Source organism: Leptodactylus fuscus, chromosome 7, assembly GCF_031893055.1.
Source record: "Leptodactylus fuscus isolate aLepFus1 chromosome 7, aLepFus1.hap2, whole genome shotgun sequence".
In the NCBI taxonomy this organism is placed as follows: Eukaryota; Metazoa; Chordata; class Amphibia; order Anura; family Leptodactylidae; genus Leptodactylus; species Leptodactylus fuscus.
Window position 1 is genome coordinate 90,627,203 of NC_134271.1, and position 72,089 is coordinate 90,699,291.

At 41.0% G+C, this 72,089-nt stretch overlaps 1 protein-coding gene across 1 annotated transcript; it reads right to left on the minus strand.

The window, feature by feature from the left end:
* Positions 1–12,321: 12,321 nt before the first annotated feature.
* Positions 12,322–47,256, minus strand: RCOR1 (REST corepressor 1). Its single transcript, XM_075282565.1, has 12 exons — positions 46,830–47,256; positions 46,683–46,742; positions 32,512–32,592; positions 31,255–31,307; positions 29,320–29,481; positions 27,536–27,654; positions 26,071–26,149; positions 20,024–20,218; positions 17,363–17,440; positions 15,115–15,172; positions 14,721–14,950; positions 12,322–13,546 (listed from the first exon to the last, which is right to left on the minus strand). The coding sequence occupies exons 1-12, from the start codon at positions 46,987–46,989 to the stop codon at positions 13,508–13,510; spliced, it is 1,314 nt and encodes a 437-aa protein (XP_075138666.1). The 5' UTR covers positions 46,990–47,256; the 3' UTR covers positions 12,322–13,507.
* Between the last annotated feature and the right edge of the window lie 24,833 nt (positions 47,257–72,089).

Genomic DNA, 72,089 nt, shown 5'->3' on the forward strand with positions numbered 1-72,089 from the left:
ATGTAGAGTGCTATAGAATGTACAGATTATATAACTCTCAGAAAATTCATCTCCATGACCCCAACATAGACTTCAGGAAAGGTAGAGAGCCTTGAAATATTTTTTATATCTGAACAATTTTCATCTGTCATCTGGCCTGACATTCCACATTATATTTCAGTCCAATTGCCAGATTATAGGAACAGAACTGAGTACGTATGTGTGTGTGTAATATATATATATATATATATATATATATATATATATATATAGCTCAAAAAATAAAGGGAACGCTCAAATAACACATCATAGATCTGAATGAATAAAATATTCTCATTGAATACTTTGTTCTGTACAAAGTTGAATGTGATGACAACAAAATCACACAAAAATCATCAATGAAAATCAAATTTGTTAACCAATGGAGGCCTGGATTTGGAGTGACCCCAAAAATTAAAGTGGAAAAGCACACTACAGGCTGATCCAACTGTGATGTAATGTCCTTAACACATGTCAAAATGAGGCTCAGTAGTGTGTGTGGTCTCCACATGACTGTATGACCTCCCTACAACACCTGGGCATGCTCCTAATGAGGTTGCGGATGGTCTCCTGAGGGATCTCCTGCCAGACCTGGACTAAAGCATCTGCCAACTCCTGGACAATCTGTGGTGCAATGTGATGTCAGTGGATGGAGACATGATGTCCCTAATGTGCTCAATCAGATTCAGGTCTGGGGAACAGGCGGGCCAGTCCATAGCTTCAATGCCTTCATCTTGCAAAACTGCTGACACACTCCAGCCACATGAGGTCTGGCATTGTCCTGCGTTAGAAGGAACCTAGGGCCAACTGTACTAGCATATGGTCTCATGAGGTGTCAGTGCGTGTATATCTCAATAATACCCCATATTGGATGAACATGTGTTTAGTTGTTGATCTGCCACTTCACAGCAGATCACTTTATCACTGTAGCTCTACAGCCATATTCTTCTGCATTGCAGGAGACTCCCACATGACCACATTCTCAAGGAGAACAGGATAGAGCCTGTTCTGGACACACAAACAGGGCAGCAGTCCTGGCTCTTACCACCACCAAGCCTGGCTGAGCCACAGAGCCCTGAGAAAAACTGATACCCCCCAACCAAGCCAAAACCCCCAACATGCCCTGAACAAGGCTCAAACAAAAGGAGTCATTGAGAGAAACAGAGAGCGGTACATCGAGGAATGGAGAAGCGCAATAAATAACTCCAAGAAACTCACTGTGTACTAGTCACTGCAAAGGGACTACACCATGGCCACCTACCTGGAGAGAATACGCCACCCCAAACACAGACAGACCGTGAGCCGGTATAGACTGAGCGCCCACAACCTGGAGATGGAGACGGGGCGACACAGGCAAATGTACAAGCCACAGGAGAACAGACTGTGCCAGCACTGTGACCAGGGGTCCCTAGAAGACGAGACCCATTTCCTGCTACACTGCACCAAATACTCAGCTGTGAGAGCCGTCTACTACCAAAGACACTGCCCACATCCCAGACTTCATATCTGCAGATGAGAAGAGGAAACTCTACGTCCTACTGGGAGAAGAAGATACCACTGTGGAGATCGCTGCCCAATACGTGTCCAGCTGTCACCAAACCAGAGGAAGATGAGACTCCACAGACTGTTATACCCCAAATCACCCGCCCCGTCCCGCACCTCCCCATATAGTGGTCACCAACTAAGAGGAAGATGAGACTCCATGGACTGTTATACCCCAAATCACCCGTACATGCATGGACACAAAGTCCTGCATGTACGACTGTCTTTTTACCCACTTAAGTGCTGGGGTGGTCAATGTTTACTGCAGCTCCTTAGAGGTTAAATATCAAGTATATTTTCTGATAGAAAATTTGGGAATAAGGGGGCTATTGCACTCCTCCTCTGGCGTCATCTGAAGTGACAGGAGAATAGAAAACATTCTCTGCTCTCACTGGCTGAACTGAAAGCTGGAAGTATATACCGAATCACTACTGGGGGTACAGGCAAAATTCTAATTTAATATGACATTTACGGTGCCTGAATAGCCTTTTTAAAGGCTATTCACGCATATGTGGGGCTCTATCAGCATGATTTTGCTGATAGAGCCCCTTTAATTCATACTCAATACTTGGTGGAACCCAGCAGACACTTCCTTATGGATGGTATTGGTCGACACAATACTCCCGGTGTACGTGAGCAATCGGTTGGGTGCAGTTTCTCTGGCCAGCACCCGTCGGTCTCTATCTCCCAGCTTCGGGGGCTGCCGACTCAGCGCACATTCCGACAACCACCGTTCACCTTCCACTTCGTAATCACATAAGCCACTGTTGATTTTGTGTAATTCAGTTCGCTTGCTATGTCCCTTAACCCCTTCCCGCCGATAGCATTTTTTGATTATCGTTTTTGACTCCCCTCCTTCTAAACCCCATAACTTTTTTATTTTTCCGCTCCCAGAGCCATATGAGGTCTTAATTTTTGGGGGACAATTTTTTCTTCATGATGCCACCATTATTTATTCTATATAATGTACTGGGAAGCAGGGAAAAATTCAGAATGGGGTGGATTTGAATAAAAAATGCATTTCTGCGACTTTCTTACGGGCTTTGGTTTTACGGCGTTCACAGTGCAGCCAAAATGACATGTCTCCTATATTCTGCGTTTCGGTACAGTTCCAGGGATACCAAATTTATATGGTTTCATTTACATTTTGACCCCTTAAAAAAATCCAAAACTGTGTTAAAATTTTTTTTTTCTAAAAGTCGCCATATTCCGACGGCCGTAACTTTTTTATACGTAAGTGTACGGGGATGTATAGGGCGTCTTTTTTTGCGGAGCTGGGTGTACTTTTTAGTTCTACCATTTTCGGGAAATGTTATTGCTTTGATCACTTTTTATTCAAATTTTTATCAGAATCAAAACAGTGAAAAAACGGCGGTTTGGCACTTTCGACTATTTTTCCCGCTACGGCGTTTACCGAACAGGAAAAATATTTTTATAGATTTGTAGAGCGGGCGATTTCGGATGCGGGGATACCCAACATGTATAGGTTTCCGTTTTTAACTACTTTTATATGTGTTCTAGGGAAAGGGGGGTGATTTGAACTTTTAATACTTTTTATATTTTTTTTTTTACTTTTTATTTATTTATTTTTTTGCATTTATTAGACCCCCTAGGGGTGTTGAACCCCAGGGGGTCTGATCACTAATGCAATGCATTACAATGCTAATGCATTGCAAAAAAAACATCCTTTCTTTTGCAGGCTGCATAGACCAGCCTGCAAAAGAGAGAATTTGCAGACAAGCCTGGGAGCCTTGTAAAGGCTCCCAGCTGTCATGGCAATGTGACGTCGGCCCTGGAGCATGCTCCAGGAGCCGGCAATCCCGGGCAAAATGGCGGCGCCACGTTCAAAGGCGCCGGAGGGGTTAATGCCTCCGATCGGTCTGGGGACCGATCGGAGGCATTAGAGCCTGTTGTCTACTGCTTAAAGCAGTAGACACCCGGCGGCTATGGCGGCCGCCCGGCTCCCGGGCGGTCGCCATAGTTACAGACCAGACATGCGCCGTACTATTACGGCGCATGTCGGGAAGGGGTTAAGGATCGACCATTTCTGTGGTACCCCACAATTACCCCTTTCTCGAAATCGGACAACTCTTAGCACTTCATGGCATCTTGAATGTGACTAATTCCAACGCTGTTTCCTATTTAACAGCCAGTGGTGTAACTAGGAATGGCGGGGCCCCATGGCAAACTTTTGACATGGCCGATCATTATACCCAGGGATCAGACCCCCCCCCCCTGAGTATAATGATAGCAGCGATAGCGGCTGTCACCGGGCCCCTACCGTCCCAGGCCCTGTGGCAGCTTCCTCTGCTGCTATGGGGTAGTTACGCCACTGTTAAAAGCGGAAGGCATTACTTACATCACGACCGCAGATATCTTTTTGCATGGGTGTCCAAATACTTATTGGTAGACAGTGTATATGTACGAGGGGGTGCCCAAAAGTTTGCAGAAAAGTTGTTTTTGAAGCATTTATTTTTTTTGTACAACATTCCTTCAATCTCCTTCAAAGTATTCTCCGTTAGCGGCAATACACTTGTTAAATCTTGTCTGCCATCATTCAAAACATTTTTTAAACCCATCTACTTTGCCATGTGCAAGCGCCTCCATCGTTTTCCTCTTCACCTCCTCCACGTTGGCGAAACGCTTTCCCTTGAGGTTCCTCTTCATTCGTGGGAATAAAAAAAAAAAAAAAAAAGGCACTGGGAGCCATATCGGGTGAATAGGGTGGGTGGGGCAAGACAGCCATGCCGTTTCTTGCCATGAAAGTGGTCACCGAGATGGCGGTGTGGACTGGGGCATTGTTGTGGTGGAAAAACCAATCACCAGCCTGTCACATTTTGGACCTTTTTTGCCGCACACTGTTGCGCAACCTCTTGAGAACCCCCCTGGTTGACTGTTTGACCTATTGGAATGAATTCCGAGCGTACAATCCCTTTAGCATTGAAAAAACAAATGACCATAGTCTTCACTTGATGAGCCTTTTTGGCGCGGGGCGAGGATGGCGTCTTCCAGTGGCTTGGTTGTTGTTTGGTTTCCGGGTCGTAAGCATAGCACCAAGACTCATCTCCCGTAATAATTTTAGAAAAAAATTCTGGGTTGGTTTCGGCATGTTCTTCCATGGCACAGCATGTTCCGATGCAATGCTCTGTCTGTTGATCAGTCAAGAGCCACGGCACAAACTTTGCAGCGACCTGTGACATGCCCAAATCCTCCGATAAAATGCGCGGAATCGAGCTCCAACTCACTCCAGACAACTCTTTGAGTTCCTCAATGGTTCGTCGTCGATCTTCACGCATGAGTAAGTTGATTTTTTTTGGACACTTTCGTCCGTTCGGGAAGTTGACGGATGTCCAGAACTCTGTTGATCATCAATTGACATTTCACCATTTTTAAAGCGGGTGAACCACGAGTAAACTTGAGCTTGACACATAGCGTCGTCCTTGTAACCGGTCTTCAACATTTGAACGGTTTCAGATTCTTTTTTTTCCGAGCAGAAAGCAAAATGTCACAGCTGCGCGCTGCTCATAAAACTTCTCCATGAAGAAAAATGATGGCTGGACAAAACAGCTCTTTCAAGAAAATTCACTGCATCCGCATCAACGCCGCTTGGCACACTGACTGAGAAGGCGTGGTTGAACAAATAACTAGCTGCAGAATCGCTTACTACGAAAACTGCGCGCTCAGCAGCCATTCTGGAAACGTTTAGGTGCCCCCTCGTATATAAGAAAACTGTATCAGTACTGACTCCTACTTGCACAGTAGAATAGCAAGATCCATGCGCATGTCCTGAGTAATCCTATTAATATTATAAATGTAAAAGTTTGTGAGTTTAGATGTTTATGGGTTTGTGTGTTTGGATGTTTGTTCCTCAATCACGCAAAACCCGCTCCACCGATTTGGCTGAAATTTTCCAGTTACTACACAGGATTGCGCAATAGGCTACTTTTCGTCACAATAGCGCACATACGTTTTTCCCAGGACCCCCACAAAACCCAAACTCACATCACTATCTTTGCAATCTCACACACTTTGGACCATAGCAAGCCACAAAATTCATATTACCCTCTACAGCAGAGGTTGGCAACCCCTTGCACACGTGCCAAGAGTGGCACTCCTGCCATATTTCACTGGCATGCCAGCAGCACAGGACCTGCAAGAGTTACATGAAGTCGGAGCGTTCCTTCAGTGCTCTGCTAGAGCTGAGGCATAAGGACACTCCCCTTCTCTCACTGCCCTCCAATGAGAGGGATGCAGGAAACCCAGTGGGTGGAGCTTAATTGCTCAGGTCTCTGGCTGCTATAGTGATAGCTCCTGCCGTCTGCATCCTGCAAAGGTTCCCAGAGGAGGAGAGGAAGCTGCTAGCAAAGTGAAAGTGAAAAGCACACAGGTCCCTTCCTTTAGTTCCTATTCTCATTAATGTCAGGCATTTGGGGTTATTAGTTTAGTGTTAGTAACTCCATGTGCCTCACATTAATAGGAATAAACCCCATCATGTCCCTCATATTAACCCCTGTGTGCCTCATATAAAGGTTACTAATATGTGAGACATATGGAGGTACTAATAAAAGACCTCAATAATGCAGATACTTAATTATTACCTCCAAGTCTCTCACATATCAGTAACTCTTACACAAGGGTTAATGTGAGGGACATGATGGGGTTAATTGCTATTAATAAGAGGCGCATGGAGTTACTAAACTGTCATGCACAGGGCCAGACTTTTATCTACAATTGTGGATAAAACTATGGTCCTGTACATTTCATTGGGCCCATACACATAGATCCTGTCTTTGCGGCTGTGTGTCCAGGACAAATTGAGCTGTAAAATATAGAGCAGGTCCTATATTTGTCCTATACCTTCCCTACACCTGCCCGTATTTGCAGCCCTGTCAATTTATGTCTTAATCTATAGGTCAGTGAAAACCATATCCGTGCCATTTCTGTGCAGGAGGCCTAAGGCTGAAGCACCACGTTGCGGAAACACAGCGTTTTTATTGCAAATTTTGCTGCGGTTTTATGAGCCAAAGTCAGGAATGAATTGAGTAGAAGAGAGAATATACTTCTTGTACCAAATAATTTCCCATTTCAATTCAAACGAGTACAAATTCCCCTTAAGTTGGCTTTTACAATGACCATTAATAAATCCCAAGGACAAACGCTGTAAGTAGCAGGAATACATTTGGCCACACCATGCTTCTCACATGGACAACATTATGTTGCTTGCTCAAGAGTATCCTGTGCCCAAAACTTACATGTACTGGTGGAAAATAACAAATCATACAATGTCGTATATCGAAGTAGATTAACTTGAAATACCTCTGTCCCAAAGACACTATGTACAGTTTATAACAACACCGTATAGCAGCTGAAATACAAGTTACGTTCAACACAAAAGTCTCACGTATTCTCAGAATTACAGCAAAAACAAGATACAAAGTTACATTTCATATCCCATACCTTATACACAGTACGAAAACCTTACCCGCGCCTGTATTTACACACTTCTACAATCACCGCAGACGAAGTCGCGGGTACCAGCTAGTACAATTATAAGTATAACAGAATAGGTCAATAACATCGGTCATGTGCACTTACAGGCGTTTTATTGGCATAGGAAAACTAAATAGAACTAATGACTTTAACAGATCTTTACTCACATATTGGGGTAGTTCTAGTATTTATATGGCTGCCAGTCTCTAGATGAAGCTACACTGTTAAAGTTAAATGTAGAAACAAAAGGAGAACCACAGAATGTTAAGCTCACGCCATGGAGATTTTTTTTTTTTTTTTAAGAGAAAATTGTACACACCATCATTCATGTATAAAGAATATATTTAATTATGTAAGATCACAAATTCAGCTTCCACTATTTTTTTTTTACAGTAAAATATTAAAAAGTCCAAAAAGTAAAATTAAAAAAAAAAAAAAAAAATTAAAATAAAATAAAACTGCCAGTGACTAAGCAGGCTTGGTAAGCAATGGACATTCATCTCACAATGAAAGTAAAAGGACAAATTTACTTACAACACATCTATCACAACACACCATGTTTAACCCTTTCCGGGCCTAGTTTCATATTTTACACATCTATTTTTCTACAAAGTATTGCATGTTGTTCTTGTGTTATTCTGTGGCAATTTGTATGCATCAGATAACAATGGTTTCATGGAATCGCCATACACTCCAGTATAAATGTACAATTTCATATATGTAAACATCCTATTATACAACATGCATAGTCTAAGCCAGGGGGTAGGCAATGCTTGCCATGATGATTTGCTGCAATGGTAACACAACCTTCATCAGTTTGCTAGTGAAGGACTCAAGACCAAAAACATAATACCCCTGGCCCTAAGCTTACAGCTATTGTGCTTTGCTTCCTATAGGAATTGGATCATAAAAATGTATAGGTTTATATCCAGGGAATTCAGGACATGGCTACTAGGGTAGCCTCAAGCGTTTCATCATCATTTTGGAGTACAAGTCACCAAGCTGCTTTGCTTGGCGTTTACATCAGGTGCTATATTCCAGTGACAACCAAAGCTTATTTCTGTTACTTGTATAGCACCAACAGATTTCGCAGCACTTTACAGTCACTGTCAGGCTATGTTCACATTAGCATTGAAGTCTCCATTGGACAGATTTTTTTTATCCTCCAGCTACTTCAGTTTAAAAGCGACAGACTAGGCCTTATGGGCTCCGTATCTAACCACCAAGACACTGCTAGTAGGAACCTACTGTCAGCCACTGTCCCATATAGGGCTCACAATCTAAGCTCCCTAAGGTTACATTTACATTTGCCACAGAGTCTTTGTAGGGAAATGTCAGCAGAGGAAGAAGTAGTCCAGCACAAAAGATTCTTTCCTCCACTGGTTACAGTTTTAAAACAGCGGACACCTGACGGACCCCATTATGGTTAGTGGAGCCCACTACACTAAGTGTGTAACTGCTGTTTAAGTGGGCCGCCTCCTCTGTTGTTCGGGTCCATCAGGGGACCGGAAAAACAGAGAAGTAGGCCTAGTGTGAACATAGCATAGGGAAACCCAAGCTAATACGGGGAAACAAAAAATATAGTCAATGACCTCACATCTACCTGCACGCCCCACTTCATCAGCCCAGTTTCCCACCACAGAAGAACATGATCTGTGCAAACAAATGTAAATTTTTTCATATCAGAGTATAATAGTGAACTATAGAACTTAAGCTGTCAGTGGTATCTGAGAACACATTATGGAAGTGAAAACTTTAAAGGATTTTCAATGCAGCTTTGGTTGTAACTGTAGTATAACACTCACAAGTTAAGTCAAATCCAGGCATTTGCAAGTTAATCAACATTCTTTGTAGTTGTAAACTGAAAAACGATGATCAAAAGCAAAGCTACTCCTTAAATATTCATTATTCTGAAAGCGTCAAAACATAATGGCTCCAGCTCTAGCAGAAGCACCAGATATAAAAGCATGACAACAGATTTGTTCTCCCTCTTCTAGGAAGACAAATCGATCACATTATAATCGATCAAAGAAGCACACTTACAAATAAAGGAATCATGCCGAGCCAGGAAAAGAAGATCAAACTCCCCAATAACACAATAACTAAAGTTATAACAGTGCTGGTAGAGGAGAGGGTCCCTGTGTAGAGACTCAAGATGTTAAAGTTGGGTTAGCCAGTAAACATGGCTTAAGGTGTGGGGGGCAGGGACAGTTTAAGTGACTAACCCCTACTGCTATGTTTTAAGGGCTTATATCTTCTGTTACAGTAACCCACCCAGGATCACCAAAGCACAATTAAATTCTGTCCGCATATTGCAGCCACTAGGGGACGCTCACTGCATACTGGTTTTACAGTAACAACAGGGACGTATGCAGCAGACTCCACCTAGTGGTAGCTGAAAGCATTCACGTTAAGGCTGGTTTTGCAAGGAATTGATTTGTCAGCTACATGATTTAAGTAAGGAACAGGCACATCTAAAACAGAGCAAACCATCTAATAAAATATTTGCACCTTGCTCCTCATGAAGGAATAATAAATAGGCTATGATATTTATATACAATAAGATAATAAATGGGTTGAAACACATGGATCATTATTAAACAACATGATTAGGTTTATCCTCTCATTGTAGTACAGCTCTCACATTTTTTTGCAGCAAGTGAATTCCTCCTCAAATTAAATAAATAAATCTGTTTATAATGGTTTACGGGGGGGGGGGGGGGGGGGGGGGGGAGTTTTGTAAAACTATAGGTTGGCGCATCACATGTTTTGGACAATATTTTCAATATTTCTGAAACATAAGTTTCCGCTTTCACTAAAAATATATAAAAATTTAAACATCCACATTGACATTATAAAAATTGGATGAATATATTAGGCAAGTTTTAATTGACCCTCATTTCAATAATATTAATGATACTAGGAACCGGCAGATTCAGGTGAGTAAATCTTACGGCTCCTCCACACAGTAGTAACTATTCTTCTTAATCCTTTCTTTCCGGGGGGTAAAAGGGAGAAAAGGGGGGGGGGGGAAGCTATAAATTCTGAATTATTTTTGTGCAACTATTCTCTATATTACAACGACCAAACTAAAAACAATGAACGCATTATGTTTAGGGAGAAGTTAAAAAATCCCAGGGTGCAAGTTTTCCTCCCTTACATATTCACCACAGTTTATTACAGGTTTGGAAAGTATAATTTTATTTTTATACACTGAGGCTAAATTACCGTGGCTTGTGCCCCAGAAAACGAGCAAACCACCTAAAAAAAAATAAATAAAAAAAAAAATCCATTTTTGGATCAAGTCAGAAATTTTGCACCTTTCTTCAGAGGGTGCAAAGTGGTGAAATTTATCATCGTTTATACCAATTTACAAAGTGTATGTCAGCAAAGAACTTGGTTTTCATAAGTATATGTTTTCATAAAACATTTTCCTGCCAAGTGGGAGATATAACTCCAACTGTGCAGAAATCAGTGGGAATGAGTCTGTCAGAAGATTTGTCTACCAAAGAGTTTATAGCATTAGACTACCAAGGAAAATGTGCAGCGACTTTCCCTTGTGAGCAAAGGCCTCAGTAGCATACACCACATGTATCTACCATGGAGTGCCCAGCATAGCAGCAGGGTTTGGTACTTCAAACAAACCCTGAAGCAATAGGTCAACACCAATGCAGAGGTCCTCCATTAAAGCACTGCCAGTGGTTTGGCAAGCAGAAATCTTTTGACAGATTACCTTTAACAGAGACAAGAGATATAGAATAGAAAGGACAAGAGATATATATATATATATATATATATATATATATATATATATATATATATATATATATATATAGCGGAGCATCCCCATCTTGGTAAACAGTGGACACTTTGGTTAAGTACAGTCTATAGACTTTTGTGACTGGCTTCATGGAAGCAGTGAGAAGTTACCTGCAAGAAAGTAGTATTACCATGTTGAAAACATCAGTGCCTTTCTTGTGGTTTGTTAGAGAACAAAGTCAACAAGGAAATTGCCTGTCTTCATCATGTGACAAAAAATATTATCCTTGCAAGTAGTAAGAAAATCTGGTAACAGAGAACTGTCTACCAGTTGGTTCAACTGTATTAGGCACTAGGAAATTACATCTGATTATCATTGTTGGAAAAGTCCCATTTTCTCCTCTGATTTTTGGGAGTGGATACGTCAGGTCTGAGGGTCACACAGGATAGATTCGGAGACCATGGTCTTAGAGATATCTTTTCCTTTGAATTAATTCAGTATTTTCATGTAAAAAGTTTTAACTCCTAGATAAAGTGTACTTCTCCACTAATACCATAGGCCTGATACTTTTGGAACCCATATCGCTCCTGTACATTGAAATGCTGGGTATGCGCAGCAACGCTCCCTTCTGAGTGCTACTGAACATGCCTGAGCGCCATTTTCTTGTGGACAGCGGAAGAAAGCACACGGGGATGTGCAGTAGCGCTCAGAAGGGAGTGTTAAGGCTTAGTTCACACGTAAATTACGTGTGGCTTATTTTGGCACTAGAAAAAAACATTTTCTAATTAGGAAGCTTTTTTTGGACCTTGCCGCGCTTTTTGTAAAAAAACAGCTTCAAAAACAGTTTTGGAAAACCCGCTTCAAAAAAACACCAGGCTGTTTTCCCCTCCCGTAAAGTGAATGGGCCGAAAACAACGTGTCACGTTTTTCGCCTTCCATTCACTTCTATTGCTTTCTTCAGGCGGAAAACGCCTGAAGAAAGGTCATGTTACTTTTTTTTCTGCTAGCAGGAAAAAAAAAAAAAGCTAGCAGTTTACATAGACCACTATTGTAAAGGGGCAGATTTTGAAGTGAAATCCGCTGTCAAAATCAGCCTCTTTGCCCTTACTGCACATGCCCGACATTTCAATGTATAGCAGCGATATGAGAGACGCTGGAGTTGGGGTTACATGGAGATCTCTGGTACAACTGTGTGGAGAGTTTACCAAAATTGCCAATGCCAAATAAATATAAAAATTCTGATTGCTTGCACACAAGCAATTCGACCAAAAAAAAAAAAAATATATATATATTAATTTTCTGAACAAGAAGGCAGAAACAATCTAGCCATATGATACAGGAAAAGACAATATTATATCTCCTGATTAGCCAGTAGTAAAATGTAAAAGGCACATAAGCATGCAAATAAAACATATGATTAAATAAACATGATCCATAGTACAAATAAGTTATGTAGCAAGAAAAGAAAAAAAAAAAAAGTATTTACTAGTATTACGGAGATACAAAGGTGATTTAATTGGTTTCTGGAGCTTTGTATAGTTACAAGTGTGTATAAAGGCTAAAATTATAGACATGATTATCAACTTTACATGTGCACAAACATGGATTGCAAGTGGGATCATCTGGACATTGCACATCTTAATGCTAGGAAGTTGTAGGAAAATTCCACGTCTGGAACATTTTATCTTCTTTTACAGTTTAGATTTATGCAAAATGTGCATTTTGCAAATCCTGCTTTTTAGTTGCAGGACATTTTATGCTCTATTCCCAGCCAAATCTGCATTAAGTTTCCTGTAAGTACAGTGCAGCAAGTAGGATGGCAAACTGTTGCAGTTACGTCGCCATTCTAATTGGATCACAGCTCTGGATATTTTAAAAACAAAACAAAATAAAAAATTCATGATGTGGTGTTACTCAAGTACATTAACTGTTATTTAACACGATTTGAAGCTGTAACCTGTGGAGGATAGTAATAATATAACATATGGTGAGTATTTCATATTAGGACAATAAGCAGCTATTTAAATTAAAAAATAAATCTTAAAGGAAATAAAATTCTGTATACTGAGGAAACCATAAAATCAAATAAATTCCCTAATATCTAGGGAAATTCTAAGATTCTTCTTTCTCCCGAACGATGGTCAAAAAAATAACCAGTTTGGAGACAGCACCCAGAATGGCAGAAACATTAGACGAATGAGAATTTCATTTTGTCCACAGAAATCAGCCCAATGGAACGTAAAGTTGATCTGACCATCAGTCGCAGAGTTTTTGTCCATGATACAAAAAATGCAGAGAGGAAGAGGGGGTCTTCATTAATGCTAAACTAATTTACGACATCCAAAAAGCCAAGAATCCAAGTTTGTGCATGCAGCTTCTGTACAGCCAGGACCGTGGTCATCAGGCAGCCAAGAGCATCTCAGAGACAAGGTGTGGGTACGGGTTGCGAGTTATTTACAGGCTGAAAGAGGTCACATTGTTTCTAGTTTCTGTCCTCAAGAATAAGTGTGGAAGCCGAATGTGGATGTGCGGGGTTAACTAGAGATGATTAAGGCAGATATCGCAAAGGGCTGGAACTTATTTGCCTTTTTGGTAAGTAGCTGCTTGTCCACAAAGCATGACGCAGGTGGTTGGCCGAGTTCTTGTAATACCTGAAATTCTGGGCAATTTAAGTAGTCAACACAACAGTTCTTGGTCTCATGAAGCAGAAGCGTATCTGACATCTAGAAGGGCACTCTGAGGAGAAAAATACATTAAAAAAAAGAAAAAAAAAATGGTTAAATTAGTTATAAATGAAGCCTCAAGTAGTACATGTAGCAAAGAACTTCTGAAGGACCCAAAAACATCATGGCTCTTAATTATTTCAAAGATTGCAATATTTTTTATTTTTTAATCTGGATATAGATAGATAGACCTTAAAAACACAAAATATATGATGCATGCCAATTAAGATGAACAGGAAAAGAAAGCGTAACAATATATCCCTGTTCCCTCTTTTAGGTTTCCAGTTAAAGGGGTTTTCCAAGCAGAAATTTTTTTCTTAGAAAGGTGCTAGTGAAGGGTTAGTAAGTACACCATATACCTTTAGCAGTGTTTGAAGTGATTTCTGAGTGTCTGCTGCATCCTCTGTTTGTTTACATAGTGTTAGGCTGGGATCAGACAGGTTTTTTGGACTAGATTTTGACACGGAATCCGGCTCAAAAAAAACCCCGCCTCCCATTGACTTCAATGGGAGCCGTTCACTTCGTTCAGAAGGAGGCTGCCCTTTTTTGCCGCAGATTCTGTGGCGCGACATCCCGAATGCCGCAACAGTCACGTCTAGCCATGGAAGGCGTTTTTTGGAACCAGATTCTGAGGCGGATTCCCGCGTCAAAATCTGGTCCAAAAAACCCTGTGTGAACCCAGCCATACCTTTCACTGACTAACGATCCCACCCATTACTAGCCCCTCTCACCTTCTCCATGGCTAACCTATTCCACCCACTGCTAGAAGACAGCGAGGAGTTGTCCCTGGACACAGGAAGGCTCGGTAAGCATTGATGGGGATAGGGGGAAGAGTGATGGTGACGTTCCGTTTCACAAGTGATGAAAAGGAACGTCACCAGATCAGAAAGTATCCCTGGAGCAGTCACATGACCGCTCCAGGGATATGGGTAATTATAGTGGGGGGTTTTTGTGTTTTTTTCAATTGATGTAAATTAGAAGTTAGGTGGGGGAGGGAGTTTAGGGGTTAATTAGTTTATCCTGGACACCCCCTTTAAGTGTGCAGCATCTATGAGGGTCACTGCTCAGCTGGTCACTATCCTTTACTGGGTATTGTATGCCATAGAGACCATGTATAAATCACTAAAGCTGGACATGCAACTCTACACAGCCCTCTCTATAGAACCAGCATAATAGAGATATCTTACCTCTTCCTCCTCATCTGACATCTTAATAGCAGTATCTGGTAATTTCATTGGCTTGTCGAGGCATTCTCCATTCTCCTCACTTTTACCATGCTCAGCTTCCCATTCTTGTAAAACTTGATCAATGTTGAAACGGCGGCGGTAATTTACAAAGAAATTTTTCACTTGTATCACCGATTTGTTACCAATCACGTCAGAGATGGCTTGAAAGTCACGTCCATATTTTCGTATGGCTGTGGGTCATATGTAAAAATAATCAAATACAAATGGTTTACAGAGATGATATGGTTTCATATGAGTGAAGGTCTGATACATTTAAAGTTAGATATATATGAATCACACATATATTTTAGTGTGTAATTGATCAAAGATTATCATAATGATGGCCATTTATTACCTTGTACAGCAAGAAGTTGTTCCTCTGTTGTCCAGCGGGCATTAAATTTTTGAGCAGCCTAAATAGAAACATAAAAACAAATTAGATTAATCTCCAGCTTACTCATAATAGAAAAAAGGGATTCGAATGATAGGATGCCTTTAATTATAACTAACACGTAGGAATAGCCTTAGGAAAAGCTATTCTTTTCCTACCTTTAGAGGTCTTCTCCGTGCCGCAGTTCGGTAGATATTCCGTTTTTATACAAATGAGTTCTCTCACAGCACTGGGGGCTGGCCCCAACGCTCAAACAGCACTGGGGACGTCCTCAGTGCTGCGAGAGAACTTTCCAGCGCTGCCTCCATCTTCTCCAGGAACCGGTCTCTACACGTCGTCTTCTGGCCTGGCTTTCAATCTTCTATGCATGCGCAATCGACTCTGCCAGCAGGCCTCGCGCTGAGCCGATTGCACTTGCGTGCGGCCATTATTTTGTGGCCGCTTACGCGAGCTCTTGCGTAGAAGATTGAAAGCCAGGCCGGAAGACGACGCATAGAGGCCGGTTCCTGAAGAAGATGGAGGTGGTGCTGGAGAGTTCTCTTGCAGCACTGGGGACACCCCAGGTGCTATTTGAGTGCTGGGGCCCGCCTCCAGAGCTGAAAGAACTCATTTGCATAAAGACGGAAAACAGAATATCTACAGAACGGTGGCGCGGAGAAGACATCTAAAGGTAGGAGAAGAATAGCCTTTCTTAAGGCTATTCTGACGTGTTAGTTAGAAAAAAGGGATTCTAATGATAGGATCCCTTTAAGGATCTATATTATATGACCAACTGCAGAACAATGCATCCAATCATCAACAGCAAGCGAAATGGAAAGAAAGTATATAACAGAACTTGCACAATTTAACTTCAAAACTAATAAATAAAAAAACAAAAAAAAAACCCAAATAGGCCTTGTTCCCATTTGTACTGCAGGTAGAGAGCCTCTTTTGGGAGTTTTGGCTGTTAGCATCCCATGCCATTATTGGCATCAAAACGATAGCAATGAATCGGATTTGTTATATGAAGGATTTCTTGCTTCTGTTATGATCATATGCATATGTGAACAGCGCTTACAAAGCAAAAAAAGAAAAGTACATTTTTGTATAATACGTTTCATTATTAGATTGCATTTAAATAGACTTTGGCTCATATCCTGCTTCTTCATCTCTGCTGTGACACTGCAGGGGACTTTTTAAATCAGACATCATTAGGGAGATATCAACCTGGATTAAGCTGTGGTTACTTCGGTCGCTTTATAGGTTTGTTTTTTAAAAGAATTAATACTTTTTGACGTTGCGTTATTTTGGGCTTTTGTCACTTTGGGTAGCTACTGTGCAGTTTGTACGGTACCATCACCATGCAAGATGGGTTGCTTGACTAAACAAGGAGTTTACTTGAACATGTTACATTCATGTTTACATGAACTACTTAGGGCCGGTTCACATCTGTGTGTGGGTTTCCGTTCAGGGAGTCCCGAACGAAAACCTATCCGCAAAAAAAAACAAAAAACCCACATGGTTACCTTAGGAAACTGGTGGATCCCATAGACTATAATGGGGTACGTGTGGTTTCCACATAAAAAATGTGCAGAGAAAAGTGCTGCTTTCAGGAGTTTTCTTTCCGCATATTTCATGCAGATAGGGAAACAGAATGGCCAGAATGCAGATGTGAACGGGGCCTTAGATGTTCTGCTAGCTTTTTTTCAGCTAGCAGAAAAGAGAAGCGACATGACCTTTCTTCAGGCGTTTTCCGCCTGAAGAAAGCAATAGAAGTGAATGGGAGGCAAAAACCGCGCAGTTTTTTTTTCCGCGCGGTTTTTTTTTTCAAAAATAAGCGACACGTTTTTTTTGCAAAAAAAAAAAAACGCTAGCGGTTTTTTCAGCCCATTCACTTTATGGGAGGGGAAAACAGCCTGGCTTTTTTTGGAAGCGGTTTTTACAAAAAAAAAAAGCTCCAAAAAAAGCTTGGCAAGGTTAAAAAAAAAAAAAGCTTCCTAATTAGGAAGTGTTTTTTTTTCAGGACCAAAATAAGCCAGGAGGTTTTTACGTGTGAACTAGCCCTAAATATGTCCGTTTCAGCTACATTATGTTCCACTTTAATACATATGTAATCAGTTTATTTCTGAGGAACCTGTTAAATGGGGGGGTAAAAAGGAGGGGGGGGGGACGACACCACAAGGATTTTTAAAAGACGACAACATGTCCTAACGCTAAGAGGGCCTGCACTTACTTCAGGAATCCTGAACTCTTCTACTCCACCCTGTAGCTTCTCCTTGAGAGCGCTGTTTGTTTGCTTAATATTTTGGATCTAAAGAAGAGAGAAAAACCATTCTAAACAAACTGACCTTAGCAGGATAAGAGTGTAAAGGATGTTCTTTGGGCCACACCGTAACCCTGTCATTCTGCTGATCAGTAGGAATTCCAGAGGTCAGACCTTTAACCAACCACACGCCAATAGTCTCTTAATGTTACCCTAATAACCAGCTGTTCACTTTTCAGCCATAACTTACTTTCAAGCAACTTTTTTGTGCCAGCGTTAGTGACATTAAAGGGGTTATCCTCTCTTAGTAAGTTATCCCCTATCCTCAAGATAATGGGTAACTTGCAGATCGATGGGTCTCAAACCACTCACACCCCACCAATTAGGGAAAAAAAAAAAAAAAAAAAAAAAGGGGATTTTATTTCCCTTTAGTCATTCTGAATGAAGCGATTGCTGGGTTGGTGCGTGCATCATTCCACTGACTTCAATGGGAGTGTCACCAACAGCTGTGCAGTGTGCATGCAATCCCGACCAACACTTCATTCAGAAAAGGGGATAAAAAACTCATTCTCCTGAGTGCACGGTGTCTGAGCCCCACACAAATTAAAAGTCAAAACTTGCTAAGATAACTAGTTTCTGTGAAAAACTGAGGTGAAATCTGTCATAGTCGGCTACATCTTGGGACTATAGAACCTTCAACAGTGGGTTTAGGCTTATGTATACAGCGCCCATATCTCGAATGTGTTCTCCGCTGGTGATATCTACGTAACATGATCACTAAGTGTGCAAAGTAATTAAAAAATAATAATGATAATAAGATTTGAGGTCATATACATCATTAAGGTGAATGCTGCAGCCAATCATTGGCTTCTACTGAGATGCCTGTAGCTTTGGCTCATGACCGATGAGGCTAGCAATTGGCTGAAGCATTCACAGGTATGAAATATGTAAAGACTCCATTTTTACATAGCGCGGCAATGTCCACTGCAGCTCTGAGGATTTATTTTATAGGTACTTAATATATTTTTTTTGTATTACATATATTGGTTGCAATGTAAATGACAGCATTTTACTACTTTGACCGCACAAATATGGATTCTTGAATGGTTACTGCGCAACAGGGAACAAATTTAAAATAACCTGCATTATAGACTCCCCAAAGCGGTAGAGGATCTGGAATAACATCAGAATAAAACATGGATTGAGGCTCTACAGGCTCGAGCACTGCAAGATGAATGATACCAAGGGGAGCCAGAGGACATCTTAAATGGAGTCACCAGGAAACTCACTATAAAACAAGTCAGTGCTCGTTCACATCGGCACCCGGTCTCCGTTCATGCAGGTTTCCGTCTCCTGCTTCTGTTTTGTGCAGGAAATAGAAACCTGCAGGACTCTTTCAAACCCATTCATTTAAATGGGTTTGAAAGATGTCTGGCCGTGAGCGCCAGTGAGCGTTTTATGCTCTCCGCTGCGAAACCGTTTTTTTTTTTTAAACCGGACACAGAGCCGGACATGCAGTACTCTGTGTCTGGTTTAAAAAAAAACAAAACAAAAAACAACTGTTTTGCGGCAGAGAGCATAAAACGCTCACCGGCACTCACGGCCAGACTCGGTCTGGTAGGTTTCAGTCTTCTGCATGCAGAAGACGGAAACCTGAAAACAGAGTCCGGGCGCTAGTGTGAACCCAGCATCACAGTGAATTGTAGGGAACATAATAATGAGCACCAACATACCTCTACGCAGTACAACACATGCACCATTTCCTTGAAAAGGCAGTTATTAAAAATATGCAAATGAGGCTCAAGTGCAATAGCGGTGTGCCAGAGCCGTCAAAGGTTCCAGAAATGAAAAAAGCAGTTTTTGTTTTTTTTTTGTTTTTTTTCTTTTAAGGGAATGGTGCATCTATTAGACATCTTTTACATTGGATATCTAAAAGATATGAGAATGGTTAGAATAATACCATCTACAACATATTCTAGCATATTTGACATTGTTTTAAAGTAAGTGTCACCTGGAAACGCAAAGTGCTGAGTTTACGCAGAGCTCACCTACATATTTTTATTTTATACAATTTCCTGTTGGTAGGTTGGGTACCCACAGAGGGCTTACTCTACATATCCATGAAAAAAAATGTAGTTTTATTAAAAAAAAAAGTCCTGTAAGAGAGGCTGCAAAAATATATTCATGGTCAACTTTAAGGCTATGGCCCATGATGCAGAAACGCAGCTTTGTTTGTTTTTTTTGAGCCAAAGCCAAGAATGGCTACAAAACAAATGGGGAATATATAGGAAGCTCTTATACTTCTAGCTTTTGCTCAATTCATTCCTGGCTTTGGCTTTTATTTAAAAAAAACAACAAAACAAAAAAAAAAAACACAGCAAAATCTGCAACAAAAAGAGTGCTGCGTTTCCGCAATGTGGGCTGAAGGCTACTTTCACATGGTAGTGTTTGGTCCGTGATTTTGTGCCACAATTAAGGAGTGGAAACTACAGAGATATAGAAATATATAATAGAAATATTTGTACCTGTTCTGAGTTAACACATTCCTAGTTTTTGCACACAATCACTGACCAAATATTGACCGTGTGAAAGCAGCCTAAAGACTACAATTCAAAAGGTAATGGTACTTGCCTGTCGTTTTATGGAGACTAGTTCCATATCTAATTGTCTCAGCAACGTATTAGCAGCATTGGCATTTGCCGAAACGGCTTCAACATCTTCCTGGGAAAGGAACATTCCCTTTGGAGGTTTCCTCTTAGCTCTGTTCTTGGCCTGTGATGGATGTTTCTCTTTCTTGACATGAGGTATGGTATCATTTTTTGGCTCCTATACACATAGGAAATAAATGAATTAATATTAGGGGTGCAATTTACAAATCTGAAAGGTTATTTAAAAATTAAAGGATTTGGAACGTATACTTTTTTTGTAACTTCCTTAGCAATTATAGGCTCTGTGCTTGCCTTTGGCAAATAAATTCTTGTTCAAATTCATGTAGAGGAAGAACTTGTGTTGACAACATACAGTGAAATATCTGAGATGACCATCTTGCATGAAAGAGTGGTGTTCTATAAAGGTGGTCTTCTCAAAGAAGATGGCTAGTATGGAAAACTGAAAATCTGTTACAGAAGTTGTGGTCTGGGTAAGGAGGCGATCTTCTGGAAAGGACTGACTACAGTTGCAGAACTCAATGTCTGTCAGGACGCTTTCTTAGAAACACTCATATCTACGAGGTCATTACTTGAACCAGAGGGTTCTCTATACACAAGAAAGTTTGCATTTTCTAACTACAAGGAGAGATCTCAAAATCAATTTTTGAGACCATCTTAAAATATTTTATACTCCTCTGCTTTATATGGACATCAAAAAAAAAAAAAAAAGGGAACGCGTTCACTAGAGAGTGGAGGCTTGTAATGGTCCCTCATCTGTCACATGGGAGTCTCAGCTGCCGGCAAACAGCTAAGCTCCCAATCCCCAGCCATTCTCCCTGCCAAATAAAAGCTCCAGGAGGTTTGACGTAACTGTACGCCCTGGTGCATTAATGAAGCTCTCTCCAGGACGTACAGTTATGTCATGGTGCACCTAGGAGTTAAACAACAAGAAAAGAAAAACTGGATACAACCATACTTTATAAAGAGTGGACAAACGTGTATTGTAAGAGTGTTATCAATGATTATGCCCATCATTCTACATAAGCACAATTACCAGATACTTCTGCGACTATTCTACTAAAAGTCAAGCACAAAAAACAATTGTTGTATAATGAGCTTCCGCAGCAGCGACTGATCCTCTAATTCAATTTTAGCTGGTGAATGTCGAACACGCAGAGAACAGCGAGAGATGAATATTCACCATTAGCACACAAAAGCCAGCTGACAATTAAACACAACAGAATCATTTTCTTCATTCAGAGCAAGGACAAGAGTTTCCATTTATGGATGAAAAATTACCCCCAGAAAACATCTTAGAGGAAGGTTGCACCTAAAATAGCTGCCGCCAGCTCTTCAGTACATAAGGCCTGCAATGATTCACTTTCTTTGAGGACAACTGCATCGGCTGTCCTGATAATAAATACTTGTATTCCCCAGAAAATGACAAATTTGAAGCATCATTAACCCCTTAGAGACACAGCCCAAAAGTGACTTAAGGACCGGGCCTCTTTTTTCAAATCTGACATGTGTCACTTTAAATGGCGATAACTTTGAGACGCTTTAACTTACACAAGTGATTCTGAGATTGTTTTTTCGTAACACATTGTACTTCATGTCAGTAGTAAATTTTCGTTGATATGTTTTGTCTTTAATTATGAAAAAATAGGAAATTTGGTGAAAATGTTGAAAAAAATGCAGTTTTCAAACTTTGAAATTGCAAGCCTTTCAAATAGAAAGTCATACTACCCGAATTTTTTCATAAATATAATTAACCATGTCTCTGATTTATGTAGCAATCAAATTTTAAGCACCCTTTCATTTTTTTCAGATATTATAAGGCTTACAAGTCAAGCAGTAATTTTCCAAATTTTCAAGAAAATTTCCAAAACACATTTTTCAAGGGACCAGTTCAGTTCTGAAGGGAACTTGAAAGGCCTCTCTAATAAAACCCCCGAAAAGTCACCCCATTCTAAAAACTGCACTCCTGAAAGAATCTAAAACAGCAGTTAGAAAGTTTCTTAACCCTTTCAGCATTTCACAACAATTAAAACAAAATGGAGGTCAAATTTACATTTTTCAGTTTCTGTCACTAATATATTCATTTAGCCCTAGAATTTACACATTTACTAAGGTTTAAAGGAGAAACTGCACCCCACATTTTGTTACACAATTTCTCCCGAACACGACAATACCCCATATGTGCTGGTACCCTAATGTACGGGCACACGGTCGCTCTCAGAGCGGATGGAGCACTAATTGGATTTTGTAGGCCAGATTTTGCTAGAATATTTTTCAGGCGCCATGCCCCGATTGCAAAGCCCCCAATGTGCCAAAACAGTGGAAACCCCCAAAATGTCACCCCATTTTGGAAACTAGACCCCTCAAGGAATTTACCAAGGGGTATAGTGAGCACTTGGACCCTACAGGAGTGTAACAGAATTGGCCCAACAAAAGGAAAAGTGACATTTTTTGCTATAAAATGTAGCTTTAACCCCAAATTATGCATTTCCACAAGGGGTTAAAAAAGAAAATGCACCCCACAAATTGTCAAGCACTTTGCCCCAACTACAGAAATGCCCCACATGTGGATGTAAAGTGATGTATGGGCACACTGTAAAGTCCAGAGCTGAAGGATCGCTATTGGGATTTTGGAGGGCAAATTTAGCTGAAATCTGTTTCAGGCACCATGTTGCATTTGAAGAGCCCCTGAAGTGCTAGAACAGTGGAACCCCCCCCCCCCCCCCCAAACGACCCCATTTTGAAAACTAGACCCCTCAAGGAATTTATCAAGGGGTTTAGTGAGCACTTGGACCCTACAGGTGTTTCACAGATTTTTTTACCATTGAGATGTGAAAATGAAAAATTACTTTTTTTCCAATAAATCGTCCATTTAGCGCCATATTTTTAATTTTTGCAAGTAGTTAGAGAATTAAGAGCCCCCCACAGTTTGTTACACAATTTCCCCTGAACACGGCAATACCCCATATGGGATCATAATCTGCTGTATGGGTACATGTTGGGGCTCAGAATGGAAAGAGCGCTATTTGGATTTTGGAGGGCATATATTGCTGGAATAGTTTTGAGGTGCCATGTCGCATTTGCTGAGCCCCTAAAGTATCAATACAATAGAAACCCCTCAAAAGTGACCCCATTTTAGAAACTACACCCGTCAAGGAATGTATCAAGTGGTATTATGATTTTGAGACTAAAAATGCTTCCCAAAAATTGAAATTTTTAAAGAAATATGCCATTTTGGTATCCAATGCATTGCACCCACTTTGTGTTATCAGAGACCTGCACTCCTAAAACTATTAAGTGGGCCTTCCCGAGGGGCAAAAAAAATTATATATGTGGGTATAAACTGCTGCTTGGGCGCACAGCAGGGCTCAGAAGGGAAGGAGCACTGCGCTTTTTAGCTTTTGGGGTACAGATTTAGAGGGACTTCCTGGGCGCCATGTTGTTTTTGCAGAGCCCTGGAGGTGCCAGTAAACTGGAATTCCCCAAGAAGTGACCCCATTTTGTAGGGGAAATTTTAGAGTCTCTGCAAAAGTGCCATGGCATCCAAAAACCAAACCGTCTCAGTCTGTGCTCCAAAAACCAAATAACCTTCTTCCCTTCTGTGTCTGGCTGGGCCCTAATATCAGTTTATACCCACATATGACATTACGTACGTTATCCGGGGTACACCAGTGTCATATATGTGCCCTAATATCAGTTTATACTCACATATGACATTACGTACGTTATCCGGGGTACACCAGTGTCATATATGTGCCCTAATATCAGTTTATACTCACATATGACATTACGTACGTTATCCGGGGTACACCAGTGTCATATATGTGCCCTAATATCAGTTTATACCCACATATGACATTACGTACGTTATCCGGGGTACACCAGTGTCATATATGTGCCCTAATATCAGTTTATACTCACATATGACATTACCCCGGTTACACCAGTGTCATACATGTGTCATACATGTGGCATAAACTGCAGTTTGGGCACACAGCAGGGGGCAGAAGGGAAGGAGCGCGATGCGGCTTTTGGAGTACAGATTCAGATGTTTGGTATCTAGACGCCATGTCATGTTTGTAGAGTCTGTAAGGTACCAGAAAAGTGGATTCCCCAAAGGAGTGACCGCAGTTTGAAAACTGCACCCCTGAAAGAATTTATCAGGGGGTGTAGTGTAGTATTAGTATCCCGGACGTGACTGCACAGCGGATGGCGAAGAGGGAATATATAAGCGGTGCGGAGGACATTGCAGACACTAAATTCCCTACTGTACCCCCAGTAGCTCCTATGATTGGGGGAGTCACACTGGGGTCACTTTGGGGGTCACTTCTGGTATATTTTCCCTCATAAGCTGTAAATATAGGGTGTCCCCTGATATTCGCTCGCACAGCTTATACATTCCCCTCCTGCCGCACCCAGTTGTGTTCTAATAATTTGGTGATACGGCGTGATTTTGTCTTCACATTGGTAGAGGCTATATTTTCTTTATTTTTCTGCTGACGTGGCCATATAAGGGCTTGTTGTTTGCGGGATGCGATGTATTTTGTAATGACACCATCTTGGGGTGCCTAAAACTTACTGATTACATTTTATTAACTCTTTTTTTGCTGGATTTAAAAGAGAAAAAAAAATCAATTCTGGTATTGAGTTTTACCTTTTACATTTTTCGCCATGCAGCGTACAGTATAAGTAACATGTGACCTTTATTCTGCGGGTTGGTACGGTTACGGCGATACCTCATTTATGTTATTTTTTTATGCGATACTAAGTCTGCAGAACAAAAACACATTTGGGGACATAAATCAGTGATTTTTGCATCGCCATCTTCTGAGAGGCGTAACATTTTTATTTTTCGCTTGACAGTGTTGGTTGAGGGCTTATTTTTTGCGGGACAACCTGTGCATTTTATTGGTACTATTTTGGGGTGCATATGACTTTTTGATCACTTTTTATAGCACATTTTGTAAGGTGAGATGGCGAAAAATCACTACTTCCGGCGGGTTTTTTCCGTTATTTTTTACCGCCGTTCATTTTGTACATTAAATATTGTTTCAGTTTTGTTGTACAGGTTGTTACGGACGCGACAATACCAAATATGTATTGTTTTTATTAATTTTTTGTGTTTTTTTTTACATAATTCATTTTTTATAGAAAAAAAGGGATTTTTGGGACTTTATAACTTTATTAATTGTTTTCAAATACTTTATTTTTTTTTTTTACACTTTTTTTTTTTACTTGTTCTTGTGTCCCTATGGGACACATGGATCAGTGAAGATTGCATCACTGATTCTCTACTCTAGACTGAGACACAGGCTGCAGTGACAGCCTGCACGTGTCTCACTCTAGACACAGGAAGTGAGCTGTGCGGACGGGACAGCTCACTTCCAGAAGACGCCGGGAGCATCACCAGGTAAGTGAGTGCTCAGGGCTGTCTGGGGTCACTAACCAGACCCCAGACTACGTATTACAGATACCGGCACCCCCCGATCTCGGTCCGGGGGGTGCTGGCGGGGGGGGGGGGAGATCGCGGCACCCTTTGTTTGCGGTGGTCATGTTTGACCATCGCAATCAAAGGGTTAAAACCTCCGATCGGTAAAAGTACCGACCGAAGGTTATGGAAAAGGGTGATAGCTGTCAGTAACAGCTATCACTCAGTTCCGATTCCGCCCGCTCAGCTAGTGAGCGGGCGGAATCACCATGACGTAATATTACTTCATGGTGCGCGAAGTACCTCGCGTCCATGACGTAATAGTACGTCAAAGGTCGCTAAGGGGTTAAGAATGCGACACCGCGCCATTCTTCCATTTAACAAAGGAATAAAGTGAGTCTTAACCTTGACAATCAGGGTTGTCCATTCAGTCCAGAGAGGTTATGTTAGGATAGCAGATACATTAGTTATGCCTAGATGCTAATATAATCACACACTCCCAGGAAAAATAACAGAGGACCAGAACAGTCAGAAGAGTAGACTGTCATCTTGAAATAAATTACAGCAGTTTCAGGCTTACTTGCCTCTTTTTTAGGTTCTTTTTGTGGATCAACTTCCATATCAACAGGGTTGTTGCCGTTGTTTTCTTCCATTTCGTCTCCACTATTTCCAAGTTAAAAAGAAATATTTTTTATTAACAAAGGTGTGTAATACTTGTATTGTACATGCAGACAATGGTTAACTGAATCACATGCCAGTTGCTAGAAGGTAACAGCAAAATAAATTTACTAGATGTGAGATTCAGAGAACAGGTCATCTAGGACAAGAATATATTATTGCAGAAACAGCACCACACCAATGGAGGTTGTAGCGGGTACTGAAGTCAGCACAGAACTGCTATATCACACATGATCTGTGGACAAGTGCGGCACAGTTTCTGGAAGAAAGAAGCAATTTTTATGTAAACCAGTACAACCACTTGACAGATTGACTCTCCTGCGCTACTGGCAATTCAGCATTTTGGGCAAACGGATTTGTTAGGACTTAGTGGAGTTGTGATTTTGCACCAATATGTTGAAGATTTCTGTACTCTCTGTGTTCAAAAAGTTTACTCCTATCGATAATGGAGTAAAGGGTCAAAAGGGAGATTAGGGGTGTAGCAGTATCAGTCGCTACCAGGCCCTGGACTCTAAGGGGGCCTTGAAGGTTCATCTATCACAGAAAACATAGAACTATTCTAAATGGCATAAGGTATGTAGGGGCCATATTACAGATTTTGCCTTGGGGCCCAAGAGCTCTAGTTAAGATTAAGGATCAGAACATACGCTGCAGAGATGCTGCATTGTTTGCTGCAGATTTTGCTGTGTTTTTTGAGACAAAGTCATTAACGGCCTCAGCAGTGGGAAGAAGTATAAGAACTTCCTTTATAGTTTACATTTCATTTGAAGTCACTCCAGGCTTTAACTCAGAAAATCGCAGCAAAATCTACATCAGTCTTGGATTGGTTTTACCATATTTACAAGTACATTGGCATAAGCTTTATACAGACATTTGAACTACGTCCAAAGCTAGCAACACACACAATGTTCATGTATATGGGGCAACCTAACCCGTTATTACAGTCATTTTAGTCTGCTCTGTGAGATTAGTGCTGGACATGTTTTTTTTGACCCCTCCATGAATGGAATGGCTTGCTTATGGGATAAAATTGCTGTCGGCTAAACAAGCGCTCAGCCATCTTAAGCCAACAACAAAATACGCTCAGCAAAACTCCTACACATAATTGACAATGCCACCAGCCGGCCACATAATACTGGCACTTAACTAAAAATATTGTTGCTATGGATATTTATCCCCCAATGAATTGAAGACCATTTTATCTTACTCCTGGAGTGATTAACAAAAGGCTACTTTTCACTGTAAAATACAGCCTCGGGAACTAGAAGTACATTGATAAATCTGGAGCAAGTATGTGTGACGATGTGATAAGAGGGAGGGGTTCTTCCTATAGTAAGCTCTACTACAGAAATCAGAATAGAATTCCTTTACCTTCCTTCTCGTTCACGTTTTTGCTTGCGTGCATGGCGATCCATCACACTGGTCTTGGACCTGGTCTTCTTCCATGAGTAATAAAATTTGACTAGGCTGGCGATGGATTTATCGGGAAGCTGCAAGTAATTAAGTGAAAGTTTAGTTGTCAGGAGTAAAAGGAAAGTATAACTGGAAATCTATTGTGCAATCCCCTGGCCTGATGTGATGACTATGCCAATAACGGCAATCTTTGCAAATGCCTATGGAAACACAAGTCAACCAATCATTAGGAGTAGAAAGAGGCAAATGTGTCAGAAAAGGATAGTAAAAACTTTGCGAAAAATAAAACCTTTAAGTTTATTATAGCCTTGGGGAACCAGTTTGTATAATTACTTTAACACTGCTGTACAAGGCATTATGATTTGCACCATTTTTGGTTATATCTTCTTGTATGGGCAAAAGTGACTAATACAATTCTGCTGCAGTATTTATTGTAACACAAAAAGAAAAAAAAAAAAAAAAATTAAATCGAAGAAGCCCTTCCTCATAAATATACCATATTATATACACCTAAACAGCCGACAGTGCGTGGAATTCAGGCTTTCCTGGTATGAGCAATGGTTCTGGAGATATCAATGCTATTTCGGCACAAATATCTTCCAACTGTCACAAAGCCAGGGCTTATTGCTCAGAGTCATCATCACTGGGCTGTTCCTCACAGCGCAGGGATGTCGCTAGGCTGTAAAGCCCACCTTTCTGATCATGGGAAAAATTTGTGCGGAAACTAACGGCATCAATATCTCTTGCACCATGGCTCATACCAGGAAAACCAACAGTGCACTTTCTAGCGGTACATAATACTGCATGTCTAAGAGGACATAAAAAGTCCTCTAACTTTACTTCTATTTTAAAATTCCATAAACGGATTTTTCTTATATTGCACCAACGCACTCTATAAACCTACACATCACTACATTAGCTTGTGCACAGGCTCTGACTGCAAAGCTAAGCATTCAACAGAGAAGATCAGAGGTTGCAATGATGTATGGGGTTAGTTAGAACAAGTCTGCAAGCATTGTGTAGTCAAGATGTGACAACTGTGCCATTAAAGACATCCATAATTTTCATTTTCAAACTAGTGGAAAAAAAAGAAAAAAAAAAAAAAGTTTAGCTACACAGCACCAAATGTAAGTGCAAACAGGAAGCATACAGTCACATGCATGCTCGTAGCTGTGAGAGTGAACATACAAGTTTTGTAGGCCTTTTGCAGTTTTCTATTCACATTGCTGTGCACCCAGTCTCAGCTGGAAAGTTATAACTACATGCAATGAAATTCCTTTGGTCTTGCACCAGATGGTCAATACCTGTGTTCCTTTAACTCCGAGCTTATAGGTTTTAAAAGGGTTGTCCTTCACAAATATTTTTTTTTTTTTGCATAATAGAAAGTTCTACAATTTTCCAATATACTTTCTGTATCAATTGGGTAGTTTTCGGGATCTCCGCTTGCTTTCACTTTTCATTTACTTCCAGTGCATAAAAATCAATACATATCATGCAATATACAGACCAGGATCATGTGATTGAGACACAAGTGTATGTCTCAATACCAGGCATTCATCAGATGACCATGGATTGTTACACATTAGAAGGAAAGAATGGAAGCTAGCAGAGATCTAGAAAAACTGTGATGAAGTGACACAGAAAGTATACTGAAAAATTATAACTTCATTATGCAATAAAATATTTGCTGACACTAGGAAGCTCCTATAATGCAACAAACAATATCTCTAAATCGCTCTTACCATTTGCTGGATCCGGTGAAAGGTTTTTCCATGAAAGCTGAATGCTTGTTCGAACAGAACTTTATCTTCTACAGTCCATTCATCAGGAAATGGAGTAAAGTTAGGTAGATCAGCCAATGACTTCTCAATGTTGTGCTTGTGCCAGAAAAGCATTCCAAGAGCCTGTGAAGGAAGCATGTAATCGTGTAAGCCACAGCAGGAATAGGAGCGACACTTCACAAGTGAGCTGCCAATGTTTACATACAGACTTGTGTACCACAGATCCAACAGATAACCTCAGCTTTTTACAAGTGTGAAAAAATAATATATACTGTACACACACACACACACACGTACAACATGGGAGATCACTTGTACAAAAAACATCTAAATAATGCAACTTTAAAGAACTATTTTCAGCTTTGCTCAGGTCCCAGCCTCACCCTGAATCTTAAAAGTGTACCCGTTACTCCAAGTGACTTTTCAGGATAAGGTTACATAAGGTGTAACACTATCCCTGGTTATTAGAAAATTGTTAAACAACTTTTAGAGTCTGAGTGGGTGGGAGGAAACTAATGGCCATACACTAAAAAGAGAATCTGCTCCATACCTTTCTCTCACTCAGAAACAGCTACAAGACCATGCAGAACATACATAGAGAAGTACTGACTTGTAGCGATGCAAATAAAGCTATTGTGCTGTAATAGAAAGATCTTATTTAGCATCAGTGTCATACTAAAGCTCCATGCACACGACCATGTGCTTTGCAAATCACATTGGTCATCCTTTTAATGGCTAGCACAATGACCCACAGGGGTCTGTGACCAAAACTCAAGTAAGGTCCTATTTTCCTGTCCATTTTGCAGTCCAGACTCATTAATGAAATGACTGCACGGACAGCACACATATCATCCATGTAATGCCCGTGCAGTTTTCTCATCGACTCAGAGGTGCACGTTTATGTACATGTAGTCTGATCGTGTTTCTGCTGCTTCCTCTCTCCTCTGACTACCATCTCTCAATAGACTTCTACAGACGTAATCTGATAGACATGAATTGTATTGCATCTAGAGATAGATACAGCAGAGATTTCATATTGAAGGTCAGTTTTTCAGGGAAACGGTGAGGGAAAAACATTTAGGCCGGGGCCCAAAGTGGCACGGGGGGAGGGACACACTGTTTTATAGTCCCTGCAAATCCCATCAGATGCGCAGTATTGGAAATCTCAGCATGTCAATTATACCTACGAAATGACAGCAGTTTCCCTATAGGTATAAAGGAAGCAGAAAGTTCGCAGAGGAAACCTGTGAAAAACGCAAGAAAAACTGCGATGTATTACCACCACTGTTTTTCCTGCAGCCTGCTACATGGCGTCTTTTCTCCAACATGACAACTGTTGCAAAACTAAATCTCTCAGCCACGTTAGGACATGCTGGAAATTGCAGTTTTGGAAAAGCCATAGAGACAGGTTACGCTGGGTTCACACCAGCGCCCGATCTCTGTTTTCAGGTTTCCATCTTCTGCCGACAGAAGATGGAAACCTGGCAGACCATGTCCGGCCGTGAGTGCCGGTGAGTGTTTTGTGCTCTCCGTGGCAAAACCGTTTTTTTTGTTTTCACTGGACACAAAGTCCTGCATGTCCGTTCAAATGAACGGGTTTGTAAAGTGACTGCAGGTTTCAGTCTCCTGTCCAGTTTTGGGCAGGAAACGGTAACCTGAAAAACGGAGACCGGGGCGCAGATGTGAACAAGCCCTTTGAGAGCACCAGTTCATAAATATTAAAGAATAATTGTAGGAGAGTCAACAGATAAGGTACTGGCATCAAAACAGTATGTTTATTCTACAATGTGCATCTGCAGCTGTGAAAACTGGTATAGATAAAATATTGGAGTAAATAAAGGTGAAGGAAACAGTAACATAGAGGTCACTTTCCCAACACCACAAATAACACATTACCTGCTCCATGTTATATCCATGTTTCTCTTTAGCAACTGAAATATATTCATCCACTGAAAAGCAAAAATGGAGAGGTTATTAGGTTATATTGGAATTGATCTAGGTTCTTCACAAAGACTTTACGGTTGCTGAAAATCATACAAGATGGTTCTGAATGGACCATTGCTTAAAATCTGGTGTGGGGAAAAAAAATAAAAAATCCCCCCCTCCCAGACCACTGCATTTTTGTAACTTCTGGTGATATACAGCTGTCTGACTGTAGTAGTAGCAGATGAGACCAGTGAAATCAGCTCATAGATAGGGAAGTAGCTGGAGAAACAAAGGAGGGACTAGAGCGAAGGAGAAGGCCCAGCTTGTTGAAGCTGGGCCGACACACATGTCCTCTCTGTGGAGCTGGCACGTGTGTACAAGGAATATGCCAGAAATCACAGTACAAACCAAATATATGACCAGACATGTAGTTGAAAGCTCCTAGCTTTAAAAATACTTTGTGAGCTTTAAACAAATTGTGGAAAGAATAAGGGAGCCCCACAGGATCGCACAGGCTTTGAAATCAAGAAAAGGTTATGGGGTAAATTCAGGGATACAACCCCAAAGGTGTGTGTGTGTGTGTGTGGGGGGGGGGGGGGTATTTGTAACAAAAAAAAACCACATGCATATCTTAGGAGGGAATGACTGTTCTAACAAAGACCCAACAAAATCAAAATGGTTAGTGTTGGACTGTTAAAGAGGACCTTTCACCATTTTGCACACAGGCAGTTCTATATACTGCCGGAAGGCCCCCTCCATCTGCTCGCAGTACTCGTCCATAGACGAGCATTATCAGGGAGGGAGGGGGCGTTCCTCCCGGCTCTCACAGTACAGCGCGATTGGCTGTGCTGTGAAGGACGTCTCTGGCTAACTGTCAGAAACGCCCTTCTGACCATAGAAGAGCTACAGTACCGGACCGTAAGCTCTTCACACCGGGCCCAGATCGGGAAAGCCGACAGTGCGCTGAACTCAGCGCACTGTCAGCTTTCCGTCAGTATATAGAACTGCCTGTCGGCAAAATGGTGAAAGGTCCTCTTTAAGAGTATTGTGTGATTCAGGACTGAAATGCCTGCAGCAAACCACAAACAATCAGCGTGTAATGGGAATCATGCCTAAGCCCTGACTGCCATCTAGTGGCAGAAAACAGATTGCAGCTTCAGTACAGGAGACAAACAGCAATGTAGCCCATTCTCCTATTCCTCAAGTTATAGAGGATCAGATACTTACATTTGGCTTCAGAAAGATTTTGATTAGGTGACCACACCAACATGCCAAGGTTCTCTCTCTCCTGACAGGTTTTTGCAACTTCTGTAAAAAACCAAAACAAACAAAATTTACATACATATTATACATGCAAATACGGAGACCAAAACTGCCATCGGCAAATCAGATTTTCTAGCAAGGCAAAAGTATTTATTACCATATTTATTATTAGACTGCTGCCTGGAATCACTAAAGATTGCATACAAATGTGCATCAATATTTTAGCTCAACGTACTGTATCTAGAAGGTACTACAGTAGATCTCACCAGTACAGAATTGTTCTACAAACCACAAAACATCTCTCTTTTCGCAATATTCTTATGTACCATAAAAATAGAGGCAGGAGAAAGCCTAGCTTATGTCCTGGCTTTCACTGTACAGTGAGAATTCCTTACCTCTAAGAATTTTATATATATATATATATATATATATATATATATATATATATATATGTATTTATGGGACAGCGACAAAGTTCTGTAAAGCGCTGTGGAATATGATGGTGCTATATAAGAAAGGTAAGTAAAATAAATATATCTAGTATATCAGAGCACATTTCATTTATAAAGCCAAAACTTCCCAAAGTTTCCTCTAGAGGGCAGAGTATCTTTATTATCTGAAATAGCCTGCACAAGGAATCAACATGGAAAAAAAAGAAGCTGATCTATTTCTGTTGTACGGTTGTAGAACTAAAGAATCTAGAGAACTTTAATGTGTATAACTAGCTCCAAGAGAAATTTGGGTAGTTTATTTAGAAGTCTGTCAAACTCACTGGTGAATCACCATACAGTCTGAATACATTCCAATGGGACAGGCCTGCAAGTGACAACAGCTGATGTGTACACCCTTGTAAGTATGCCAGCTTGTCATACATACTGAATTGAGGTGCTAGCAATACATCATTATAAGAAGCACTAGAATATCCATTGCCAAGAGGTGAAGGGCCATACAAATTCTGGGTGCAAGGGCTTTTTCCCATGGAAGCAGGTTAGGAGGTAACCTTGCAGATAATCAGTTGGGGTCCAAGTGGTTGGATGTCCACTGATTAGAGACCAACAAAGGCAGTGTATGCACCACTCAACTATAGTCAATGGAGTCTGTGAGGGCCCCATGAGTATCTGCTGATTCAGTGGTCCACCGCTCTGCTGTTCAGGACCCCAATAGACCCGAACAACAGAGGGGTGACGCTAGTGTGAACCTAGTAGGAGTTACAGTCTGCATTATATTCCAGAGCTGCACTCACAATTTATGCTTTAGAGCAGAAGTTCTCCAGATTCCCTACTTGTTCAGAGTCAGCCCACTTAGTCTAGACCAAGCACATTACAGTAATATAATGTAGGGAACTGCATTGTAGACGCTAGCTAGCTTCTCAGGCTGCGGCTTCCAATACCAGCAGAATTATAATGGCTCTGCAGTATCAGCATTAGTACTGGAGGGGTAATGTACGTACACAGCAACTGCACCAGCAGAACAGTGAGTGCAGCTCTGGAGCAGAATATATGATGTTGTTTAGGATATGTACACAGCTGTATATAGTGAAGATTTTCAGTATTGTACAGAAGTTATAAACATCCCTTCTAGTAATACTAGTGTAGATCAAGTTAAACACAACCTTGCCTCAGCATGAAATGTCTGCATAGCCAGTGGGAAAGCACTGCACAGGTAACTTTATGGTCAGGCTCTTGTTAGAGGTTAATAGTAGTGAAGAGAAAGTTACATTGTGCAACAACCTGTCTGTTAAGCAAATCCCCTATTCTCAGCCAGCTCCTTAGTGCTGCACCTGAAGAAGTCTGTCCAAACCAAAAAAAAAAAAAAAAAATGCGATCGAGCACAAAATCTAAGCAGTTTCTGCCAGATCTGTTTCTGTGCTCCATAAGAAAGGCTCTGGGATAAGGTTTTATAAATAATGTACCAGACAGTCAATGTGTACCGTGGCTGATTGTATATTAAATCTGCCATGGGACATGCTGGAACAGTCTGTGTCATTTGCAATGAATAGGTTTAAATATACAATATTTTAATTTATTTTTATGATTACAGATAGCTAGAGAGCCAACAATAACCAGCACTAGATCTGCTGCTAGTGCAAGAGGATCCTGTTTGTTGACCTCTTGCACATGGCACTGTTGCTAGGCACCTTGCAGAAAGTGCCACACTTCTCATGGTGCCCACTAATGAATAACCAGACTTTCTATTTAAAGGGACACTAACCATACAGTCCATCTCCTCCCCATTTGTTAGGCCGCCTATTAACAGATCATGGTTCCCAGTTACCAGCCAGTTGTAGGGTTTTCAGAAGGACAGGCAAGAAATTAACTCAGCATTCACGATTTAGCCGAGACGTCTACCACCTGGATTCCTTCTTTACAAAGCAAGAAACCACAGTAAAAGCAACACAAGGCTGCTGCGTGTTATAGAACATAGTCGGCCATGTAAAAAGTAACCCACCCCATCAGGACAATATGATTCTCTGGAAATATTTATACACATGCTTGTGAATGGTCCTCTCAGAACCTGCACTCCTAAATTTACCCCCAGAGCTCCTTTAATGACTTGTACAGTCTGAATAAGTCACCTTAGACCAGACGAAGTAAAAATGTCTGTTTGCTTCCTAGAAGCAGCCTGGGTTATACATATTTTAACATATGGCAGAGCCTTTATTGTGATGCAGAGGTAGCCAGAATAGCTAAAGCTCTCCCAAAGATCAATACAAGGAAGAGAAGAACGCAAAACTGCACATTACATTTACCTAAAGAAGTGTGACCGCACTGCAATATGCACAGGCCAACACTCATACATTTACAGGTAACATTATAGACGTATATAATGTAGTGAATGAACCCACAAATCTAAACTCTCAGTATCTGATAATAAACTATGGACTTCTCTCATTGCAGATAAGATAAATGTGCATGGATTTCTGGGATTAGTAGTAGACAGAGGCCACATGGGTGCAGCTAAATCCATATAATTAATGTAACAAAACACCAGGCACTTCATTCCCTTGAGCGACACCTAGGGAGGGGGAAAAAAAAAGTCCCTCAGACAATTCCAATTAGAATGAACTGAGATTTTTTTTTAATGAAAGCGTATGACAATAGCAGCATCATATAGAGTTAGGTTAAAGTAGTTCCAGGGGACTTTAAGTCCCAGTAATGACTGCGCCATCTAATGGCTTTCTTTGTGTTGTCAACCTCCACAATGCATAGCGTAGATGCATTGTCTTCTGGAGATCTTCATATCATAAGTCTAAATTAACCTATAAGACTCTGTAGAGTCTAATAGGCTAGCTTTCACTTAGTAAAGTATAGTACGCTACAACACAGAAGCTCTTCTAGATTAGCAATCACACTCAGCGCTCCGGCCTAAAGACTAATATTAGTAAATAAATAGTCCATTCCCCCAATATTGTTTGTTTCGTTTTTTCCACCAGAAGTAGTCAGATTTGGCATTGATGCACCCATAACCACCGATACTATATTTACCTTGCATGGTAAACGCTGTCATGGCTGGTTTTTGGTCACATTACTTTATAATTTATCAAAAGGTCACATATAAGATCAAAATATTATCAATAACTACAGCTGAATCCCACAAAAAAAAACAAAAAAAAAAACCTCACTCAGCTCAGCTGATGGAGGAGTGAATACATTGTGCAACAGTACAATAAAGAATACCTATATAAATTTGGTATTGCTGTAATCGTACAGAGCCCTTGAATAAAGTAAATGTATAACAAACAATGGGCAAACTGAAGCATGTGCATGACTGAAGCATTGGAAGAGGACAAACACTTGCATGTCCACAGGATATGCCACAAATTCCTGATAAATGGGGGGACATTAGATGTACGAGAAAAAAGATAATAAAGGTCTGCTTTTTGTATGTTACAATTTCTGCTTGCTGTCAGTGAATGGCTCACAGCTGTACAGTCCTAGTGCTTCTCAAAGCTGAAATTTTAGTACAGTAACATCCAGACTAGAAAATCTTGAGTGCGATGATACAATGTATGATGAAAAGTTTAATGAAACTTTCAGGACAGGAAAATAAATCCATAAATAAAATAAAAATGTACCTGTTGATATGTTTAGAGCAGTGGTTCTTAACCGGGGTTGGACCGAACCCTAGGCCCTTTGCATCGTTCATTTTGTGTACCAGTAAAAAAAATATACCTATGACTTTAATTTGGGCAAAAAAAAATCATAATTTGATTTATCACTAAAGAAGGGTTTGGTGAATGTGCATATGAAACTGGTGGGTTCGTTACTTCAAACAAGGTTAAGAACCACTGGTTTAGAGGGATGTATCTACTGATACAACTGTAACACTAGGCTCACACTAGCATTCAGCTTTCCTTTGTTCGGGTGCGCTTGGGAACCCAAAGGAAGCCTAACAACCTCATAGACTATGACGGGTCTGCTGGGTTTCCGCCCGAAAAATGCAGAGACAAAAGTCCTCCTTGCAGGCCTTTTCGCTATGCATTCGGAAACCCCAAACATAGAACAGGTGTAGGTGTGAACCTAGCCTAACATATTAAACTTGTGTAGTTTCTTAACTCCTCCCCCCTCTCAGTATTGTAAAGAGTAAAACTAGGAATAGCCGTTTAAAAAAGGATGCCATGATTTTATAGCAGTAGAGCCCATTTAGTTGTAGGCTACATCTGCTTCGTATTTTGCAATATACCTGTTAAAAGAGGGCTACTTTCAATAGAATGGGACTAACCTAAGAAACCACAGGTTATAGTGGCACCTTGTTTGCTAATTTTATACAACCACCTATAAGGATCATAAAAGCTGATTCTGGGGATCACAGCTACAGGTTCATATTGTACTTTGTTACACATTTACTTCTATAGGGTCCTATACAACTGCAGTACATGTATGGCATCATGGGTAGTAGAACAGTATAGTATTTTACCAGTTATATTATCTTGTTCTCGTAGCCAAGCTTCAAAATGCTCTAAAGCAACTAAACTTTGCTTGATGTTGGCAGCCTGTACCAAACACTCTCGTCACAGGAAGTAAAAAGAGACTTCCAGGAAAAAATTGATTTACCCTTCAACCCTTCCATAGTCTGACAGATGTCCTATAGATCAGCAAGTCCTTGAAAATCCAATTAAGACCAGTTACTCAGATATCGTCCGCAATGTAGAAGGAATCAATGAGTCTGCCCGTTACCATTAATATTTGTTAATATTACTAATCAGCTTACATGTGTTAGAAGAATGGCCTCACATTTTGAACATACATATAGGGGTTTTATGGAAGGTGGTGGTGGTGAGGGGGTTAGGGTTGGATGAGTGAGTCCTAACCGCACCCTCCAACTTCTCAAAATAAGAAACACTACAGAGGTATGTCAGCCATTTAGCTGACATTTTATAGCCCCTAACCAACAGCAATGATCAGAAGCTGAGGTTTCTCAACAGGTCCTCGGTACTGTATGGGGATAAGATAACCGTTCATCCTCATACAGGCTGTATTTTTCAGCAGCACATTTGTACACTTAGATGGTCCAGTTATCTACAGTTCCTGATACCTGTTCTATGTATATACAACTTCAGAACAAATGTAGAGAAGTTGCTGACTGCAGTGTCCTACAACAACCAACCCGCCAACACCTAGTTAGATTATATTCTTCTGACCCCTGGAATGGATCAGGACAACATGATCCAAATTTATTATGTTGATGCTTATAACTCAACGGGAAAGATATACACAAACTCCACCTACAGAAAAAAACCCAATAAAGCTGCTGTTTTCACTCCCATGATGTTTAGCTCCCGCAATTCTTCTACCACTGGGTGACAACATGCACTGGCAGGCACAGATGACCAATCATCCAGTAACATTTACAGATGAAATGTAAAATGACATTAAACAGATAAACTTGCCCTTATTTTTTGAAAATCTGCATGTCCCTGAGTCAAAAGGGTTAACACCTCATTAGCCATCTATGTCCTGTTAGAAATTCTGGGTAAAAAATATGCAAATAAGACCTCATTGCTGAAAAAGAGGAATTTGCTCCTAGTGTTTTTTAACATCATGCAGAAATCTTGCATAAAACAGGTTAATGTGCTCCTTATTCCTAAGCAAAGCAGACGTTTGTTGGCCAACCACCTTGTGCATGGGGCCCTCCTACCAATGGCAGATGTTAGAGGAGATAAGGAATGGACAGATAAGATAAAACATTGCCAGGAAGAGTCTGGCAGCAGCTTTCTCCCCCTTCCCATTCAGTAGACATACACTGCTGGCTGAGCCCAGCATACATGTGTACAGGGGAGTCAGACAAGATAATAGTCAGTCATCAGCTATCTAAGCTGTATGGCTGTCTCTAGCATTTACTATGGGCAGAACTCAGCATTTCTTGCCTCCTACAGTAGAAAGAGATGAGTGGAGGAGGGAAGCCACTAAGACCACATGCATTGAGCTGGCCATTTGTATTAGATTAAAATTGGCCAAAAACTCAAATGTTGGTGGAAAGCAAGATGGACATGTTAGATTTCATTTATATACAAACACATGACCTCTGCTATCTGCATACATGTGCAGCTATTATACAGTATACGTCTGTGTAATAGCCAGCCAAGGATTTGTTAAAAAAAAAAAAAAAAAAAGGGGGGGGGGTTAGGATTGATTAATATCCTACAACACATTTACAGAAGAACTCTGCCATAGCATTTTCTGCTACTGCGGGCAAGTCTGAGATAACCTCTATTGAACACAACTAATATTTCCACTCCCCCATATGCTATTTTTTTTCAACAGATATACAACATTCATTTCTATGGCCTCATACACAACTGTGATGTTCATGATCATTGTAGGCCGGGTTGCAGTCTATGGGTTCATGGAATTAGGGCTGTAGAATGTAAATTCTGGAATTAGAGCCCGTTTTAGATGGCGTCAGGAAAAGTTATGGAGTTTGAATTCAAAATAAAAGGTTTATGAATAAGTATTATATCGTTATTAGAGTTATTTTTATAGGAATTCAGTCAATGTGTTTGTGAATTAGAGGATCTTTACAGTTCCTGTCTAACCAATGCAGTCAGCCATTTACAAAAGAGTCCGTGTCAGGCTTTGAGAGAAAAAAAAAAAAAAAAAAAAGGATTCCAGATTGGTGATTTGGGTTACGAACTCCAAAGCCCTCATGAACCCCCTACAAGAACATGATTGTGTGCATTTAGTCTTAGAAAGGAATTGCTGGGGAAATTGTATTCTCTATAAACGTACTCTTTCTTACGAAGGTTACAGGTGCGACCAGATTTGGGACAATTCAATAAATTAGTAAAATCTCATCTTTCTGTTTCCAAACTTCAATTTCAGAGCAGAAAATGCAGGCAGGGCATAGATCTCTACAATAAAGATTCTGCTGATGCGTCTCTTTCTCCATCTAAAGTCCTGTCTGTGCTCTTTCTTATTATAAACTCTTACATAAATAAAATGTGCATAGGCAAAAGGTAGAGGGAGAAGTGAGGAGGGAAAGAAAAAAACCTCTAGAAATAATGATTGCACAAAGACGTTCCAGAGCTCATGGGGAGAGCAGGCCTATGGCATTATCAGGATATTTGTGGGTGTTGAAAGCTCTTCAGGAACATACATTACAATGCAGATAAGGGCCCATTTTTTGTGCAATCCTGAAGGCTTGTCTGAAATCCTTTTTTGCAGTAAGGAAATGATGTGTAACGTTCCTGTTTAACATCCTAGTCCTGGATGTCAGTTCTGCATCTGCAGAGGGCCTTTCAGCAAAGAAAGGAACAAATGGTTTCAATGGAAGAGCACTGAGGACGGCTTTCACATGGTCAGCATTCTGAATCAGTATTGGTAAACCAAAAGCTATTGAAGAGGTACGCATATATCCATTAGTTTGTTTTTTTTATAAATTAAAATCAAAATTAGAATCTACGCAAATGACTGAAGAGAAATAATGATTGTGTGCAAATGGCTTACAGATCACCAGACAGATATTAAAAGGAGGCGATTTGATAAGACACCATTTACCTCTAGACTGTAGAAGCAAAGAGTTATGTAATCTTTGGCCCTACTCCTTAAAGGTCGAGGCAGCCAGTATATTGGCAGAAACGTGATGTCTAAGGTCATTTATTCAACATCAGCTGCCAGTGCTGAACTACGCTGCCATTGCTATTTATATAGAAATATATGAGGGCATTGTTCCTTGGGTTACAGCCACTAACGGAATCACAGATCCCACAGTTGTCACTGACAACTAGATCTACATCATCATGCATTTTCAGAAATCCTGCTTCACTCTGCAGCGACAACAACAAAAAAGCAGCATTTAAATAGGATATCAGCCTTCTTACATTATAGATGGGCTCTACATATATACACTGCAATCTCTGTTCGCATCTTCATTGGATCCTTAGTTCTGGGCCACCAAATACAGCAGCAGAACACACTGTAAGCCAAAGGGGTCTGTCAGATGACATTGGTACGTGTCATGCAATGGATCCCGATGCACACAATGCAGATGTCAAAAGATCTTTAAGGCAGTCATGAATTAGATAAGTGTCAATCAAACCTGCCATTTTCAGAAGGACTGGTCTTTAAGAGTGTGCCAGTTCTTCTCTAATGGCAGATGTCAGGCTTGAGAAGGACCCAGCAGTCGGATTTCAACATGCCTGATCCTTTTGTTTCCAAGGGGGATTAGCCCATGCCATGAGTATGGCAGCAAGCTACTTCCGTCTCCCTATTAAGAACAAGCAGAGCATGCAGATGACAGATGTCCAATGGAAATAGTTGTTGGCCATATGATGTGTATGACCAGTCTTAGAGGACTCCAGAATTTTTCCATTACGACATAGATTACATGCCTGCACTGTCCAGAAGACATGCCAGTGCCTTATAGAACTATAGATACAAAAAAATAAAGAGATCCTACTATTTCAATGGAAAGAAGAATGCCAGGACAACAGGAGACCAGTCATTGGCAAGCTCCTGAACAATATTCCATGACATAAACAAATAAACATATTATAGTTCATCTAAGAGTATGACGAAGTATTCCCACGTCTTTATCTACACACTAACACTTGTCACTGTTCACAAAATAGGACTTCAATTGTATGCATTGCCACACATTGCAGCACAGTTACTGACATTCCCCTGCCAATTGGAATCTATAGCTTCCTAATGTATGAATAAAATTCCAGACCTACAGTGGAGACTGACACCATTTTCACACATGGAAGAAACATAACCCAGGACAGCTATACAAACAAATATCAGATATTCTGAGCCAGTGAAAAACAGTCTCAATTGGGGACTGGTACAATCCTCATTACAGGTTGTCAACCAACATCTGTTACAGATTAAAATAGAAAAGAAAAAGCCTCTGCTGTCAGGTTATTTCTAATAAAGTTTTCAGCTCCAGCTAATTGAAACCCCAGTAAGACATCATGTCTCCTGTCAGCTTCCCACTAAAGCAGGAGAACTATTGCAAGCAATTCCTTTAAATTGGCATGAACACGACCTTGTCAGACAGCATTGTCTAAATACAGTATATAACATTTACTTTAACAGGTAAAGACAGACAGGAATAAACTATTAATGCCAAATAGTCACATCACTGTTTTTGGTTAGGATTTTAGGGTGGTCTTCTGTGCCCCACTGTTTTACATGGGAGGCAGTGGTGACTGCCACTTTTTTTTCCATTCTGCTCAAATAGCCCCTGCCCAATCTTGCCACAGCAGAATCCCCACTGAAATCACATGGTGTGGCCTCAATGCCTATTAGTCCCATTGTATGAGCCTAACCATGTGAGCAAACCAGAGCCAAAACCCACAGATTCTGCCTCAATTCTCTGCCACAAACATACATTCCGAAGGTTGCCATGTGAACACAGCCTTACTATATGAAAAAACAAACAAAAAAAAAAGCTGCATTTCTGTAATGTGGGGCTTCTGCCCAACTCATGAAAACAAAACTCAGAAAATCTTGAAGGGGCTCTATCATTGGAAAGTTATTTTGAACTAATCACATCATTGCCTAGCCTTTAGAAAGACTATTCCACACCTACATTTTGTGTGTAAATTGCCTCAGTAGATTTTGAATGAGATCATTTTTATCCATATGCTAATTAGTTTCTCCATGCACCCTGGAAGTCTCTTCGTGCACTGTCTTCTGTGTATATGCTGACTCCTCCTCCCTGCTCTCATACATAGCACACAGCATAGAGAGGAGAGCTGGCTGACAACTTTCTTTGCACGCTGGAGCCTAACGCTGGGTTCACACCAGCGCCCGATCTCCGTTTCCAGGTTTCCATCTTCTGCCGACAGATGACGGAAACCTGGCAGACCATGTCCGGCCATGAGCACCTGTGAGCATTTTGTGCTCTCGACGGCGAAACAGTTTTGTTTTTGTTTGTTTTTTTTTTTAACCGGACAAAGTCCTGCATGTCCGACTTTGTTTCTGGGGTTTTTTTTATAAAAAAAAAAAAAAAAACAAACAAAAAAACCTTGAAGTTTTTTTTTGTTTTTTTTTTTTAAAAAAACAAACAAAGTTGGACATGCAGGACCTTGTGTCCGGTAAAAAAAAAAAAAAAAAAAAAAAACGGTTTCGTCGTGGAGAGCACAAAACACTCACGGCTCGACACTTTCCAAACCCATTCAAATGAATGGGTTTGAAAACTCACTACAGGTTTCTGTCTCCTGCCCAGTTTCAGGCAGGAAGCGGAAACCTGCAAAACGGAGACCTGGGTGCAGATGTGAATAAGCCCTAATTAGCATATGGATAAAAAAGGACTTATTCAAACACTGAGGCAATTTACATATAATAGTTAGGTGTGAAATAGCCTTTCTTAAGGCTATGCAAGTATGTGCTTAGTTAAAAATGACTTTTGCCAATGACAAAGCCCCTTTAAGTTGACCAATGCCTTAGAGACGCAAATATTATAGGTATATTTGACCACCTACTATATACTGCTGACAAGAATTAAAAACAAACAGGAAAATTAACTAGTGGCCTGGTTATCAATATTCATGCATCACTAAATATAAAAAATTTATATATATATATATATATATATATATATATATATATATATATATATATATATATATATATATCTATATCTCAGGAAGGACTCAATGAGGCAGGCTATGGTAAAGAGGGAGGGAGATATACAGTACAAAAGGTGTTCCCAACAACAGATCTTCCCCCCCAACCCCCTTCAGCTCAGACTCACCATATTCTAAAGTAGGCGGGTAGGTAGTGCCACAGCTCATAAGAAATACAATGAAGAGTATCTTTACAAAGAACAAGTGATTGAATCTGTCTTAGCCCAGGCATCCGCCATTTGAGTGTCTCACTGAAATTAAAGGGGAGGTTGTGCAATATGTGTATGCATGAAATAAAGTACCCGACTTCTATATACGGGGAATCTAATGAATACTTTCCAATCTTCAAATGGTTAATGTGGTCACCCATGACAATGCAATGAGCATATGGGGGGGGGGAATAAGACATTGTCTATTAATTAGTGATAGCACTCCTCCAGCAGGCAGAAATCCTGCACCTTCCAGCAGAGACAACAAAGGTGCTAGACGAAGAACACACAGCCAACTCCAATACACTGCATTAGCACACCAGCTCAATACAGTACAGTCAAAGTCACTCTGAGGATTACACTATACACTATGTACACACAGGACCCATTTCAGCTCTATTGCTACAGATATTCCCCAATGATGGTACTCATTAAAATCAGCACCATGCATTTAATATGAAGAATAAGAGCTGGGCCAGACAACAACTTCTGCCAACACTGTGGCCTATAAACTGGCATCAAGCCACTCGGATTCACTCCCTGCAGTGGTCAGCGACTTATGAGATCCCACAACAGTCACACTCCGCAGACATTTAGGTAAATTGATGCTTTACTAGATCTGTAGTGCAAGAATTCCACTGGGATCTGCATTATTCACATCATGTGATTCACAATGCATGGCATAAGCAGTCGGCCTTGTGCTCCTAACACCAGACATTGCAGTGAGGACAATCCTGTCTTTCCCAAGTCTACATTTGCAAGGCACGTTTTTCTTGCTTGCTATGCTCTCTGTGAACAGTAGGTGCAGTGATATTCCTCCCTATTTCAGCTCTACTAACACATGACTAAAACAGCAGAGAAAAAAAAATAAATTGCCAAAGTAATTCCCTCAAACAAAAGTTCTCACCCCCACAAGTATCTAAACACTTCCCCCTCATGCAGCCTTACATAATCCCAGAAAATAGTGAAGGTCTTTGCTTCCAAAATTATGGATCTCTCTGCAATCCGGAGGAATAAACCAAACCTATAGATTCCTAATGCAAAATCTATGCTGGCCAGTCCCCTCCCCACTAAGATGGTGTCCTCTCTTCTGTAGAGGAAGGTCCCCTCAGGCACCAGGTGTGACTGAATCGCTGCATCCCCCCCACCCATAGCTATGATTACGATGGCAATGATGTAATGGCATTGGTACACGTAAAGCTAAGACATTACTAGTCTATTCAGAGGTTTCAGATTCTGGGAAAGCAGGGTGTGCTGTTACTTTTACAGCTCACTGATAGTTACTTGTAAATTCAGTCTACATAAAAAAAAAAAACAGACACTGGTACAAATATATTTATCACACAGATATGTAGTATGGCAAATAAACCTACAGTAATCTCTGCTGACCCCCTCAGTGACCATTGTCCTGTACATTTCTGGTGGTGGAAGGTCTGAAGGGCACATTTCATTTCCTATTCAGCCTCTCTTAATAGAAAGGGAAAGTTGTTTTTTGTTATTCATTTTTTGCTTTATAAATCCTGAATTAATATAAAGTAGCGATGGGTATATGGAGAAGGAAGGGGGAGGGGAGGTAGGAGATGAATTCACAGGATCTCAGAGTTGTGCCCCCTGCTGTTCACATGTGGGATTACATGAAATAAGTTAGCTTCATAATGGCTGCAAGTGCTGGAGAGTTTGAGGCTACCACCAACCTTGTCTCAGGACTTTTGCTATTGTATCAACAAATGTTACATCAATATAAATGAATACAAGTTGTAAAAATAAAGAAACAGACAACCAGTGCTGAGGGGAATGACAACGTTCCTATTCCTCTTATATTGAGAATATCACTTTTATTTATTGCTATTGGTAGATTAGCCCCTGCAAAAGACAAGAACCAACAATGCAGATGCCACAGAGTTGCAGTTAATAAGGGAATCAGCACTCAGCTTTCTCAAACTACTAGGAAGTGTCTAAATGGACACATACCCCCTCCTTTTTTTGGGGGGGGGGGGGCACTCAGGAAACTAAGGACATAGAAAACTTTTCCAAAAGCAAATTACTTCATAAATTTCATACATTAGCAAAAAAGTATCTCCAGAATTTGCAATGTGCAGCTACAAGTGAGAAAACAGGAAGCCACCCAGCTTTTCATGGCTACAAGGAAGAGACTGGTAGGCATGTATAGCTTTATTAGACACCTACTCACACAGCTTTCCTAAACACATGAGTATCATAGCTACAAGGGGGGAGGGACAAGTTGGATGACTACCCCCCATCTCCCTTAAAGCTACAAGGATCAGGTGTTTATATAACTTGGGCTGAGCACCTTACATTTCCTTGTAGCTATGAGGGCTCAGAGGTATAAGAAAGTTGGGTACCTATCCATTCCTTTACATTTATGAAGCTGAACAATCTGAGGAAGTATTCTCTTCCTGAAAGCTCTGAGGCTCAGTAACCCGGGAAAGCTGTGTGACTACTGCACATTGCCATTCCTACTCTCCACTTGCCAGATAGATATTAAACAACATAAAGCTCCATAAAGACGTAAAATAAAGGCAACAAAGCCAGCAGCGGCCGCCGGTAGAGGCTGCACGTTACAGGACACGTTTCTCAGCTGCTATTCTCTGTGCGGACAGTAGGTGCAAAGAGGAAAAGAAAGTTGGGTTTTATAAAGGTTTATTTATTTCTTCAATCTATTTGTTGAGCCAGAAATATGACACATTATATTACACAAGTTATCGGGGGTCTCGCCCCCCACCCGGGCTGCCCTCCTGCACACGGGTACACAGTGTGACGACTTGCAGCTGGCAGGCAGTGCCAGGAGTTTGAGGCTACCACACACAGCAGTACAATAGTAGAGAACTTACCCTGGTCATACTCGGGCACCACAGCCTGGTACTGACTGCCCACTCTCATGCCCCCACCACCTGTAAGAGAGAACAAGGGCAGGGTGAGGGCTGAGAGACATCTCAGAGGGCGGACATGGGGGGGACAGTTCGAGGCTACCACCTTACCGTGCTCATCATCGCTGGATGAGGTCGAGCTGCTGCCTTCTTCCCACGAGTTGCTGCCATTGCCATTCTGAGCCGTCAAACTTTTGCTGCTAGCCGCGTTATTCCTACCTCTCCTCTTACCCGACCCCTCTGTCCCCTTCTCTATCATGGCTGCTGGCATTTAGAGGGGAGCTCCTCTAAGGTAAAAATAAAAAAATGGGGGAACGCAGTAGTCACCAGGTGTGAAGTGGTATTAAAAACCAGAAGCGATGATAATCCCGGTGGTATGGAGATGAGAAGTCCTCTGGCTTGTCGCCGACGCCACCACTGCCCGGTCGAGTCACCCACTGAACAAGCGACAACTTTCTCGTCACATCGCCGCCCGCACTAAAGCCACACTCTGCCTCACAGCCACAGCGGCTGAGGGCAAACCTAACCCACTGCTCCACCTATTCCCGCCTTTCCAAGATTCCTATTGGACGTCAGAGAATTTTGGAAGGAGATCTTGCTTTCTATTGGCTAGAGCTGCCGTCGATCATAGAAGCCGGCGCTTCCGTTTGTCTGGGTTTGGTTGAGACGCAACTCCTCTCTTCTCTTGTACGTGGGTTTGGGGTTTGCAATCTCTACGCCCCTTGATATCAGGTTCTTTTTATTGTGAGGGGTTTTCATTGAAATTATAAGGAAATAGCCGCGCTGTTGAATGAAACTCACTGGGAAACCATGAGAAAAGGAGCCAGGGAGGCTGTGTCTGCTGTGGGAGAGACTTTGAAAGGAATAAAAAGAATTAGAAGTAGAGGGGACTATTTTTTGCTCACTGAGGCGGAAGGATACTCTAAGGAGACTTCTTATCCCTTAATATAATAAATAGGAAAGAGTGATAGGCACATGGTGGGGGTTGTTATAATAGGCTTGGAGGGGTGCAGTGGGTGAGAAGTTTAAGATAGGAGGGGGGCAAATAATTTAGAAATGTCAGGTAGTGAGAGGTTTTATTCTGAGCCTAGGCTCACACTTGCACTAGGCAGGGCTAGAAGAATCAGTCATCCACTTGCAACTTGTGGAATGAGAATATTTCCAGCAGCTGACAAGCTCCTCCACCTCAGGGAATTCTTACATTAATATTCACCTGATGTTTGCATATTTCATATATATTAAATCTCAATAATGGAGCATATGTGATGATATGTGCAATATGCAGAGGTCAGTGAGGTAAACATAAAAATGGCAACGTGGACACGTCATGATACCAAATATTAGACATAGCAATTTTATCCTTCACAAATATTGAGCCAGGCCATGTTGCAGGTTGTTTTCAATTATATTTGCACCTAAATGGCAAGGAAATCTACAGTATATACATACAGGTCTTTGTTAAATTGAGCAAAACAATTTTCAGCTGTTCTAATTCTGAGAAAGCTGGGTGGCAATAAGACCGCTGGGTCTTGACCAGACTTCTGCCTGGCCCAGTATACCATGTAATATTCCCTATCGGCGATATTCTAATTCTATTCTATGTATGATATATGTTTTAACTGGATGTAGGGAATAGTGCTGTGTTGTACTGTTTCATGTAGTAAAAATGGAACCCCAGTTACAGAGGCCAAGAAAACGCGCCTTTGGTTCCGACTTATATAATAGGAGCCTATGGGTCAGCTTAACGTATGAATGTTGGGGAATGCATTATGAAGAGAGCCTAAAGCTGGCCATACACAGTTTTTTGTTGGCCAAAATGGCTGGTTTCAACTGACAACTAGCTTAAAAATACAGAGAACACACATTTACAAAGACAACTGCTCACAAAACAAAATCTTGTGTGTTAAATACTTAAGAGGCAAACAGTTGGCTCCAAATATTGGCTTTTGGCTTACTGAGTAAACTTGTCCCCAATCAGCAAAGTTAATTTTTAATGTTGATGGTGATATCGTTCCTACTATCAATCCAATGGCCACTTCGCAGCCATCAAAAAACTGATGTGTATGTCCAGTTTAGGCATATTTGCTATCAGCTGCTGGAAAGATGGGGGACATCGCCTGTACACAAGATCATAGCTATAAGGTAGTCATTCTGCTTTTGTTGTCATTCTAAACCTGTAGATACTGGAATGTCGGCCATATTGGTTGTCACCCTGCTTAACTAAACACCAACATAACCTAGGAATAGGTAAGTAGAAAGGATTACTTATATTTACTGAGAATTTCCCTAAATTTCCTTTAAGAAATCATAGACCTATGAAGCTAGAAACATCTTGGGGAGCTAAGGGAAGTAACTAGAACTGAATTCCACAATCTTCTAGTAATGAGCTACAATGCACAAATGTTGATTGACAGTTCAGCTGTTGTTTTGCAGCTTCTGATGACTTTATTGCAGGATCCTTTAAGTGCATTTATTTTGGTAGGATGACCCAAATAAAAAGGCAATGAAAAAAAAAAACTGCGCTCCACCCAGGGCAGACTGTTCCCTGCTGCTCTGCTCCTCTGGGACATTTTGAGCCTTTATAATGGAAGGTGCTGTGTGCCAGTAGCAAGGAATTACCTCCCTCTCAATGGACAATGGTCTGCCACACTCCAGCCTATACACAGCAGCCATGCACTTTCTGCACAGTTTAACCCTTTATTGTATTATTGTATGCCACACGTCAGGTTTTTCATTGGAGCCTGCTGGGTGGGTGTGGGGCATAGTGGTCTCAATAGATCTTCCAATGGCTAAGGGGGTGAAGACTCCATTGAATTGTGGACACAGTGTGATGTTAATCAAACTACTCTGGTCATTGTGTGACAAAGTGGCCTCCTCACATCTGGTTCAATAGCACTCCTGCCAAGAAACATTCAGTATCAGCCAAACATTAAAGCCCAGTTACAAATTCTGGATAGTTCTACATATTTATATCTGCATCTGAGAAAACTGGATAACAAGCAATATTCTATCACATTATTATTATAATTAATGCTTTTATCAAGAAGGTGTCACAGCTCTCCTAGACCCTGAATGGGGAGGGTGGGGGGCAGGCAAACCACTGCATATTCATTCTGCCATTCAGGATCCTAGTAAAGATTTTTCTGAAGCTGTAAGGTTGGTTTCACACAAGCGGTTTTTTTTTTATTTATTTATTTTTGTATGGGGGGTGTTTATAATACCATTGTTTTACAGTCAAAAAACACTGATAAAGATGGTGCAGACAGAGGGTACAGGTTATTCAATAAGAAATTATGAATAACCTTAGCAAAAACCGCTGCATTTTATAATACCTGCACAGTGGATGGGGTTTTTGCTAATCACATCCACATACTGCAGAAAAATATCTGCAGTGGAAATGCTGTAACTTCAAAAACCGTCACGTTTTTGTAAATCCCACCATGTCAATTATACCTACAGAAATGCTGTCATTTTCCATATAGGTGTAATAGGGACAGAGTCTGCAGCCGAAAACTCTGTGGTCTTTCTGTGAAAAGGACTGTGGAAAAAAATGCAATGCATTTTTGCTGCAGTCTTTACCACAGTACTTTTTGGCTGCGGCTTGTTACATGAGGTTTTAGACTGAAGTGTCACGTTGCAAAAACACCAGAGTTTTCCTATTGATTTCCTATAAATAGGGAAAAAAAACGCAGGAAAAATTCTGTGTGAATAAATAATAATAAATTTTATTTATATAGCGCCAACATATTCCGCAGCACTGTACAATTTGTAGGGTTCAAGTACAGACAAAAACATACATTACCAAGAAATAGTTACTTCACACAATGGAACTGAGGGCCCTGCTCGCAGGAGCTTACAATCTATGAAGTAGAGGGGTGACACAAGAGATAGCAGGGGCAGCATAGGAGCTAGCATTGCTTATACAGTGGTCAGACAATTTTGTCTGAGATGTTACTGTCATTACACAAACTTAAAACTGTATGAGCCGTCACCAGTCGTGTCCTTTAACATGTGGATGGTGCCTGGACATATAAAGTTAGCCTAAAACGGCATCATATCATGTGGGGTAATGTGGGAGCTGGAACAGAGAAGGGTTCATTTTAGGGATTTTAACTACAGTACGGAAGGGTTTACATTAGGAATTGTGATAGGCCTGTCTGAAAAGATGTGTCTTTAGTTTGCGCTTGAAGCTGTAGAGTCCGGGGTAGAGCATTCTAGAGGAGTGGTGCAACTCGGGAGAAGTCTTGTATACGAGCATGGGAAGTTCTGATAATAGAGGAGGTAAGTGTTAGGTCATTGAGTGAATGGAAAGCACAGGTTGGGCGGTAGACAGAGATGAGCGAGGAAATGTAGGGAGGTGCAGCATTATGGAGAGCCTTGTGGATGAGGGTGATAACGACTATAAGTGTCTTTAATGTATCTCTGGTAAGGAAAGGGCGTATTCTGGAGATGTTTTTGAGGTAGAGGTGACATGAGCGTGCGAGTGATTGGATATGGGGGTGAAGGAAAGGTCTGAATCAAACACAACGCCGAGGATCAGGAATAAAAAAAAAACAAGGGTAAAAAAGTTTGAGTAGTAAGACTGTTTATCTGTTTTTGTGAGTACAGAAAACAAAACCCTTGTAGGCCAAATTACTTTAGCAGTTCTGATAACAAAGTAATTGCAAATTAGCACCTCTGGGATACACACATATGTAGATTGAGAATATTTACATAAACTGCCAACCATCAAAGGGGGTCATCTAACACCCACTGGAAACAACTGGACAGGTCGGATTTTCACCTGCCTGATTCTTTGTATGCACAAAGATAACCAGTGCTTCACATAGAATAGAAATGTAGACATGTGACTGATGTTTCTTGCTGGAATCCATTGAAGGCTATTGCCCCGCATTGCGGAAATGCAGCTTTTTTTTATGCAGATTTTGCTTTAGTTTTTTATTTTTTTTAGACAAAGTCAAAAATGGCTGCAAAAGAGATGGAAAATATAAAAGGAAGCCCTTATAATTCTACTAGTGCATCTTATATGTCTACTAGTGGTCTTATATAATATTCTAATTTTTTGAAATAATGACTTTTGGGTTTTCCTTAGCTGTAAGCCATAATCATTAAAAGAAATAAACACTTGAAAAAGTTCACTCTGTTTGTAATTACTCAATATAATATATGGGTTTCACTTTTTCAATTGAATTAGTAAAAAAAACAAAAAACTTTTTGATGATATTCTAATATATTGAGCTGCACTAGTATCTTCTTCACAATCCATTCCTAGCTTTGGCTCAAAAAAATAAAAAAAGCTGTGTTTCCGCAATGTGGGGCCTCAGCCTTAAACCACGATTATCCACAGGCAGGTAGCTATACATTAAGGTAGCTATACATCCGCACGAATCATGCAGAGAGAAAGGATGCAATCATGCAAGCAGCACTTTTGTCTCCGCATGTTTTGTGAGGAAACTACAGATGAGCAAGTACTTTTCGAAACTCCCATTTTGAATAGCACGCACCCATAGGAATGAATGGACGCAGCCGGCACGCAGGGTGTTAAGCGGCCAGCCGCCGTCAAAGTCTGCGTGCCGGCCGCTTCCATTCATTCCTATGGGTGCGTGCTATGCGAAACGGCCATTTTGAATAGTACTTGCTCATCTCTAGTGGAAATCACACAAACCCCAGTATAGTCTATGGGTTCCATGTGGTTTCATAGCTAACCGATTTTAAAGGCGTTCAGTATTCTGTTCGAGAGGTCCCCAAGCGGCCTCCCCAGATGGAATACCGAACACAGATGTGAACCAGGCCTTAGAAGTCACATTTTATAATTGAGTTGCACCAAATATATACATTGTAACATTTGCCAATTTGCTGAATATGTCAAGATTCCCTCTCTTTCTGCGAATTATCGTTCTTATTGCAGTACTGATATAATGTTCCCCATTGTATAGAAAGCCCTTAATCTATTAGAATTACATGGTAATCATGAAAGAAATGTATATAGATAATATGCAATAATAGGTAATCTGCAATAAGTATAGGATAGGTTTTAGCTTTGTGGGTTCTCATGCTCGAGAGGTCAAACTGCATTTCTTCTTCTTCTATCAAGCAGAAATAGAGCTACTTCCTGTGCAGGGTGAGGATCCTGCAGAGGTCTATTCCACCCTCTGTCTCATAAGGTGACATTGCTGTATGTTCAGTGGAGTGTGCTCAGCAGAGTGCATATTGTATGTAGCTTTCCGTTGCAGTCTGCCAGGGGTTAACACTCAAAAAGGCACCTGAATTGAATTTAAGACATTATTTGTTCTTGGTAAACATGGCGATGATAGGATGACTGACCATCCAGCAGTGCAGGAGTTAAAGCCAAGGTTTACTGTAAAGTGAAAGTATGTAATGAAAGGGAACATATGGAGCAGTTTAGTAGAGATAATTTCAGAGCTACACTTTAGTAAGGAGCATGTTAACATATCATATAGACAATAGATTGTGACTGGTTTGATTAACCCCTGGACGTTTATATTAGATATAACATTTGTCGCTATGACTACATGTAAAAATTTGAAAAGAAATAGAAGGAAACCACAATGACAGATGCTATACTGCTTTCACTGTTTTACATACTCACATACGTGGAATTGACCCATATCTATGTTCATCCTGAGCCTCCTGGTTCATGAATAGAATAGCAAAACAACAGTGAACAATGACACATGGGTAGGGTTGTACAAGATGGGAGGTGAATATAGATTTGCATGCAGTTTATGCTATCTGGAATGATATATGATAACTACTATGGGTACTGTAATGACCACAACAAACTTAGATATTGTGATACCATTTTTAAGATCTTTGCTTGCTTTAAGTGGATGTAAATATTTTTATATACATTGTATAAATCTAATACTTCTCACACAGAGGGTTGTTGCTGTTGTATCTAATATTGACAAGCTTTACACTAAAGCTAAATTTACATCTGCGCAGGACTCTGTCCCATTGTCCGCCTGAAAATCAGCAGAAGAAAAAGTCCTGCACAGAGGACTTTTTCCCCCGCCGGTTTTAAACTACGAACGCCAGAGGCGTAACTAGGGGTTCAGTGCGGGGGAAGGGGGGAGGTTGTTCGGGGGAAGAAGAGGTTTAAGTGGGCCCCCCAACTTAGGTATACCAATATTATTACTATAAAGTTGTATATATTGGCTCTCACAAATTATGTGAAGACTTTTTAGGTACAGGAAAAATGCTGTGACTTTTACAGGTGATGTCTGACTGTAATTGTTGCCATTTCTCATCTATTCCATCTGGACCACCATGACCACTACTTCCAGCTGTGTCTCTGGAAAGTTTGCAGCACAGACATCTTTGGCTCCTCTCTTTTCCAGGTACCTGACCCACATTGTTTTCATCTACATAAAATCTCCAGTTGCACCCAAATATTAAAATACCTAATGTATAAATCCCATAGGAATGAGTGTGTGCCTTATTAATTAAATAATGCTCATGTATGCCCACTTTAGTTTGTAGTGCCTCTCAATGAAATATTCCTCCTACCATATATACTCGAGTATGAGCCGAGTTTTTCAGCACAGTTTTTGTGCTGAAAAAGTTCCTCTCGGCTTATACTCGAGTCAAGCGCAGGGGGGATATTGTTATAAAATTCAGCAACGGGTTAGGGAAAGGGATCACAGCCCACTAACTTGACTTTCTATTTGTGACATCCAAAAATGATAGTGTAAATATGAATCCTTAGGATGGAGGATGCTCGGATATCATGGCCATCGGCCTGGGACGTATTCACAAGATACAACAAGGAAGAATCCAGCTCCACTCCAATAGCTCCTTAAAACTTAGCGTTTATTTGCACTGATTAAAATCCAAGACGCATAACAAGCATAGTTGTTGTCAAGATAGTTGTTGTCCAGCCAGAAGGTCCACGGGGAGTGCAGCAGGATGCCCTCACTGTCTGGCTCCAGCAGCAGCTCCAGGCTGATGATGGTTCAGGTGCAGCTGCTCCTCGCTCTCCGCCTTCAGCTGCCGCCGGTCCGGATGGCAGGGAGCGCCATCTTCCTGTGAACCCCACCAGCATTATCACTAACTGCGCAGAGAGTCAGCAGTTTTGGCGTCAAGTCCACAGGAAGATGGCGCTCCCGCGGGTCCGAACCTTGCTGCCAAAACTGCTGACTCTCTGCGCAGTTAAGTGACGATGCTGGCAGGGTCCACAGGAAGATGGCGCTCCGCGCGGGTCTGGACCTTGCCACCAAAACTGCTGCCGCTCTGCGCAGTCAAGTGACGATGTTGGCGGGGTCCACAGGAAGATGCCACTCCCCGTGGGTCCGGGCCGGTGGACGCTGAAGGCAGAGAGCGACGAGCAGCTGCACTTGAACCATCACCCGCCTGGAGCTGCCACAGGAGCCGGACAGTGAGGGCATCCTACTGCACTCCCCGTGGACTTCTCTCCCTGGAACAACTGCAGCAGAATGTGAGTACAACCTACACCGTGCAAACAATACAGTGTCTGGAGTGTATATAACAATATCCCCTTCCACCCCAACTCCCCCTTGAAATGAATAGTAAGAGTGATCTTTCAACTATTTATCCCCTATTCATAGGATAGGGGATAAATACTAGATTGATGTTGATGGAGTGTTGGGTTTGGGGTGCAGTAGGTGCTGGGGAAGGGGGGGGGGGTGTTTTGGTTGTCTGTCCGCCCCTTTCCTGAGCTTAAAAGGGCAGACCCCCACACACACACTTGGAATTCAGTCTGACTACAGCCAGGCTGAATGTAGGGTATCTGCAGTGCGCCTATTCCATCGGGAAGGGGTTAATAGAAGCACTGCAGCTACCTTATATTAAGCCAGGCTGAATTCCAAGTGGGGGGAAAAAAAACCCAGTCCTCAAGCTTAGGGAAGGGGAAGACAGACAACCAAAACACCCCCTCCCCTTCCCCAGCATCTACTGCACCCAAAACTCCGGCCATTTTGATTTTGGAAATTTTCCAGTAGCTGCTGCATTTCCCCTCCTAGGCTTATACTCGAGTCAAAAAGTTTTCCCAGTTTTTTGTGGTAAAACTAGGGGCCTCGGCTTATATTCGGGTCGGCATATACTCGAGTATATACAGTAATTAATAATACCCTGTGTACTCCCTTAAATTAATAATGAGCGGAATGTCACCTAGAAATTATATTGCCCAATTCCCCTATTATTAATTATACCCACTTAGGTCTTCTTGTATAAAATGATGCCTGCTTTCATAAATGTCCCTTTTGTATTAAAAATGATTATTAATAATCATCTTGTATTAAAGGGGTTGTCCAGGAATTGGAGATATCACAGAGGAGGCGGGGTAGGTGAAACATAAAAAATATCATACTCACCTGTTCCCGGTCCTTCAGTTTTTGTTCAGACGCATGCTGTGCTTTCCCCAATATAAGTCCTGCCCCGCACATGACTGCTACAGCTAAACAGTGGTCACAGTGTCAGCAGGGAGGACCCAGTGATGTATATACAGTGGGGCAAAAAAGTATTTAGTCAGTCACCAATAGTGCAAGTTCCACCACTTAAAAAGATGAGAGGCGTCTGTAATTTACATCATAGGTAGACCTCAACTATGAGAGACAAAACGAGAAAACAAATCCAGAAAATCACATTGTCTGATTTTGTAAGAATTTATTTGCAAATTATGGTGGAAAATAAGTATTTGGTCACCTACAAGAAATCAAGATTTCTGGCTCTCACAGACCTGTAACTTCTTCTTTAAGAGTCTCCTCTTTCCTCCACTCATTACCTGTAGTAATGGCACCTGTTTAAACTTGTTATCAGTATAAAAAGACACCTGTGCACACCCTCAAACAGTCAGACTCCAATCTCCACTATGGTGAAGACTGAAGAGCTGTCAAAGGACACCAGAAACAAAATTGTAGCCCTGCACCAGGCTGGGAAGACTGAATCTGCAATAGGCAACCAGCTTGGATTGAAGAAATCAACTGTGGGAGCAATAATTAGAAAATGGAAGACATACAAGACCACTGATAATCTCCCTCGATCTGGGGCTCCACGCAAAATCTCACCCCGTGGGGTCAAAATGATCACAAGAACGGTGAGCAAAAATCCCAGAACGCGGGGGGACCTAGTGAATGAACTGCAGAGAGCTGGGACCAATGTAACAAAGCCTACCATCAGTAACACACTACGCCGCCAGGGACTCAGATCCTGCAGTGCCAGACGTGTCCCACTGCTTAAGCCAGTACCTGTCCGGGCCCATCTGAAGTTTGCTAGAGAGCATTTGGATGATCCAGAAGAGTATTGGGAGAATGTCCTATGGTCTGATGAAACCAAACTGGAACTGTTTAGTAGAAACACAACTTTACGTGTTTGGAGGAAAAAGAATACTGAGTTGCATCCATCAAACACCATACCTACTGTAAAGCATGGGGGTGGAAACATCATGCTTTGGGGCTGTTTCTCTGCAAAGGGGCCAGGACGACTGATCCGGGTACATGAAAGAATGAACGGGGCCATGTATCGTGAGATTTTGAGTGCAAACCTCCTTCCATCAGCAAGGGCATTGAAGATGAAACGTGGCTGGGTCTTTCAACATGACAATGATCCAAAGCACACCACCAGGGCAACGAAGGAGTGGCTTTGTAAGAAGCATTTCAAGGTCCTGGAGTGGCCTAGCCAGTCTCCAGATCTCAACCCTATAGAAAACCTTTGGAGGGAGTTGAAAGTCCGTGTTGCCAAGCGACAGCCCCAAAACATCACTGCTCTAGAGGTGATCTGCATGGAGGAATGGGCCAACATACCAACAACAGTGTGTGCCAACCTTGTGAAGACTTACAGAAAACGTTTGACCTCTGTCATTGCCAACAAAGGATATATAACAAAGTATTGAGATGAAATTTTGTTACTGACCAAATACTTATTTTCCACCATAATTTGCAAATAAATTCTTACAAAATCAGACAATGTGATTTTCTGGATTTGTTTTCTCATTTTGTCTCTCATAGTTGAGGTCTACCTATGATGTAAATTACAGACGCCTCTCATCTTTTTAAGTGGTGGAACTTGCACTATTGGTGACTGACTAAATACTTTTTTGCCCCACTGTAAGTGACATCACCGAGTTCTTTCCAGCCACTACTGGACAGTGCACACTTAAAGAGGACCTTTCACCATATCTGGGCACATGCAGTGTTATATACTGCTGGAAAGCTGACAGTGCACTGAATTCAGCGCACTGTCGGCTTTCCCGATCTGTGCCCGGTGTAAAGCGCTATCGGTCTCGGTACCGTAGCGCTTTACAGTCAGAAGGGCGTTTCTGACCATTAGCCAGGAACGTCCTTCTGCCTCGCGGCGCCTATCACGCTGTGCTGTGGAGCGGGGAGGAACGCCCCCTCCCTCTCCTGATAATGCTCGTCTATGGACGAGCTGTGTGAGCAGAGGGAGGGGGCGTTCCTCCCGGCTCCACAGCACAGCGCGATAGGCGCCGCGAGGCAGAAGGACATCTCTGGCTAATGGTCAGAAACGCCCTTCTGACCATAGAAGAGCTACGGTACCGGGCCGTAAGCTCTTCACACCGGGCACAGATCAGGAAAGCCGACAGTGCGCTGAATTCAGCGCACTGTCAGCTTTCTGGCAGTATATAACACTGCATGTGCCCGGATATGGTGAAAGGTCCTCTTTAAATACACTTGAAATGCACATGATTTTTCACAGTCACTGATGCTGAATGATAAATCTAGTGTATCTTTACTCTGTCTATTATAGGTTTATACCACTGTTTAGTTGGCTTAGTTTGAATTTTACAAAACAATTTTGGTGCAATTTAAGCCTCACCCCTTTTCATGAGAGTCCACACCCTCATATCTAAAAATTTTATCCCAACTTAGTTGCACTAAACATATACCAGACCGGAGTTGCACTAACCAGAGTATGGTTCTAACCACAATAGTATATCTGGGCCAAAGTGTTTTATTTGCATAAAACTTTTGCTGTAGATATAACCTGTGTGCCGTTTATCTGCCAGGAAGGTGCAGTCTGATAGCTACAAGCTGCATTTTCTATCACATGGCCTCTGTATTTACAGAGACTAGGACAAAAACTGTTTTAGATATGAGTCTCAGGATAACAGAATTGCTACATTTAGGTTAGTACTCTTCTGTCCCAATCTGCATCTAAAAAATATTATTTATTTATTTTTTAACATACTAGGGGGCAAGAAACTGATACCACCACTGAAATATAATTACTTTGTAACCCTGAATTTAGTAAATTCTGCTGTCAGCATGGATCTGTGTGATATTTAGGTTAAATTAGGTTATGGATACTGTATATATTTCCTTAGCTTGCTAGCTATTTGTGACGTTACAATAAACTACAAATGACCTACTAATTGCCAAAGACACATTACACTTCTCTTTTCTCCTCCTTCTCGACCTTTCTTCTGACTTTGACATTGTTGATCTCTCTCTTTTTCTCTCTCTCTCTAACTCATCCCTTGGTGTTACAGACTTGGCCCTCTCATGGATCTCTATAACTCACTAACTGCACCTGTAGCATCTCCCACTCACAAACTACCTCCTCATTGTGGTCTCTCTCTGTAGATGTTTCCCAAGGCTAAGCCTACAGTCACATGAAAAACATCCGTTCCTCACTGCTGTTTTGCACCCGAAGAATACAATGTACAGAGATATATGTGGACAAAAGTAGAGCATGACATATATTTTGATGGTCCACTGGATCCAGCACAGTTGGAATTTTTTCTCTACCACCCGCCATTCCTTAGCAGTCAGTGAGGTTAGTTTTGGTGTCTTTCTGTGAGGAGGGCGGTGTCAGGCATCCCTCTGTCTGACACTGTCCTATGGGCAATGAGCCTAAATAACATATCAGGCACCAAATCTAACTGCCTTAATTGCTCAGCTATGGCGTGGGCTTGAGAAAAAAAATCCCAACTGCACTGGAATCGTGGAGTAGCATCTACTAGATGATGCCTGCTGAATCAGTGCTTTTAGTTTCAGCACACAATATGCTAATTTGGCTCTCTGCTGTCAGGTGGGTGGTTCCAAGATGTCTGCTCCAGACCAGGACCCCTCACCTGACAGTGGAGATCCTAATTGCATATTGAATGTTGAAACTAACAGAAATAATTGCTTGGGAATGGTGGGCTCTAGAGAAAAAAATTCCAACTTTAAAAGAATCAGTGGAGCAGCGCCTATTAAATAATATAAGAGATGGAGTTTGTGGACGTGGAAAAAGGTCCTCTTTATACACGACCATGACCATGTGCGCGTCGCGGGGTTGTGATCGGACAGTATGGCTGGCACATGGATGGCATTAGTGGCCCTATTCATTGAGGCCAGTGAGCAATGGCTGCAAAACAAACAGGAATAGGACCTGTCCTGAGTTTTGTTCACAGCCCCATACACTGGACCATGAAAATACACGGTTGCTTTTATGAGGCCATAGAAATGAATGGGTCAGTGTGCTAGTTGTGAAAAACATAGCTAGCACCCTGACTGTGCATACTCTCACGTGCATGAGGCGTTTACGCCACATGGGGCCCTCCAGCCTGAAGCTATATTCACACCACTATGTCCAATTCTCTGCAGTGATTTGTATACACATGACATTCGTTTTCATTGATTCCGTAGACTTGAGTCTATCAGTGGTCCATGAAAAATCAATCAAACTAGGGCAGGGGTGTCAAACTCATTTTCACTGAGGGCCACATCAGTCTTATGTTTGTCTTCAAAGGGCTATTAATTCTGCGACTGTATAAAAGTAGCTATGCCAGTTAGGTGAGGATACATTTATAGCCCATTAAAGGCAACCATAAGGCTGATGTTAACATATTGTTAATACACATAGGTAATAGTGCTCTAATTATCTCCCCCCTACAGTCTTCATAGGAAATAGTGCCTTAATTGTCCCTCACGTAGATATTCATGATCCCCACAGGTAATAGTTCTCTCCTACGCTCCCCACCCCAAATTACATCTCATATAGTCCGGGCAAACAATTCTGGTAAAATAGAGTATTGGGGTGAGAACACCTATGAGGCCGCCTGGCTTAGGGGCCCAGTCGCAAGGGCAACTGCTGTGACCCCTATAACTGTTTGTATTATCTTTGGCCAATGGTTCACAGCAGTCCCCAGTTATAGAGTACTGGGGAGATGAAGACAGAACAAACTGATGTCATGTGATGTGGCTTGCTAGCCCTCAAAACATAATATGGCCTCCTTTTTTTTTGCCTCCATACAGTATATGATCCTCTTTTTTGCCCTCACACAGTATATAATGCCAACACAATATGACCCCTTTTTTGCCCCCACACAGTATATATCTCAACACAGTATATGACCCCTTTTTTTGTCCCCACATAGTTTAGACTACTCACCTCTTCACGCTCCTGTGCATGTTTATTTAATTGCAGAAATAAGTAGCACATGTTACTCTGCATTTCACTTTAAAACTAATGGTATTCAAATTGAAAACCTCTGGTTGCTGGTCTAGTAAAATTCTGCTACTCAACATGATGTCGGGTCAGTAACTGTTTTCCGATTCCACCCCAAAGTGGCCCCAACTCCACAGCCCTCCCTAGAACCCAGGACTATGGAAATACTTGTGCATTACCTACACCGGAAACAGCATAACACTGTACATTACAGCTGTGCAAGACTGGCAGGATTTTAGCCTCTTACTGTAAACAGGCATTCACTGACCGCAAGCAGAGATTGTGATGAAGATGATGAAGGACTGAGTACAAAAATGTGTATTGGAAAGCTGCCTAAAATTTAATTTTTACTCTTGATAGGAAAGATAGCACAACCCCATATAATGAAAGGAACCCACCAATCTCTACAAGGATGTGACCATGACTTCATATTGGACCCTTTCCTGTGTGACCTTCAATGAGATGTGTTGGGTGGACTTGGAGAAAATAGTTTCTCTCTTATAATGCATTTTCTTCTAGTCATACAATAGTTTCATATGATCTGTTGAAAAACTGTGAGCCATTTGTCAAAATGTCTCTAAAACAAAAAGAAAAGCGGGGGAAGGGACTTATTGCTGTAGATTAGGTTTTTCAGTTGATGAATCTGTAGTCTACTTCCAGCTTGGAGATTGTGGTGGATCTTGCTAGTGTCTTTAATCTCTTTTCAGACTGGTGTGATCAGGCAGTAATGGAATGCAGCACGCAGGCCGCACTCCTGGACTGGCCTCGCTATCTGCAGGCACTGCTATAGTAAGCAAGCAATCAGCCTGTGTCAGTCAGCGCAGTCTACCCCTCCCACCACAAGCTTCCCCTTGGGCCTGGACTGCAGGTAAACATGGTAGTTATGTACATACAAATGCCTACACGCAACACACACATGTTTTTTTATTGACTTATTGTTGCATTTTTTAATATTCACTTAATATTTCAATATCTTTCTATACTATAGGTGAAATAACACCTTCTGGTAGGTTTCATAGCTGAGGCTCCACAAAACTTATTTAATTATCAAATGCACATTTTTTGTGGATTTTTTCACTTGCCCCTGTTTTTGTCTTGCCAATACTTACACCTAATTTATTAAAAAAGGCACACATGGGCCATAAATCCTGTACTAACTTCACTACATGGCATTGTGGCTCCATTGATGTCTGAGATGATGGCCTTTATTTCCGCTGCTTATGTAATGGAATGCATTTGTGCTTATTTTCAGCATTTTTAAAATAAAACAAAAAAGTGACTCAAAATAAACCATGCCCCTTATCCCAACAAAATCTCAAAAGGGAGTGATTCAAATGCAAAAGAATAGAAAAACCAGGGGAAAAAGGCAAAGTTAGAGAAAATAAAGGCACAAGTGGCTTAATGAATGTGCCGCATCAAACTTACCCAGGTTAGGCTTGAGCTACATGGCAAATTTTTGTAGCACAACTGATTGATTTTAACTATTGAATGATAGCTGCAGTCCTCTTGATTAGATAGAGCTCATTGCATTCATATGCACTATAGATGTAGCTAAATAGTTAAAATTTATTGAAAAGTCACAGTGTAGCAATGGCTTTAGACAATCTATTAAGGCCCCATGCACACACAGAATTTGATCCAAAAAATACAATCATTGCATTAGACAGCTTTCCCAGCTTGAACCCAGTCAGTTGTCTCTCTCTCTATATATATGTATCTATATATATGTATATATATATATATATATATATATATATATAGTACAGTGAAGATGTGGGCAAGCAAATACTTGTTTCTAGACTACTAGCCTCTGTTTGTGTGTTGTTGGCATCGTTGAGCCACCTATATTCAGCAAATTGCTGCCGTCAATGGTTTGCCTGCTCTGTTGTTTCGGCAGCTTTCAAGCTGTCTTGCTGAACTTGTTCCTCACGCCATGCCTGTGATTGTTCTGGCATCTCAGCAGCTCGCTGGGATACCATATAATGAGTATGTTGTTGATGTCGATGATCCCCCTGAGCTCCGCTTAAGGAGAGCTCTGTTGACTATTGGCTACCTTCATAGCTTCATAGTTTTAGAATTTTGCGACAGATTAGATTTTCCTTTTCAGCACTGCCTGGAGCAGATCAGATAATATGCAAATGCAGGTACACAATGGACTTAGGGTTAGCTCTGTGTTTACCTAGAGAGATAACAGACCTGGCTTTAGCAGCCTGCTGATGCCAGAGCCTAAGGCAGAAGACTGACTTCGGATTGCTGCGGGCTTCTACAACTCTGCACAGTTTCCCAACTATGTGGGTGTGCTGGATGGGAAACACATTTGTTTAAAGAAGCCATCTCACTCAGGGTACCTGTATTTCAATTATAAACAGCTGTTTTTGGTGGTGGTGTTGTTGGGCTTGGCTGACTACAACTACTGGTTTAGCCTATGTTTTAATCGAGGTTACAAACTATCTGTGTGCCAAATTTCATTCAAACCTGTTCAGCCGTTTTTGTAATTCAGTAACAAAGGTCCAAACATCCAAAACCACAAACGTTCACATTTATAATATCAGTACGATATATAGACTATAGACTCATAGACTATAACGGGGTCTGCAAGGTGTCCATTGGATGTTCTGCTGTTTTGGGCTGAGTTCACACTGAGATTTTTGGTCAGGAATCCGCCTCAAAATCAGCCTCCAAAAGAAAGCCTCACAATAGAGTTCTATTGGGAGGCTTTTTTGGAGGCTGATTTTGAGGCGGATTCCTGACCAAAAACTCCCTGTGAACTCAGTCTTATACTTAAACCGATAGAGATATGTCATATGGAGACTCTGCTGCAGATGTGAACCTACCCTCACTGGGTTTGGGTTAAGTAATCCTGCCAATGTACAGACTGGATTTTCCAGCCTGAATTCGTCTGTATGGTTGTAGCCTTATAGGGGTTGAAAAGAATTTACAAATATGGGACAAAGAGCAGAAAATATTAAATAAAATTTTTAAAAAAGTCCCTGCAATGATCTGGACTCCAATGCAGTCACTCTGGTGGTCCCTATCAGTCTGTGCTTACATCCTGCAGCATTGCAGTGATACTCGCAGGTACAGCATGTGATAGCTGAGACTAGTAATTGGCTGCAGTGGTCACGTGCAGGAATGGCCCCTTTTTACTGGGAATAAGCTGAGACAGGTCTTCAGATCTGTGGCAGTGGATTGAAGAGATGCATATAGGTTTGTTTTTATGTCCTCCCATATCCTGTTCTTGGTAAAGTTTTTGTAAATTCTGGACAACCCATTCATACCATCTGTACTGTATTGTGATGAACATAAGGGAGAGTTTCTGCTGCTGCTGTTTTTAGCACACAGAGGATTGCTATCAAAACTGAAGATCCAACTGCAACTGTCTATACTTCTGTTCAATCTGTGGATGTAAGGTCTCTTTTATACAACCACATTTATGTTCCGTAGTTTTTCAGTATGTCATCCTCTTTCATGGTGCACTGTCCGCAAATATGCTTAGTAGTGTATTTGTTGTCTTGCTTATTTGCAGATCCGCAGATAACATGGAAGACGAGAACTGATAGTTCTATCCCTCAAAACTAGCTCATATGATAGCCCTGACTCTATCTCTTGGATCATTTATGATTGACAGGTGTCACACACAGGTTTCTGGCTTTTCTCTCTGCAAACTTGCCTTTCTCTCGTGTGAATCATGCTCTGTTGGACTCACTTGTGTCTCAGCAATTCATACCGCAGTCTTCTATACTATAAATGGAACCCAGGAAGAGGTATTGGGTTCTCCCAATTATATCTCAAAGGCTTAGGTAGGGGTAATTTCTACACGCTCAACAACAATTTGCGCAGTGCCCAGACAAGTTCTATAGCTACTGCTACATGACCGCCTGCTGTCAGGCCTGCATTATAAGTTCACTTTCCAGGATACCAACATAAGATGGTGCATCTCTCCAGAGGAATAACTTATTGTTACCCTCAAGTTAGTACACTACTGTCCTTTTTTGTCCCTTGCTATCCTGTTGATTCCATGAAACCCTTGTTTTTACCCCTTTGACCTTGAGAGTGTTTTCCAATCACAGATTTGTGGTTACTGGGACTTCGTATGTCTTGCTGCACTTTGAGTTCCTGCTGGAGTGCTCAACCATTTCATGTATCATCAGCATGACCTGTGAAATGATTTGGCAGAGCTTGAGAGCATTGGCGATGCCAGAGCCTAAGGCAGAAGACTGACTTCGGATTGCTGCGGGCTTCTACAACTCGGCACAGTTTCCCAACTGTGTGGGTGTGCTGGATGGGAAACACATTTGTTTAAAGAAGCCATCTCACCTGTATTTCAATTATAAACTGCTTTTCTTGGTGGTGGGGTTGTTGGGCTTGGCTGACTGCAACTACTTGTTTAGAATTGTGGATATAGGGGCCTTTGGAAGCTGACCTGATGCTGGCATCTACCCGGCTTTCAGACTGGATGAACAGCTTTGGACCAATCAACTTGCCCTTCCCGAATCTAGACAACTGCTTGGTTCATTTGGTCCTCCTAAAGCATTTGTCATAGTTGGTGATGAAGTTTTTGGACTTTCCCCTATTTGTTGCACCAATTCTTTGCATGGTTTAGATGACCGGAGACAGTCTTTAACAACTACCTTACTAAAGCAAGGTAGTTTTTTGAGTGCGCCTTTCAATTGAATTCTCATAATGCGACCCCGGTTATCCAAACCATTGTAATTCTACACAACTTTGTGAGGATTCGTGACACTATGCTTGCTTGTAAGCTGGAGCATTTGAAGCCTATATCTGACATCCCTCTGGAACACACCATGCATGGACATCCTGGAGCAGCCAAAATGTCTCTATGCAGACTACTTCATTTCACCTTGTGCAGCAGTTCCATGACAGATGGATGCTATTCATGGTGGTCATTTTTTTTTTTTTTTTTGTTTTTTATGGTTCAGATGCTCCTGTTGTATTACATGTTAGGGACTTGCAAGAGAATGAGGACTCTTGACGAGCTTAAGTATTTCTGTGTTGTTGTTATTATTATTAATTTTATTTTTTTTAACAGTCATACTTTCCCCCCATCTTTTTTTTACTGCTATTGTCACGACAAAGAATATACATATTATCAATTGGATTGACTTCTATTGTCATATCATTTTAAGTGTTATAACCTTTCATTTTAAAAAAGCAAAAAAGGTTTGGCATACAGAAATACAAACAAATACCTCATATTGTACTTCTAATTACTTTTTGACTTCAGAAACTGACTTAAATTTTTTGGTTTTTTATGTAAAATATATATAATGTGAAACAGCAACAACAAAACATGTAAAACAAAGAAAGTCAACAAAAAAAAACCAAATTAAACATTAGTGAAAAAGCATCTGTAAGAGCCAGGACTATAGGATAGCCTTCTATAACTATCATCCCGTTCAGGTAGTTACACACAAACATAGTGGGTGTAGGCATCATATTGCTCTCTGGAAATAGAAGGGGCCAAAGGAAGAAGTGTATGATATGGGCTCCAGTGGATATATGGGCTGCTGAAAGGCTATATTGTACGGCAAATGTAGGTGGTGGGCCAGGAAGAGCAGCAGTAGATGGCAGCAGACCATTAAGCCTCAGTTATTGCTTCTCAATAGATTGGTAGAGCTCCCTAGTGTCCATAAAAGATGCAAACACCTCCAGCACCCTCAGAATGTCAAACTGGTAGCATCATTGTTTAGAAATGGGCAATTTTCTAAAAAAAATATTCAACCACAGCATAGCCAAAGAGCTCCTCTGGGCTCTCTTCACACCTACTGTTGATATGTGCCAAGACCTGGGCCTGATGAGGGCCTGTCTGTCAGGAACGGTTGTAGGGGCATTACAATCCCTGCATTGTGGGTCTCTAGATGTTGAAGTTTCCTCCCAAACCAGGACCAGATCCACAGAAGCAGGGAGAGAACACTGAAACTAAGTTTCTGAAGGAGAACCTCCTAAAATTCCTGGACGCGCTTGTCCAGATTGTCCTGAGATCTCTGATGAGACATTTAATAAAAAATAGTTACAATATGAAGCATGCACAGATTTATGCAAATTAAAGCAAAAAAAAAAAAAAAGTTATGTAGCAGCAAAACAATAAGAATAAAGTTATGGTAGGTTGCAGAGGTAAAGCGCACTTCATAGTATAACCCCATTCAATACTATTGAATGTGAGCCAAACATAACCCAAATTGCTATAGAAAATAAGGGTACTTTTGTCCCTACATCCATGACATCACGCTGGAAAAGCAGCTGCTGGGTGCACATGTATGGTCGCTTTCTCTATCCGCTCCTGCCGGAACTGGCCATGGAAAGTGTGCCAGTGGGGCTTGGCGTCATCAATTGCAAAAAAATCTCGTTGACACATTCAAGAAATGCAAAATACCTAGCTGCTAAAGACATGTGGCATGATAATAACCAAGCAATACTACAATGAGCATTAAAAATACTTTGAGTACCAAGTCTTCAAGGGACACATCCTGTGTAGACCACATGGCGGTACCATATTGGGGGGTAAACATATACTGTGGGAGGATCACATACCTGCACTATGGTGATAAGATGTTCCACAATATAATAGGACATGATGCTAATATGGTACAGGTGCAAACAGTACACTAATCTGTATAGACCAGCTCTGAACAGACAGAAAGTTCCCCCATGTCACCTCAACCTGTCCATAGACTTTAATGGGCTCGCCGCTACATAAATGTGGACAAAAACAGGACATGCCTCATAATTTGCAGTCCTTGGATAAAGCACATACACACATCTGCAAAAGATACGGTTGTGTGTTTTGGCCCATAGAAATGCATATGTTCATACTTTGATCTGCAGTTGTGGATCCAACAATGTCTGTAAAGTGCTATACAAGTAAGCTAAATAAATAAATTAGTTGTAGAGTTGTAAATAAGGGCAGGATTATAATGAATATATTCTAGCACGTATAACACAGTTTTAAGTAATTAACCATGTGGCGGTATTATAATAGTTACATTCTTAGGCATGGAGGGCTATAATATAGTAAATATATTTTTGTATATAGGGACAGTATTAGGATTATATTTTTGTACAGGGGATGGTTATTATGGTAGTTATATTCTTGTACATGGAGCAGTATTATAGTAGTTATGTTCTTGTAAATGTAGTAGTATTATAGTAGTTATATTCTTGTACATGGAGCAGTATTATAGTAGTTATATTCTTGAAACTAGAAGGCAGCAACATAGTAATATTTTTGTAAATGTGAAAAATATTATAATAGTTGTTTTCATGTACATAGAGGGAGTATTATTGTAGTTATACAGTATCCTAGTACATAGAAGGAAGTAATATTGTAGTTCAATACTTAGGGGGTCAATATTATAGTAATTATATTCTTGTACATGGGGACAATATTATAGTAGTTGAATTCTTGTACATAGGGGCAATATTATAATAGTTAGATTCTTTTATTTGTGAACAGTACTATAGTAATTTTCTTGCACATAGGACAGTATTGAAGGATTTACATTGAAGTTTCTATAAAAAGGCCTATTTTATTTCACACATTTTCTGTTGATGGCGATTACTGCACCATTAAATGTTAGTTGTATAAGGAATTCCTGTTAACCTCCTCAGACCTATGTCACCTTCAGTGAATCCAGTCTGCATTGTACAAACAATATGAGTGTCTCTGGCTGTGGGTCTTATTTTCAGTATGGTTTGACCCCGTATAATGTCTGCCTGGTGCTGCATCACAGACTTGGACCTGCAGAATGTTCTCTGTAGTACTCATCAATAGTGCTACAAAGAACTTCTGCGTATTTGTCCTTCCCCAATCTTCTTTATCTTAGAAAGGCATCATGAACCCCTGAATTAAAGGGGCTCTATCACTGGGAAAAGTCATTTTTAACTAATCACATGCTTGCATAGCCTTTAGAAATGCTATTCCACACCTACCTTTAGTATGTAAATTGCCTCTGTGGTTTCTGAGTCCGTTTTTATTCATATGCTAATGAGCTTCCAGCCAGCACAGGAAGTTCCCAGCAGCACTCGTACCTGCTATTATCTCCTATGTGTGTGTGCAAACAGGAAGCTGAGTCAGCAGCAGCAGAAGCCTCCCATAGGAAACAATATTTATTTTGTGTATTGTATGTAAACCCCTAAATGTAAAGCACCATGGAATTAATGGTGCTATATAAATAAATAATAATAATAAAGATAGCAAAGGGGTGCACGATGTATCGTGCACCAATCTAATTAGCATATGAATAAAAACTGACTTATTCAGAAACCACTGAGGCAATTTACATACTAAAGGTAGGTATGGAATAGTCTTTCTAAAGCCTATGCAAGGATGTGATTAGTTAAAAATGACTTTTCCCAGTGATAGAGCCCCTTTAATACTCGCCCCCCTCCCCCCATAAATAATTCAGTACATATTTCTGAACCATGAACCAGATCTCTAGATGGGCCTCTTGGCAAGCTCAGAGGTTGTCCCAGTTTTATATATACTCTTATATCTGTATACAGGCTTGTATTTATATACTCAATATAGAGTTTGTTGCAATATATAAAAAAGTTTTGCTTGGATGATGCTGTTTACAAAAAAAAGACTTAACCCTTCCATTCTCAGTTAAATACTGATGCAGGGTGTAATGTATAATCCTACATAAAATGTTTAACAATGTAAGTATGTTGCATTACTGTGCTGATCTTGTACTCATCCTGAGTAATAGTGTGTACATTACTCTAGAATTGCACTCACTATTCTGCTGCTGGAGTCATTGGGGAAAATGTATTAAGATCGCAGCATTATGCATCGGTCTTGATATTCTAAGAGCTGGTGATAGATGCACCAGAATTATTATGAGGTTCCAGCCTCATAATAATTCTGGCACACCGTAAGTAGTCCTGTGTGCCAGGATTGAAATCTATGCCAGTCACGGACTGAGGTAGATTTCAGATATCACTCAACCCCCCCCCCCCCCCTTGCGCTACTCACTACCCAAAAGTGTCCAGCAGGTCAGAAAATGGACAATGTGGTGCATTTTTAATGAAAACTGGCATAGTAACTTTAATAAATCCCCCCTCCCCAACTGCACTAGCTATGTTGTTATTGACAGACACTCCTGACAGATTATCTGAGCTCCAATAATGTAGGGGTACAGTTATTTTTCCTACATGGGATTACGGTACTCTGCCTGGTCTATATAAGGCACTTCCCTAAAGGGCATTCCCCAGATCAGGCATTATGCTGGCACTGCACAACCAGAGCATACTGACCTGTTTTTATATATAAACCATGTTAAATTGTGAATGCAGCTCTGGAGTATAATACAGTTTATAACCCAGTACCAGTTCAAGATTGTCAATTCACCATTTGGACCTAGACCTTATATAATAAGGAATTGCATAATGGCACTTCCACAATATATACCAATTATATTACTCACTCCTTATACAGATGGGAGCAATACATTACTGCAGCAGCTGTGGGGATACATTGACTTCATATACACAGGAGTCAAGGACTGCTGATTGCATCTCCTGTATCAAGTCTTATTCTTCAAGGATTTGATCCCTATTGTAGCCCTACGCCATCTCCTGCATTAAGAGCAATTAGCCACATTCTCCTGCTGCATACAAAAGATAGGAAGTAAGAGTATGGGAAATTATGCAGCATTTCATGTCTTATGAACACAGGACACTTGTGCGTTGAGGACATGAGCTTGATACCCAGTCTCTGCTTTCCTGTAGGTTAGGGAAAGATATTAATTTGCCGACAGCAGAAGGACTACAGATGATGGAAGGCACATTTAACACTTTGAGGGTACAGCAGCGCTCGCCTTCTGGGCGGGCTGAGGGAGGCCGCGTGCTGCAGGCTTTGTGCCAGGGAGCACACAGCGTAGAAAGCCAGGGGATATGTTCTTGCTTTCCACAGATGAACTCATGATGTTTCAGCTTCAGAGAAGACCTTGCAGGCCCTGCTGTCTGGAAAGCTGACACAATCTGTGTAAAGGGAGTGTACAGCTTCATAGCATGTCTCCTGGTGTGACCTTTATTCCCTAGCGATATGTGATACAATACAGAAAGATTTACTAAGCCAGACAACTAGTTTAATAGATGACAAAACATGCCATTCACTATATTTATTATGTGTTTTGTTCACTTTTGTGCTTTGCTTGACAAACGGTGTGTCTTAGGGTGAAAGGGGTTAAGATAACCAACAGGCTATCTTAAATATTTTGGTGCAATGTAAACTAAGTGGTGAAAGTGTCTAAGAAGCACCAAATTTATAATCCATCATGAATGATGAATTATTCTTTACAATTTTAATTTGCCAAAGGCACCGCAATCCAAACAACAAACCCCCATAGTGAAAACTGAACCTTTATTATAGGTCTCTGAAAAAGAATATATACATATACGTTTATTAATATATACACCATTGTAAATGGGACTTGCCACTATTTTTCTATTCCAATATATCTTCACTGAGACCGATAGTTTGCTTCCTCTGATTCAGTCCCTTGATTCCCACTATTAACATTACATCATGGGATCAGTTACTCAAAAATATCTCTATTGAAACTGCTGGTGGGTGGCTCAGTCTATCCACCAACATATGAGAAAGTGGTACTCGTAGTATTTAACCCCTTAAGGACCCGGCCATTTTTTGGTTTCGCATTTTCGTTTTTCCCTCCTCACATTTCAAGAGCCATAACTTTTTCATTTTTCAGTTCACAGAGTCACATGATGGCTTATTGTTTGCGGGACAAATTGTACTTTGTAATGGCACCATTCAATATGCTGTGCAATGTACTGGGAAGCTGGAAAAAAATTCAGAATGAGGTGCAATTGGAGAAAAAATGCATTTGCGCCATTTTCTTATGGGTTTAATTTTTACAGCGTTCACTGTTTGGTACAAATGACATGTTACCTGTGTTC

Bases quoted from the DNA above. Each gene is read 5' to 3' on its own strand.
- RCOR1 (XM_075282565.1), bottom strand. From the start codon at position 46,989: ATGCCAGCAGCCATGATAGAGAAGGGGACAGAGGGGTCGGGTAAGAGG. The intron at 14,951-15,114 runs GTAATAAATGGC...TATGACCCACAG, and splicing joins ACAACTTCTTGCTGTACAAG to CCATACGAAAATATGGACGT. The intron at 13,547-14,720 runs GTAAGATATCTC...TTTTCTCCTCAG, and splicing joins TGTCAGATGAGGAGGAAGAG to AGTGCCCTTCTAGATGTCAG.